General features: G+C 37.7%; 1 protein-coding gene across 1 annotated transcript; it reads right to left on the bottom strand.

Moving 5' to 3' along the window:
• Positions 1-11,485: 11,485 nt before the first annotated feature.
• LOC149838734 (VIN3-like protein 2) lies at positions 11,486-65,288 on the bottom strand. The gene is made up of 4 exons (XM_090006774.1): positions 64,763-65,288; positions 33,494-34,172; positions 12,769-13,088; positions 11,486-12,670 (listed from the first exon to the last, which is right to left on the bottom strand). Exons 1-4 carry the CDS (start codon positions 64,809-64,811, stop codon positions 11,742-11,744), a joined length of 1,977 nt encoding a protein of 658 aa, XP_089862900.1. The 5' UTR covers positions 64,812-65,288; the 3' UTR covers positions 11,486-11,741.
• Between the last annotated feature and the right edge of the window lie 6,529 nt (positions 65,289-71,817).

The raw sequence follows: 71,817 nt of genomic DNA, 5'->3' as shown, positions 1-71,817 counted from the left end.
TATTTGATTTTCATTCTTTAGGTTTTAATTTTTCATTTGTTAGGGCTTGAATTAGAGGTTTTTTGTTTAATTTTATGTTTTTTCTTATAGATTAGGGTTCTTCAGTTTATTTATTATATATTTTATTATATTTTAAGGTTTTATAATTTGATTAAGGATTTTTTTTCTTTGGTTAGGATTTGAAAGAAGAGTATTTTTATTTAATTTTATAGCTTTTTCTTATAGTTTAGGGTTTTTTGGTTTATTTATGATTTATTTTATAATATTTTAAGGTTTTAAAATTTGATTCAAGAATTTTTTTATTTGATTAGGGATTTTTAATAATTTATTTGGTTAGGATTTGAATTAGGGTTTTTTTAATTTAATTTTGTAGTTTTTCTTATAGTTTAGGGTTTTTTGGTTTATTTATGATTTATTTTATTATATTTAACTTGATTTGGGATTTTTTTATTTGATTAAGGATTTTTTAATTTTGTTTGGTTAGGGTTTGAATTAGGTTTTTTGTTTAATTTTATGGCTTTTTTTATAGTTTAGGATTTTTTGGTTTATTTATGAATTGTATTATTGTATTTTTAAGGTTTTATGATTTAATTTGATTTGATAATTTGATTTTTATAATTAATTTGCTTTTAGGGTTTCATATTTGTATAATAAACTTTCATAATTAGATGTGATATGACATTTATTAAATCATTTATATATAAAAAAAAATATCATTTTTTTTCTAATGATTCAAATTATAAACATGTTTTAATTTTTAGATCCAATCCGAAGTTAAAATCCATAATAAACATGTCAAAACACTCATATGGTTCGACATATCGAGTTGTACGATCCAAAATGAAATTATTCGACCAATTATGCATGTGTATTCATGTTGCATCCATACAACATAAAATAAACTTTAGACACAAATAATATAACTTCTTGTACAGTCCAAACAAATGTTGAACTTGGTACAATTGTTATAGAATGAGTTGTTCATCCTGTTATTTTGTTCATTTTGTCCAATCCTGAACAAGCCATCAAACAAGTCCTAAGGGGTTTGACATATCGAAAAGGCCTTGGACATTAGGCAGGTGGACATGGTTTAATTCTTATGAGCATCAACCCCTTGCATTAACAAGGGCAATGTTAAGCCTCGCTTAGTTGAAGCCGGGCGACTCCTTAGGTTAAAGGGTGCACCATGGGTTTGCACCTTTGGGACAGTGACCATAAGTGCGGCAGGCTTAGCGAGTGCAACTAGGCCTTTGATTTCGAGGGTGGTTTCTTGGTCTTTCATAGAAAATAAAACACATAATAGTTTAATTGGTTAGATCTATGTCACAGGGACATAGCCTTTTTTGTTGTCCCTAATGACATGAGTGGACTCGCTGACACGGACATGGCACACATGACATTATTTTAACATTTTTAAATAACATTTTATTATATGTTAATGTTATTTAAATAAAAATCAATTTTTAATATTACAATATTTAAAATTGAGTTTCTAATTGATTTAAAAAAATCCATGTCCCATTTTAAAAAAAATGGAACTTTTAAGTCTAACCCAAATCCTGCGTTCGAATCGTGGTTACATACTCAGATGGGTGTGTTAATAACCAAAAGGTTAGTGGTTTAATTTTTCAACATCGACCCTAACAAAAGAAAGAAAAAAACCCTTTTTTATTTAACAAGCCAGCTCATGGCTTTGATTGTTTGGCTCAGTCATGTGCGAGCTTGAGCTTGAGCTTGAGCTTGAGCTTGGCTTGGCTCGCACAACCCAGCCAAATGGCTTGATGTAAACCAGTCAATTTTGAGCAACCCATTCTTGGTCTATTTGGAGGCATTACCGAATCCGACTTAATCAGATTCATATTTGGATTTGATGTCGAATGGAAAAAGACGTACAGAATTGTATCCGGATCTGACTAGCCCGAATTCTGCTATTTACACTGAATAAGATTTGGACCTTAGTCAGATTCAGGTTTTAATCAGATTCAGATTTGGATTTCAATGAAAATTTAATACCTAATCTAAAACTGATTTTTAATCAGATCCGGATTTGGCTACTCTGATTCGGATTCAGGTCGATTACATCAGACCTGTTATCTCTATATATAGATATTCATAATTTCAATTCTGAAAACAAATGGAACAACTTGGTTTGATCACGAGATTCACTTCCTAATACACTTTAAAAAAGTAAATCTCATTTGAGCAGTGCCCCAAAAGCAATCGTACAAAAAACTTTTTTGACATAAAATCTCAAAAACAATCATCATTAAAAGTGAGATTTAGAAAGTTAATTTCATTTGTGTGAGATTCACTTTCTTGTAAGGTAATCTCATAAGATTTGAAAGTGAGTACTGCGATGAAGCAAAATGGCTAGATGGAATTCAGTCAAGACTAAAAGTTGTTCTAAGCTACCTTAATCATCCTAGGGCTTTTTGGTTATCTGGACTAGAGAGAGCCGTCAAAAGATGAAAATGGTTACATGGAATTGAAGCAAAAGTAAAAGTTGTCCTAAGCTACCTTAATCACTCTAGACCGTGTTGGTGTATTGGTTATGCACCTAACATCGCAAGGAATGGTTCGTGTGTCGCACCCTACTAGGCTTGTAAATATGATAGTGTACAGAGGAGAGGTAGTCCCTAACCTTAACCCTAGTTTTAATTTGAGAAGGAGAAGCAGATGAGGTAGTTTTGCTTTTAACCCTAATTTTTATTTGGGAAGAGTGAGATGGTTTCAGCACTAGCCATAATCCTAAATTTAATTCAGAGAGAGGTAGTATAAGAGATGGTTTTATCCTTCATCGCAATTCTAATTTTGATTTGGGAAGAGAGGGCAGGCAACACTTCAAAAGCCCTGGTTCGGGTTGGAGTTTTGCTTCGTCGCAAAAGTACTCAGAGAAGTTTTACCGTAGATCAATGGTGGAGGATCCATAGAAGGTTTTGGTGCCCGTTGCAGGAAGCTTGTTGATAGCTCGGTCATCAGATTTAGCAACTTCAGAATTGCAGAGGTTGTGGCTTCTAAAATCAATTGGTACAAAAAACACAAAAGTTGTAGAGGGCGTAGGCAGGCTGAATTCGCGATCTAGCATAGCTGGTTGCTTGGTTCAGTAGCTCGAGGATGTCATCCACGACCTTCTTGTTGTCTGAGAGTAGAACAATTTGATGAGACTAGCTGTTCAGGTGTTCGACAACATGAATTTTGCCATAGCTATGAATTTTTATCCATTGCAGAGGAAGATCATTCTATTTTTTTTTTTTATATCTTGGGTGATTGATGATTCTTTTGAGTTGCACTCATTCAATTGCAATGCCAACATGGTATATTGTGTAATATACTGTGGATTATGTGAGGCCAATGATATTGTGAATCATGGTGAGCATTTACCATGGTTATTTACACTGTAAATAACAGTTCATAAAACCACAAAATCATGTGTTTAAATCATTTTTTTTGTTAAAGACAGAATTGCAGAGGTTATCCGTTAGCAACTATAATTTGACACATAGTCTCTACAAGGTTTTCTTCATGAGTTTTCACCAAAAGGTTGTTTTAAATGGAGCTCTTACCTTAAAGGTAAACATCATTGTATCACATTAGCAACCATAATAGGTCGTGATAATGTTTAGGATAACCACACTTTTTGGAATCCATCACCATTTCCTCTTTGAGAGTTGCACCAATTCTAGTGTTGCCTCACCACTAGTCCTCTATTGTCCAGCTCACACGCCTTCCATCACCTGTTTGTTTTGTTTTGTTTTTTAAAGGCAAGCTGGGGTTAGGCAGACCCCTACCAGTTAACACATCTACAGGCTTCTCTTAAAAAAAAAGTATGTGTTCTCGAAGTGTTTATGATGTTTAGGAGATGAAACAGTTTATGAGTTGCTTCCCCCTTTCTTTTTCAGACAAACCTCTATCACAAGCCTTGCTTAGGATGCTCAAAGTCGTATGCATCTTTTCCCTCCCTTTTCACATAAATTTCCATAACAGTTCGATGCTGCAAACACTAGTTCGTACTTTATAATATTTTATTCTCTTTTCAGTTTTCACTTAGAGCCCGTTAGTTTCATTCCCATAAAAGGAAAAAGTCTTTCATGGGAGATGGCACAGATTTCTAAAACCTCCTGCTACCTCAGCTTTCCTATGAAAATCCTTTCACATGTGGGAATGTATGGAGGGATTTACACTTGCAAAGAGGAGTTGTGTGAGAAAAATGGGGGACCCATTTGTGCCAGCATGGTGCTTTTTCACCATGGTGATTGGATGTCTGTATCTTCAATGATAGTAAAGAGAAGGAAAGGGATGTCGGCTCAACAATTTTTGCATGAAAACTATAAACGAAACAAACGGGCCTTTAGGATGTTAAAGACATGTTTTTAGGAGGCAAGTGTTCCCAAAACAATCTTACTATATATTGTTTTAAACAATTCGTTTTAAATAATTTCCTTTTTTATATAACAAGGATCTAAGTGAGTCCATCAGCTTCCCAGCCTTATGAGGGCCCACCTCAAGAAAAGCAATGTGGCCCGCTCCTTACCCACGAGACTTGATCTTGACTCCCTTCTCCTTGAAAGACCTTCAACAGATATAGCTGGCCAGGTGTGAAAATAATTAAAATCTATTTAGCAATTTAATTTTATCAAAAAATAATTTTGTGTAGATGTCATCAAAACAAGGCATAGGTCCTTTTTTAAAGCATAGTCCATGATGCCAACATACAATGTCTCAGTTGTCTTTTTACATTGTAATCAGGTTTTATTTAAGGCCTTGAAAAGGGAGTTGGCACAGGTTTCTAAAAACTCTTTTTAGAGTATCCTTCACGTGAAATGCATTGTCCAATTGTGGGGTGATTATGAATGGGTTTACACAGGAAAGTGGGTGGGATGTGGGAAGGGAGTGGATGATCCATAAAAGTTGCTTGAAACAAACGGGCCCTTACAGTCTTCCTTGGGAATTCTTGTTACTTTTGTTGAACGATATCATCAACCGCCGTCGTGTGGGATTCCTCCTCCTTAGATTGCACCAAATTTCGTATGCACTTGATTAGCTATTCTTTTATTTCATTCTTCATTTTACCACACTTGCACTTTTTTGTTGAAGACTCGAGGTGGATGATCCAATGAAAGAAGAAAATCTCTGCAGCTGATGGAACTTCAGGCCCGACCAAACCAGTTGAACCGTATGGCCCCTCCATTGTTGTGGTTTACATGTGGGGATGGTTGAGGTCTAAAGATTTGGGTTTGGGTCCAACCCATAGTATAACCTGATTTGACACTAATGAGGTTTAGTGGAGTAGTTAGTGAGCATTAATGAGAGTTAGTAGAGTAGAGGTTATGTGAATTTGAAGGGTTCACATTATATGTAACCACCTCTTATCTTTCATTATAAATAGAAGGCCAGCTAGAAATCAGTAGCACGTAACCTATTGCATGTAATTGTCATTGGGTTTAAGGTCCTGCTCACTATCAACTTGAAGGCTTGAGCTCATCGTATAGACTGAGGAGAACACCAAGCACCCGCATGTCTCATCGACCATGGCGTGTATCAGTATTATGTACTTTTGCATTCCATCTTTAATTTTGCGAATACACCAACAATGGGTTATGGGCTCATTACCGTGCATTCCACTGCACATGTGGGTGCATCGGGAGCATTCATTTGACGCTCATTGATGTCGGCGTATTTGATTTATGTTGCTGACGCAGGCTTGGGCCTGCTGTCGCATTCCCAGTGTCGGAGTCAGCGGGTAGCAGAATCGGGGCCAACATGTGAGTATGCTTGTTCTGCTACTGGTGATCGGCAGCATTTTGGATGTGGATCGCCGACGGTAAGTGTACCGCTACACCCCTGCTACAATTCTAAAACAAAATAGAAGGTGATCCGGCCTACCCCTTCGCAAAAATGACTTTCGCCAGGCAGGAAGGGGGAGATGGTTGACGCTGTCGTCATCGAACTTCGCCGTATCCAAAGGCGTAGCTAGGGGGGCAGGAGTTCTGCCTCCCGAAACAGTTAAATTTTTTTTTTTTTTTAAAGCCCAGTCCTAGCCCAGCCCTGATTCCATATGAAATAGATTTTTATCCATTTTTTAACCCAGCCCAGTCCTACTGTCCTAGCCCAGCCCTGACTGCAGCAAATAGTTTGATTCGTCCATATGAAATAGATTTTTATTAATAATTATAGTCAATTTTTATTTTATCTCAAAAAAAAAAACCGGGGGCGCTGAGCCCGAACCCCCGACTATCACACAATTTTTTTTTTATCTCCATGGACTTTATTGTTAGTCTGCCGAAGGTAGATGGCCTCAGCTCTATTTTGGTTGTGGTGGATCGTTTCTCAAAGTATGTCACCTTTATCCCAGCTTCCAAGGAGTGCCCTGCAGAGAAGACTACAAAGTTGTTCGCAAAGCATGTGGTGAAGCATTGGGGCAAACCAAAGAGCATTGTGAGTGATCGCGATGCTCGCTTCACAGGCAAGTTCTGGCGTGAAGTATTTCGGCTACTTGGCTCTGAGTTGTTGTTTTCAACAAGCTTCCATCCGCAGACAGATGGACAGACAGAGCGCATCAACGGGATACTAGAGCAATACCTTAGGCACTTTGTTAGTGCCAATCAGAAAAATTGGGTAAAGCTCCTTGATGTGGCACAATTTTATTATAATATGAAGAAGAGTGAGTCTTCAAGCCACAGTCCATTTGAGATAGCCACGGGGCAGCAACCACTGACCCTGCACACTCTTGCCACACAAGAAAAGGAAAGGTCATCCTTCACCTATCAGTTTGTTCGCGACTGGCACGAGCAAAACGAGTTGGCGAAGGCATTCTTACACAAAGCGGCAAAGAGAATGAAGAAGTGGGCGGACAAACACCGTCGGCCCTTAGGGTTCCAAGTTGGGGACCAAGTATTGGTGAAGTCATATCCTGGTCGCACATGCATCTTCCACGGGCGGCACTGCAGACTACTCAGAAAATATGAGGGACCCTTCACCATCACATAGAAGGTGGGCAAGCTGGCATACAAGCTGGAGTTGCCCCCAGACTTCAAGGTGCACCTGGTGTTCCACGTGTGCAACCTCAAGCACTTCCATCCAGATGATGGAGACCCGGAACGCAGTGTGCCACAACGCGCTCCCATCATGCAGAGGGCCCCGGCAACATAACGGGCTGAGAAGCACCTCAGTTAGATCCTTCGCCACAAGGTCAACTACTTGGGACAAGCGAAGAAATACTTGGTGCAGTGGAAGAAAACAGTGAAACCAACATGGGAGCCTGCATTTCGAATGAACAGCTGCTACCCGACTGAAGTCAGGGCTTACCACGAAGCAGATGGCGCCGAGGACAGCACATGATTTGAAGGGGGGAGCATGTTCCCTTGCGACTTACAGTGTACAGTTATGCTTAGAGTCTGTTTTTGCTTTTGTTGAGTCTGATGTAAGCTGCCCGGTTCAGGTGAATCAATACCCCGAAGGGGCAGCCCGTATACTTGAACTGTAATAGCCTGCGGGAAAAATTGTGAATGAAATGCATTGAGCTTTCTTTTGTTCACCCTCGTTGTGATTGCTTCTTGTGATTGCAATTTCTCTCCCTCTATTCTCTCTTGCTCTCTTGCACTTTGATTACAAGCTTTCGCGATCGGCAAGCGAGCTGACGAGTAGGCTTGCGGCGGTGAGGAAGGACCGTCGCGTCGCGCTGGCCCATTGATGGAAATAAGTCCATGACAGTAATTGTTCTATTTATAACTTTCTATAGATATTCTGAAACTTTAAGGCAGCTTCAGACCTCTAAATTTGCAAAGAGAAGTCAGTTCTGGTCCCTTTTAATCAGATGATCGAAGGTCATTAACAATTCAGAGCTGGTGCGGGTGGAAAATAGCAAATCTCCCTCTTACCTACCTGGGCTTGCCACTTTTCAAAGAAAGACTTACATGTCCAATGTGTGAAAGTCTCATCGTCAATGCAAGGAAGAAGTTTGAGTCTTGGCAAGGGAATTCGTTGTCCATGGCTGCCCAGATTATCCTCATAAGGTCAGTCCTTTCCGCCCTCCCGGTTTACTTGATGTGCAATTTCAAGCTTCCCTCTTCGATGAACAAAGATTTAGAAGTCCTTGCGAGGAAGTTCTTGTGGTCAGATTCAACCCATCATCATCATCATTCTCACCTCCTCAATTGGGAATCTATATGCACCCTCAGGAGGATGGACTAGTTCTTAGGAAATTGGAGGAATCTAATTTAGCATTCCTTGCTAAGCTGGTTTGGAGGATAGTCAATAAGGAGCAGAACCCATGGGTGAGCCTAGTTACCCAAAAGTATATTTTAATTGAATCCCTATGGGTGCCCTATCAAGTCAGGCACTCCTTGTACGGTTGGAAAAGGAACAACGAGGGAGTAGCTAAAATAGCTGACTTTGTGAGGTGGGAGATTAGGGCTCTACAAAATTCTTGCTTGAACCCTAGAGCAAAAGGCCCCATCATTTACAAACAAACAATGAGATCCCAAGAGGTATTGTACCCTAGTCTAAGGAAAATCAGCTTTCAGGACATGATAGATAATTTAGTATAAGTGGAACCCAAACACGAGATGAGGTGTATGAGGTAGACACTCAAATTTTGACCGAGTCATTTCATATACCAAGATCTCATGCTTTTCGACTGATTCCAAAGTAATGCTAACTTCAATTTTATTTTTATCTTTCAAAATGACCTTAATATTTTTATCCAAAAGAGTTGACAGCTCCTAACGATACATGAGGTGTCATTGGCAAATACACGTGAATTGTCATCAGCAGTTGACTTGAATCACGATGTATCATTAGTACTTTACTAACGGCATATGAATTCTCGTTCGAACCCCCAATATATCGTCAACACTTTTTAATGACACATGGGTTGTCATTAAAAAAATTTGATTATCGTTAGCAACATATGTTAGGTTAAAAAATGTTTGCTATTTGGAGATAAGCCTTTGGAACCCTTATTTATATCTCACAAAGTCATAAGATAGGATTAACACACCTAGCCTATTCTTAAAATCCTAAAACATCCTCTAACCTATCTCTTTCCTAGATCCTAGGTTAGAAAACATTTGGCCAATAAAAAAGAGACCTTATAGGCCCCTCGATCTCGCCATCCTACCTTTGGATGAATTTGAATCTTTGGATTTCAGATATGTAGGAGCTCAGTTTTCTCATTTCAGCATTTGGGATTTGAGATCTAAAAGCGCCCATACTCTACCAAAATCCTTACTCATCTAGTATTATAGTTTAGCTAAGCCCACTTAACCTTTCCTATGGCCCATATCCCCTATCTCACCCACTTTTAGAGTTTTTGCCTAGCTAAAGTGTTGCTCGAGTTTCACTGTGCTCGTCATTATCGTAAGAAATGGTCGATGTGAGATTTGACTTTTCTTTTTGTTTATATTTCATCTATTTTATAAGTGTGATTTTTTCTAACCTTCATATATTATTCATGTTTCTTGTTTTTTCTAAGCCTTAGTGGCACCATCAAACTGGCTTTTCTTTTTAGGTCTTTCATGCGAGGTACAACTACTCGCAAGCTAAAAGCTTGGCGTTGAAGATTTCGAGTTCTTGGTAGAGCTGATCCCTGTTCGGCGAAAAAGGAATGACGCACAACTTGGAGAGCAGACTCCACAACTCTATCATCTTATATGGATCAAATTTTCGAATTCAAACTTTTTTTGAGATAAAACCCTCTTTTTTTGTTTTCAAAATGTAGGGATCCACAACTGAATAACTTTCTAGGAAATGTCTTCTAAATCAGTTTGGGAGGTTATCAGACATAATTGTCAGGTAGACCACAGGTACAAACAAGTATGGCACAAGAAATCCCTCCGCAAGGCAGCTATGACCCCACGATGGGCAACCGACGAAAAACTCACCCATGATAGGTTACAAAGTTTGGGGTCTCAATTCCCAAGCAGATGTATGTTATGTTAAACACAGAGGAAACAACCGAGCACATGTTCTTGAGTTGTCCTCCAGTTAAGAAAGTGTGACACCAAGTAGGAAATCTTTTTGGGGTGCATCAGTGCATGGGAAAGGTTGTATCCCTAGTGCTATAATTTGGTTCTCAAAAAGGTTCAAGGAAAAGAGTATTCAAGTGAACTGAGAAGTTTCTTCTTAAATGTTAATTTGGAAAATCTGGTCAATTAGGAACCGGATTACATTCGAAGGGGAGGAAACCAGTTGGGACCGTCTAGGCCATGAGGTCATCATGGCCATCTGGGAGAAGATATCCCAGATTCTGTTCAACCAAGAACACCTTGTCACTTAGAGATGGAGGAGACTTGATGAATGGGACCCTCCAAAGAAAGGTTCGGTTAAGGTGAACATCTAAGGCTTGTTTATCCATAGATGGTATTTTGGATTCTGAATTAGAGACTCCCGAGGGCATATCGAGGAGGCATGTTGTTTCTTGAAGGAAAAAAACTGCTGGAAAAAGAATGGTGTGGCTGGGCAGACATCCTGCAAAAAATCCCAACAGAATCAAAGGTGATTTTGGAATCCAACAGGTTCGATCTTGTGGGCAAAGTCTGGTTGTGGTTGGAAGGAAGGGGGAGGAGAGATGATCTCCCCAGGGATTTCTCCTTATTTTTGTTTAATTTTGATCGTTTTTTGTGTACAGACAGGGAGTTACAGTTCCATTTTTTTCCTGGCCAATCTTGCCACAGCGGGGATGATCAAAAGCTGGAAAGATCACCCCCCAAATTGGAACCCCAAACAGGGGAATACCCTCCTTGATTTGATTCTTAATAAACTGGTTGGGATCCGCCTAACCCTAGCTTGCCTATTGAAAAAAAAAACTGCACTGGAATTGGAGTTAGCAGCCCCAACACCAGCTCTTTTTTGATAAGCAAGCTGGGGTTAGGCTGACCGCTAACAGTCTTCATTTCAAAAAATAGTTGTACATGAAAAATAGAGATTTACAATCTCTTGAGAAGGATGCCAGTCTGGTGGGTGATCCTTCCAATTGCTATCTATGGACAAACAAAACACGTCGGCTGAAAATCTAAGAACTGAGTTGCCTGCTCTTGAGCCTAACACCACATTTTCTACACCAATCACACGAGGATGTTTTTAGCAACTCCATCCTCAACACCACATTTTGGCTAACACTACTGCGACTTGCTCACAAGGGCTCTGCTCATCTGGTAGTAGGTGGCATCCGTTGCTACAAGGTCGAAGCTGGGTATACCCCCCAGTGGGCAAGGGAGACCTCAAGGGTTTTACCAACTGGAGGCCAGTAAATGTGCAGTCAGTGATTGGGGAGGGGGGTCCCTTGGATTATCCCCCCAAAAAACACTGTTTCCACTTTCCACCTCAATGCAAGGCTCGCAAACAGAATATAAAGTGCAGAACCACCACTATGCAGGCAGCAGCCCGTTTTGTAACCCGTATTGTCTTCAAATCATCTACTACAACATACTGTGTACCTATTCAAAGGGGGTTACCCGCCATGGTACAAGAAAAGAGCTCAGAGACTAAATACAAATATCATGAATTAAACCACAATAAACAACAGATTCACTTCAAAATATAACATTCAATTACTGTTCATTTGCGTAATCTGCAAACCACAGATGAATCATTTCTGCTGATATGCCTTTTCCGCTAACATCAGCATCCTTAAGAATTGAACAATTACATTTGGATCAAAGAACAATCATCTGAGAGAGAGGGTGAGAATTTAGGCATGGCATCAATGTCTGGCATATGATCAAAGCAGTTAAACTCCATTGTCAATGCCAAGATCCAGTACAGAAACCATTTCGAGTGACTGGTGGGCTTTTGCTGCAAATCCTATCTAAGAATGCATCAATGAGTTGCCCAGCTAAGCTTGGTGGATCATCAATCAATGTATCTACAAACACGTTCACCACCCTCCTCTCCTGCATGCTAGCTTTCAAGCTGAACCACGTTAAGAACTTGACTCGGAACTCCTTATCGACATGCCCTTCACATTCTAACCACCTGATCACCTTGACACAATGCTCATACTGTCCCTCAGCGATTTGCTTGTCAGATTTTGGCAATTCTTTAGCAGTGTCGGGTTTGCATGGAGTGTCTGGGGGTGCGGCATTTGAGCACATGAGAGGTACAACCTCCATTGCCATGAGTGTATCACACCCATCATTGTCACTAATTTCATCCAATGAGCGAACCTTGGAGTCAGTTTCGTGGCCGGTTTTAGGAAGTTTTGAAGCTTGATTGTCATCGCTCGAGTTGGTGGAGTCCCTCTGTGATTCTGCCTGGATGATGGAAGCATGTTCACCAGTCACATTTTCCTCTTCCAGGGTGGAACCAGAGTCTACTTTATCAATCCTATCAGTGCTATGACTGGTTGCCATACCGTTACCGCCAACAGAAGTTTCTCTAGTTGTCCACCTAGCATCAGATTCCCCAAGCTCTCTAGAATTACTGAATGGAGCAACTTTAAAAACATATTCTGTTGAAGGATCCAGGTCTGAGACTGTGAATTTTGTTTCATTCTCCAGGAAAATACACAAGGGTGCTTCTGGATAGGCGGTAGCAGTGACACACCGGTACCATAATCTGCAGCCAGTGATTTCATCTGATGACTTCTTATCTTCAAGTTCTAACATCACCACGATTGTTGTTGGTGAGACATCTTCAAAATGGACAAGGAAAGGAGGAACTGTTGTTTTTGCTGGGACATAATAGAAGATTGATCTCACAATTGTGATCATTGAAGCACATAAAATGAAGTAATGAAAAGTTTTGAAGAAGATGCCAAATCCCACATACCTGGGAGGTTTGGATCACTCGATGGTTGCTCAAAACCTGCTTGCAGCATGGAATCAACAGCCTCTATGGCAAAAGAGCAGAGCTTCTGAACTTCAGCACCACAAGAGAGTCTATTGACTATCCCCCGGGCCATCTTCAAGGATACTTGGTGGAGAGGCCCGACCTCATCCTTCAGTTTCTTTGCAGCCACATTAACAATTTCATTAAGCTCCTTATATCTTTCAGTTCCTTTCAGAATCCTTTGGCATAGAGAAATTCGATAGCATAATACATCCACTCTTCTAGCATCCTTTGCAATTACTAGTTGTTTCCGCCAACATCTGTAGACAAAAAGGGCACTAAAGATCATAGTTGGCAAACTCGTGACTCGCATCTGGATCGCATGACCCTTGACTCGTGAGTCAACGGGTTGACTCAGTAACTCAGACGAGTTAGGACTATGCCTTTTTAGTGTTAAGATATGGAAAAAATCAAACTCCAAACTGTATAATTACTTAATTTAGCACATGACATCAATGACTAAGCTATATAAGTATTCAACTATATATAATTGTTGATAATTATGATTTAAAAATATATGTTTCTTTATAAAAATTACTTTTATGAGCATTATGCACTAAAATCATGAAATGCATGATAAAAGATACATAAGAGGTGTGTGGATCGCCAGGATCGGTGCTCCTGAATCGGTGACCTAGTTGGTGTCTGATCCGGGTCGACTCGGGCGATTCCCGAGTCAACTCGCCGGGTTTGCCAACTATGCTAAAGATTGAGATGCATTGTCTGAATATAGTCCACTATATGATCTAAAAGGAAACAGACATGTTTAACAACCTGATGTGCATTCACAGTTTTCACGCTTCCATTCATTTGGTTCTTTTGGAAAATCTGTTTCCAGTCTTTTGACAGTTTGTTTGTGCAGAAATTAGAAAGATCAGAAGGAAAAATGCTTCAATAAAAAATATGTTAATGGTGTAAGAAATCCCCCAAAAAATGTACACATTTCTTATTCTTTTCACACCCTTAGAAACATAAGAACAACACCTGGATCCCACCCTGGGCCCCTCCCCCTACCCTATATAGGCTAGCTTTATTAGATCTATTGATTTATTGTCAGATTCAAAAAAACATGAAACTACAGCCTCATGCATAGATCTCTCTCTCTCTCTCTCTCTATATATATATATATATATATATATATATATATATATTCCAAACATCTGAAACCTAACTTCGTGTAAAATTGAATCTTATAAAGGCAAATAGCTAACCAAACTAGGATTTGATCTAGTCTTCCCATTCATCTCCAAATCTGGGTCCAATATCAAATAAGAAAGGTTCCATTTCCTCTTTTTTTTCCTCTTAAGCTCAGAAATGAAGACAATAACAACTTGAATAAACAGAAATAAAACACTGTTACTGCCTTCTTTTTGGGTAGCTATACGGTAACATTTTCTGCATTCTATAAACTTTATCTAAAACAAGAATCATGCCCTTAGATTTGACCTCCAGAACCACATTTAACTTTTAATGGAAATTCTTTGGTTTGTGGAACTCCAGATGATATCCCTCTTTTATCAATGAAAAGGAATCCTTTAGCTTTTACAAGTTCCAGGAAGACCTAGCAATATTATTCTTTTGTTGTTACTGCTTGTTTTGCTCCCAGTGTAGTTACTTCACGGATCTTTGAACTCGTTCATATTTGTTTGACAAAAATCCATTATCATTTTTTAGATTACTTTTTCTAACATCAGGCTCTATGAATTGAAAAAAGGAAGCATAGTTTGCTGTTCATTTCAAGTGAAGAAACCTGGAGACATTGTAACTTCTTCAGTTGAATATGCAACCAATCACTAGATATTGGACTTGAAATCTCTAAATGAAAGGTTGAAAAAGGGGACACGTGAAATAATATGCTAGGCCTTATTGCCTTGTTTTACTTCCAAATGAAATTATGTTCAACAATCATTCAGTTAAATATCCATCATTAACACAAATTCCCATGTGATGGTGAATACCCCTCTAATTGCCTTAAATTCTCACTTCTATTTAAGTTGTGTTTTTGGACTATTTGGCGAATGTTGCCTCTCTTTTTTTTATCAACCATGCCCACAATCCATACGTTAAATTTAAGTATTACCCTTTACAAGATTTCCAAGACCAACTGACCTAATGCCTCACCTAATAGAGATAACAATATCATGTGGTAAGAAGCTTCTTCCGGTAGGGAACACATACCATTACCAATATATCTAAGTTATAATTACACTGCATCAAGACAAAAGAAATTGCCTTCTTATGTACTTGAGTTCAGACAATTTGAGCAGCTAAAAATTATGGAAGACAAGATTTTCAACGAGGACCAGTCAGCTTAGGTCATGTAACAGTCACAAACATCACCCACAGACCGTTTGGTTGTACACAATAAAAACAAATCTAAGGTAATAATATCTGTAGAGCAAAATCAGCTTGTGATTTGGTAAAATAAAAGTCAATCTAGTGAGTATCAATTTAGACAACACCGAGTGCAACCTTCCAAAGAGAAAGCTAAACAAATTCAGCAAAAACCAACCAACTCCTAATTTCTCCAAATTAGTTTTAAGCGCAGAGGTATGTCAACCTTTAAAACTGGCAATTTGCCAATCAAATAATGAAGCAAGTGTAATGAAGTATGCGGAATTACAACACAAAGTGCATAAGCACATACACAAGTCCAAGAATGGACAATACAAAGGCACGACCACACAATACAAGCACAAAAGTGCATACAATGACTTCAAAGAGTCTTGGAACAAAACACAAAAGTAACGAATGAAGTCCTTATTGAATGGAAATGCTTAAGAAAACATTAAGATACAAGGGAGGGGGTCAGCCCTGTTTATACAACTAAGAGAGGGCTTGGGCTCTATTGAGAAGTCCCCAATAGAGTCATTGGGAGCCCCCAACGGTCACAAATGTGACTGTTGGGTCCCCAACGACTCTATGGTCTTTTGACCATAGAGCCCATGCCCTATTTACATAATGACAAAAAAAACTGTTTATAGTTACATTATGAAAAAGACCAAAATTGTTGAGAATAGGTGGCTTTAAGTTTAAGCCTTATTAAATTAGAGGTTATTTGAAATTTTATTAAATAATGGACTTAGATGTAATTTCTTCTTTTTGGCTTATCTCTATTTAACATAGAGAGTAGCTGCCCTAATGGAATACGAAGTTTACTTTCTGTGCAGCCGTCTCTCTCTCTCTCTCTCTCTCTCTCTCTCTCTCTCTCTCTCTCTCTCTCTCTCTACCCAAGGTTCGGTACTTCTCATCCATCCTTCAACATGGTATCAGAGCAGTCGATCGTGGGAGCGTGATCGATCGTGAACAATCTACGGTTGATCTACACCTTCGGAAAAAAAAATTTATATATTCAAATCAGGTCTGTTTTCTTTTAAGATGTGTCATCAGATCTAAGGGAGCATCGTGGAAGTGTGGCTTCAGATCTGGCAGCCGTAACCCTTGAGCCATGCCGTGATTTTTGGGTTTGGCAGCTTATAACAGATTGTATATGCTGCTGTCGTGATTTTGTATCGTGTCCCTTGAAGAAATGATCTTCCTTCTTCATCTGTCATGATTTCAGCATCTACCGTGATTTCTGCTGGGTTGTGAATTTTTTTTTCTCATGCTGTCGTGAGTTACAACATCTATCTATATGATTTCAGCAGCAACTGCCATGACTTACAGATGTCGTAAGTTCAGCTTTTGTCGTGATTTCAGCACCTGTCGTGATTACCTGCTGGGTCGTGATTTTTTTTGTCGTGATTTTTTTTAAAGCTAAGTTAGGCAGACCCTCACCAGTTTTTATTCAACATACCACTGAGTTTTGAACCTGCTATGTATCACCACAAGGAGACTACATTGACAGCTCCTACCAACCATGCTGTAGTGATTTTTTTTTGAGAAAGAAACATGTTAGTTTCGGTTGTGCTCATGTCGTGGAAGCAGCAAGCGTGAGTCTCTGCTGTGTTGAAATCAGGTCTGATTGTAATTCCCTGTGTCGTTTGTGGGTGTCGAAAACAAAAAAGGGCAGTTGCTGATCTGTGTGTCGTGGTGAAGATCAAACTCAGTTGTTGATCTACATATTGGGTGCCGGAAAAAAAAAGGGGGAGAAAGAATCAGATCTGACTGATTTCAGATCCGATTATTTAGTGGATCGTGGGAGTAGTCTTGAACTATGCTATTGCTATTGTACATTCTTGGGAACGTGTGAAGGCAAAGATCGTGAAAGGTTGATTGCGTGAAGGTGATTTCGGGACTTCCTTTTGGACATATCGTCTCTAGAAGATCGGATCTACAAGTCGTGATGAATCCATGGGTTCCTGATCTGGTGAGTGGTATGGATGTTGCGCAGACATAGTGAAGCAGAGTAATAGTTTTTTTTTTGTGGACCTGCATAGTGTGGAGTTTTTTTTGTCGTGGTGGAGACAAATTAGTGTCATCAATTTGAGGACCTGTTCGTTTTTTAACTCATTCTTTTCTTTATGACTCAAGTGGTTAAATCTGATGCGGATTGCTCCAATGATTATATAACTCTTAGCCGGACTGAATATAACAAGCTTCTTGCTTTATGCTCATCCTCTTCGAAGTCTTATGTTGCTAAGGTTGCGTGCTTGGCAGGTGATGGCCTATCTGGCCAAGGTGGTAAGTGGATCATTGATTCTGGAGCATCCAAACACTTGTGCGGAAATTCGAGTAACTTTTTAAGTTTAAATCCTGTAACCGATCAAAAAGGGGTAGTCCTTGCTGATGGCAGTTCTTCTCCAATTGTAGGGCAGGGAAACATGTCTATTTCCCCTACCCTTCAACTGTCAAATGTTCTTCATGCTCCTTCTTTTCCATAGAATCTATTATCTGTCAGTAGAATGACAAAAGAGGTGAATTGTAGGGTAATTTTTGATCCTATGGGTTGCACTTTTCAGGACTTGCTTACAGGGAAGAGGATCGGTGGCGGCTATGAGGAAGGTGGTGTGTATTATCTACATCAACCAGTGGGTTCTGTCTATTCTGCTGTTACGTCTTCCTCGAGTCCTTTGTTATGGCATCATCGTCTGGGTCATCTTCAAGTGGCAAAACTTCATCGAGTCATTCCTCATATACCTCTCTCAGTTTCTTTTCAATGCGAAACATGTCAATTGGGAAAACATTGCCGAAGCTCTTTTCCCTCTAGTCAAAGTCCATCGAGTCAAAGATTGTTTGATCTTCTTCATGTCAATGTATGGGGTTCGAGTAGGATTCCTAGTAGGTCTCAGTGTCATTATTATTTGGTCATTGTTGATGACTTCTCAAGGTTATCATGGGTGTTCTTGTTGAAAGATCGGTCTCAAGGCCCTGTCATTCTTAAATCTTTGATTGTTGAAATAAAACCACCTATTTTCAACATCCCTTAAGGGCAATACAAAAAAACTAATTATATATATATATATATGATTATATATAATCATATATAACCTATTTTAACACCCCTCCTCAAACTTATGGTGTTCACCGAAAGTTTGTTGAGAAGAAACAAGAAGTCAGGAGTAGCCAGAGCCATGGTAAAAAATCTGCAAGCTGATATTCTAATGTGACATATAAAAACTCAATATAGTTCCTCTAAGAATTCATCATGAACATAGCAACAATTCATCTCAATATATTTAGTATATTCATGGAAGGTGTGGTTGCTGGCAATGTAAATTGTGCTTTTATTATCGTAACACATCTTCGAAGGTTTGGATATGCCAACTCTTATATTTTTGAGAAGATTACGTAACCATACGAGCTCCATTGTTGTTGTTGTTGTCATAGCTCTATATTCAACTTTTGTTGATGACAATGATACATTTTACTGCTTTTTGCATCTCCACGCAATTAATGAATCTCCTAAGAAAACGCATAAACCAGTAGCTGAGATTCTATCATTGGGATTTCCTCCCAAATTTGCATCAGTATAAGCAAGTAAATCAAAAGATGGGGATAAAAAAAGTCCTTTAATTAAGGTATTCTTTATATATTTAACAATTCTTAACGCAACACTCCTATGTCCTGTGGTAGGAGCATGCTGAAACTGACTGGCAGAATGAATAGCACGAGCTATGTCTGGCCTGATGATAGATAAATAGGTGAGCGACCCGATTAGTTGTTGAAAAAGTGTTGATCTTCAAGAAGAGTCTCATCTTCAAGCCTTAATTTTGTATTTATCACTTCAGGTGTCTCCATTTTTTTATCATCTGAAATACCTGACTTAACACAAATAGAAAGAATTGTAATGAAAGACGCGGAAGCACCAACATGCGAATAGAGGAGAAGCAAGGAAGCCAACAACACAAGCACACAATGTGCAAAAGAGAACACAAGCACAATACAAGTGCAAATAACCCACTAAGGGGTGAAAAGCCTTCAAAGGCAAAAATAACTTTATTGAAAGAGAGAAAAGGAGAGGCTAAAAGCCATACATGAATGAGGGAGGAGCCCTCAATTTATAGAGAAGGGAGGACCCAAGGGACCACATAGAGGGGCTCCCTTCTAGCCGTTGGGAGCCCCAAACGGTCATATTTATGACCGTTTAGGGCCCCAACGACTAGAAGGTGGGCCCCCTTTATGTGGTCCAAAACTAATAAATAAAAGGAAAAAATAAACAAGGAAAAAGGAAAAAAGAAGAAAAGAAAAAATATTTAAAAGTAAAATACATAGTGATATTACCAAAATACCCCTATCGGGTGTTTTGGTTATACAACAGAATTATATATTTAAATATATATATTTAAGTATATAATTTAACACCCCCCCCCTCAAACTTTACGGGGAGAAGACAGAAAGTTTGTCAAGAAGGAACATAAATCTTGGAGCTGGTAGAGCTTTGGTGAAGAAGTCTGCTAATTGAAACTCATAAGTAATATATGGCAATGAAATGTTCTCTTTGAGGTATTCGTCTCGAACATAGCGACAATCCATCTCAATATGCTTTGTATGCTCGTGAAAAGTGTGGTTGCTAGCAATATAAATGGCACTTTTGTTGTCACAACACATCTTGGTAGGAGTAGAAATGAAAATGTCCATGTCACGGAGGAGACTTCTAATCCATACTATTTTCATAGTAGTCATTGCGATCGCCCGATATTCGGCTTTAGTAGAAGAGAGAAAAACTTTTTGTTGCTTCTTACACCGCCAAGAGATAAGTGATTCCTCTAAGAAAACATAAAAACCAGTGACTGAGATTCGATCATTGGGATTTTCTCCCCAATCTACATCAGTATAAGCAATTAAGTCAAGAGATGAAGAAGAGGATAAGAAAAACCTTTTAGAGATGGTGTTCTTGATGTAGCGCACAATCCACATCACAACCACCATATGTACAGAAGTAGGTGTTAAAACATATGTAATAATACCATAATACCCGATAGGGGTATTATGGTCATTTCACAAAGTACCCCATAGGGGTACTTATTTTGTTTCTCTTATTTTACTGTTTTTTATTTTTCTTTTTATTTTTAAAAATGTATTTTTTGGATACCGAAAAGGGGCCCCACAATGGAGTCGTTGGGGCCCCCAACGGTCACATATGTGACCGTTGGGGCCCCCAACGGTCACATATGTGACCGTTGGGGGCTCCCAACGACTCTATTGGGAGCCCCTTTGGTCTCCTTTTCTTATAAATAGGGGGAACCCCCCATGTATGTGCTATTGCTCTTGAGAGCTCCTCTTCAATAATAGTGATATTATTTTTCATGTGTGTAGCCTTTTTATAAGGCCTTTCGTATATCCCTTAGTGGATTTCCTCTCTTATGCTTGTTGCATTTGTCCGTGTGAGACATAGTGAATGCTTTAGCATTCTTGGATTCTTCCGCATATTTCATTACATGGTATCAGAGCCATACGATCTTCTAAGGTAAAATCGTGTATCTCTCTACTTTTTTTTCTCTCTCACCTCCATTTTGTAGCAATGGAAGTCAAGATCGATCTATCATTCAAGCTCAATGGGAAAAATTATATGATGTGGGCATCCGCAATGGAGAATAATCTCAAAGGGAAGAAGCTTTGGGGTTATGTAATGGGGACCATTCCGGAACCCCAACTTAAGCTCACAAAGATGGAAGAAGATCAAGAGAAAGCACTTGAAGGCGATGCTCGTCTCAAGGCTATTGAAGACTATCATCATCAAATGGAAGATTGGGAGAGTAACCATGCAAAAATCCTAGCATGGTTTATGAATAATGTTGAACTTAAGGTATGTGCAAATATTGCAAAATTCTGCCGGGCAACTTGGTTTTTTATGAAGGGTATGTTTACCCAAAAGGATCTTGTAAGAGTTTATTTTTTGCAAGAAAAAGTGAGAACCACAAAACAAGGTGACATGAGCATACAAGACTATTATAGTGCTCTAAATCCTTTGTGGGATGAATTGGCTCTTTTAGAGCCTAAATGGGTATCTATGGAGGATGTGGTACTAAGACAAAAACAAATGGAACAAGATAGATTGTTTCAATTTTTATTTGGGCTTCGTCCCGAATTTGAACAAGTTAGATCCTCACTCCTCCATAGATCCACGTTTCCTCCCTTAGAAGAGGCTATTGCCGAGATTACTCAAGAAGAGACTAGGCATAATATGGGTAAAAGCATTGATGAAGTTCTTGCCGTATCTAAACCCGACAATCATGTCAAAACATACAAACCACCTCATTTTGGTAAGCAAGGGAGTGGTGGGAGAAAAATGATTATATGTCATCATTGTTATGAGCCGGGACATATTAAACCCGTTTGCCCAAAGCTAAATGGAGCATTCAAGCCAAAGGTGGCTTCCGTTGAAGAATCATCCACCAAAGAAGATGACGGCAAGAACGGGGATCTCAAAGATACTCTTGGACAAATTTCCTTGGCTCTCCAACAAATTCTAAAGGCTACTTCTTCTACCTCCGGTGCCGCAATTGCCTCATTATCACCTCCCGGTACGTACTCTTGGATTTTAGATTCCGGAGCTTCTTTTCACATGACCCCTCATGAAAATGCATTAACCAATGTGCACACCAATTCAAAAATGTCGTGTCTCTACGGCCGATGGAACTTTTCTCAAAATAAATGGTATTGGAACTCTTGATTCTAAAAATATTCAAAATTTCCTTGTTCCAAAAGTAAGAATAGTTCCTAAACTAAATCTTAACATTTTTTCCGTTTCCCAAATTGCCGACCATGGATGTGAAATATCTTTCTCATCTCAAGAGTGCTTTGTGCAGGATCTCCGGTCCGGGAAGCGGATTGGGCAAGGCCATAGGAAGGGAGACCTTTATTTTATGGATAATTTAATGCTTCCAAATACCTCATTTTGTACTTATGTCCAAGACAAAAATATTGAAACTTGGCATAAAAGGCTTGGACATCCAAGTTACTCTAAAATGTATATTTTTCCTTTTGGACACAAGTTTTGTAAAGAAAAAGATATCAATTGCAAAGATTGCATTTTTGGCAAAATGAAGTCTACTCCTTTTCCTATTAGATCCTTTGTAACAACAAGACCTTTTGAATTGGTGCATTCCGATGTTTGGGGGCCATCTCCGGTTCTATCTAAAGGTGGTTATTCATATTATGTTACTTTTATTGATGATTATACTAGATATGTATGGATTTATTTTCTTAACTTTAAATCGGAAGTTTTTAACTTCTTTAAAGAATTCCATGCAAAAATTCAAAATCAATTTCAAAGTCAAATATCCATTCTTAGATCCGATTCGGGTGGAGAGTACTTATCAAATGATTTTCAATCATATCTAAAACAACATGGCATTTGTCATCAAAAATCTTGCCCAAGAACTCCTCAACAAAACGGTCTAGCGGAAAGAAAACATAGGCATATTTTGGAAACCACTAGATCCTTACTCATTTCTAAAAATATTCCTAAAAATTTTTGGGCCGAAGCCGTGTTAACCTCCACCTATTTAATCAATAGGATGCCATCTTCAAAATTGAATAATATCTCTCCTTATGAAAAACTTTTTAATATGACACCCGACTACAATCGTCTTCGGATTTTTGGGTGTAAATGCTTTGTTATTATACATAAAAGAGATAAATTGTCACCTAAAGCAATAGAATGTGTATTTTTAGGATATGGTGAAAATCAAAAAGACTATAGATGCTTTGATCATAAAAACAATAAGTTATTTGTCTCCAAAGATGTAACCTTTGTAGAAGATGAAAATGGATTTGACATATTGGAAAAATCAAATGAAATTGATTATATGTTTATCAATGATCTTTTAGAAGATTCAAATGATGACTCTTTGAGTCATCCGGAAGTTTTAGAAAATACTCATGATTCTCATGATAATGATGTATCACCAACTAATGGTGACAATCTCCAAGTATACACTCGGCGTGAGGAAGCCCAACCTATTAGTGCTTTAGAAAAATTCTTGCGGCTTAATGAACCCCTAGAAGAAACCTCCCTTAGGCGTTCTTCTAGAGAATCAATTTCACCTAATAGGTTTGTCTCATATGAAACTCTTTCACCTAAATATAGAGCTTGTCTAATAGCCTTGCATTCTTACTATGAACCCTCCCATTATAATCAAGCAAAAAGTATACCTCATTGGGTTGAAGCAATGAAAGTTGAACTAGATGCTTTAAATAAAGCTAAAACTTGGGAAATAGTTCACCTTCCTCCAAATAAGAAAGCTATAGGATGTCGATGGGTCTACAAAGTCAAAACAAAAAGTGATGGTTCCCTAGAGCGTTATAAAGCTAGATTAGTTGCTAAGGGATACTCACAAGAATATGGCATCGATTATGAGGAGACTTTTGCTCCCGTGGCTCGCATGACAAGCGTTAGAACTTTAATTGCGGTAGCATCATCTAAGAAATGGCCTATATTCCAATTAGATGTTAAAAATGCCTTTCTTAATGGTCAGTTGAATGAAGAAGTATATATGGACCCTCCGCCGGGAATCAGTGTTAACCAAGGTCAAACCCTTCGGTTATTAAAAGCTTTATATGGTCTTAAACAAGCCCCTAAGGCTTGGTATGATAGATTTAGTGCTATCATGTTACAATTGGGATTTCGCTCATGTTATACTGACACTGCTCTTTTTGTTAAACATGCAGGTAATAGTATCATCATCCTTCTGCTTTATGTTGATGATATGATCATCACTGGCAATGATGAAAGTGGTATTCTTAAAGTTAAAAATATGTTAAAACATAATTTTGATATGTCTGATCTGGGTTTTCTCAGGTACTTTCTTGGTATAGAAGTTGCATACTCTCCTCGAGGGTATATATTGTCACAGATGAAGCTTGTTGCAGACATATGTTCCAAATCTGGGATTTCAGATGATAAAAAGGTGGAGACTCCCGAGGTTATCAATGTTAAACTACGACTGGAGGATGGAGTTCTGCTGGATGATCCTACGCCCTACAGGCAACTCATAGGCTCCCTCACCTATCTGACTATCACCAGGCTCGATATTGCTCATGCTGTGCACTCTGCAAGCCAATTTCAGCATGCTCCTACATCTGTGCATATGAGTGCTGTGCTCCGGATCATTCGATATATTAAAAATACTTTGACTAAAGGGCTATTCCTATCCTCAATCTCTTCCTTAGATTTACTAGCTTATATTGATGCTGACTGGGAAGGAAACCCAAATGATCGAATCTCAACTACTGGCTTTTGTGTGTTCCTAGGAGATTCGCTAATTGCTTGGAGGTGCAAGAAACAGCAGAAAGTCTCATTGTCTTCTACTGAAGCAGAATACAGGGCTATGACAACCACTACAATGGAGCTTGTGTGGCTTCGAAGTCTTCTTCAAGATATGGGAGTCGAAATTACTGGTGCTTCGAAGCTTTGTTGCGACAACAAAAGTGTCATCTATATTGCCAGCAACCACACCTTTCATGAAAGGACTAAACATATTGAGATGGACTGTCATTATGTACGTGATGAATATCTTCGTGGGACAGTTACACTGCCATATGTCACTTCAGAATATCAACTTGCAGATTTCTTTACCAAAGCCCTGCCTGCTCCTCGCTTCTTGTTCCTTCTTGGCAAACTTTCGGTCATTCCCCCGTAAAGTTTGAGGGGGGGTGTTAAAACATATGTAATAATACCATAATACCCGATAGGGGTATTATGGTCATTTCACAAAGTACCCCATAGGGGTACTTATTTTGTTTCTCTTATTTTACTGTTTTTTATTTTTCTTTTTATTTTTAAAAATGTATTTTTTGGATACCGAAAAGGGGCCCCACAATGGAGTCGTTGGGGCCCCCAACGGTCACATATGTGACTGTTGGGGGCTCCCAACGACTCTATTGGGAGCCCCTTTGGTCTCCTTTTCTTATAAATAGGGGGAACCCCCCATGTATGTGCTATTGCTCTTGAGAGCTCCTCTTCAATAATAGTGATATTATTTTTCATGTGTAGCCTTTTTATAAGGCCTTTCATATATCCCTTAGTGGATTTCCTCTCTTATGCTTGTTGCATTTGTCCGTGTGGGACATAGTGAATGCTTTAGCATTCTTGGATTCTTCCGCATATTTCATTACAGTAGGAGCATGCTGAAACTGGCTTGCAGCATGAACCGCATGAGCTATATCCGAACGGGTGATGGATAGGTAGGTGAGAGAGCCAATCAGTTGGCGATAAGGCATAGGATCTTCAAGGAGAACACCATCTTCAAGTCTGAGTTTTGCATTTATAACTTCTGGGGTCTCGACAGTTTTGGCATCTGAAATCCTTGACTTGGTGCAAATATCAACTGCCAATTTCATTTGCGACAAGATATATCCATGAGGAGAATACGTCACTTCAATACCTAAAAAATATCTCAGATAACCCAAGTCAGACATATCAAAAGTTTCCTTTAGAACGAATTTAACCTCATCTATTCTCTTTTTATCATTCCCTGTGATGATCATGTCATTAACATACAGAAGAAGAATGATTATAAGATCACATGTTTTCTTGACAAAGAGAGCAATGTCAGTATAACAAGATATAAAACCCAAATTAATCAAGACATTGCTAAATTTGTCATACCAAGCTTTAGGAGCTTGTTTTAGACCATATAATGCCTTTTTTAATTTTAAGACTTTTCCATTTATATTCATACCTAGAGGAGGTTCCATATAAATGTCTTCGTTAAGATCACCATTTAAGAATGCATTTTTCATATCAATTTGAAAAATGTTTCATTTCTTAATAGAAACAACAACAATAAGAGCTCGAACACTAGTCATTCTAGCAACAGAGGCAGATGTTTTATCATAATCTACCCCGTATTCTTGAGCAAATCTTTTTGCAACCAATCAGGCCTTATATATTTTCGAAGACCCATCACTTTTGGTTTTAACTTTAAAAACCCATCTACATCCGATGGGTTTCTTCCCGTTATGAAAATCAACAATTTCCCATGTTTGGCCCCTTTTAAGAGCATCTAGTTCAAGTTCCATAGCCTTAACCCAATGATCATATTGTTTAGCTTCATGATAATGAGTCAGTTCATTAAAGGAATGCAAAGCTAATAAGCATGCCCTAAAATTTGGTGAAAAAGATTCATAGGATACAAATCTATTTGGTGCTCTAATGACACGACTTGACCTTCTTTGAGATGATTCTTCCATTGTGTTATTTTGAGAGTATCTCTCAAGAGCACAAGGAGGATTTGCCCCTTCTCTTCTGGAATAAACTTGAATTTGCCTAGATATAGGTTCATTTACATTATCTTGTTGTTCAGAACCCAAATCATCTATATATATTTACTGTTGTTCATTAAAAATTTCTTCAGAACTATTATCACGCGGTAATAAATCAAACAGGAAAGAGTGATCAACCTTTTCATTTGATTTGTGTGAAAATCCATTTTCATCTTCTAAGAAGGTAACATCCTTTGAGATATACAATTTGTTATTTGTTACATCAAAGCACCTATAACTTTTTTGTTTTTCACCATACCCTAAAAATATACATTCAATCGCCCTTGGAGAAAGTTTATCATTTTTGCGAGTTAAGACAAAACATTTACACCAAAAAATCCTTAGCCTTTGGTAATCAGGAGTTATGTTGTAAATCTTTTCAAATGGAGAAAGATTCTTTAGAGAAGATGAGGGAGTTCGATTAATTAAATACACGGAAGTTAGAACCGCCTCAGCCCAAAAAGATTTTGGGATGTTTTTTGAAATCAACAAGGTTCTAGTCGTTTCAATTATGTGCCTATGTTTTCTTTCCGCAAGACCGTTTTGTTGCGGGGTGTTTGGACAAGAACGTTAATGACAAATCTCATTTTCTTTTAAGTAATTTTGAAATTCATTTGACATAAATTCGCCTCCTGAGTCGGATCTAAGGATGGACAAGTTACCTAAGAATTGATTTTTTATCATTGCATGAAATTCTCTAAAAAATGAGAAAACTTCAGATTTCTTACTTAAGAAATAGATCCATGTGAATCTAGAAAAATCATCAATAAACAGAACATAATATGAAAAAACTCCTTTGAATACAACCGGAGAAGGACCCCATACATTAGAATGAATTAATTCAAATGGCCTAGTGGAGACAAAATTTCTTTGAGGAAAGAGAATAGCTTTAGATTTTCCAAAGATACAATCCTTACAAGACATGTGATTGTTTTTACAAGAATTGCTTAAAAAAGGAAAGAGAGACATCTTTAGAAAATTAAGGTGGCCAAGTCTCTTATGTCAAATATCAATACTTTTAGCATTTACAAAATTACAAAATGACTTGGTTGGAAGAAACAAAAAATCCATGTAGTAAAGATCACCCCTTCTATGGCCGCGTCCAATCAACTTCTCTGACTGGAGATCCTGCACGATGCTACCTTTGGGTGAGAAAGAGACTTGGCAACCGTGATCGGCAATTTGAGAAACTGAGAGAAGATTTAGATTGATTTTTGGAACTCTTTTGAAATAAAATTTTGATTAAAATCAAGTGTCCCAATACAATCAATTTTTAAAGATGTCCCATCAGCCGTTGAAACATATGAAGGTATGGGGTCGGTAAACACATTTGATAAAGTATTTTTATGAGATGTCATATGAAAAGATGTGTCAGAGTCAAGAATCCACATACCTGGGGGTGATGAAGAGCAGGCAACTGCGGCACCCAAGGTAGAGGAAGATGAATTTTTTAGAAGGTGTTGGAGAACTTTGGAGATTTGATTGAGAGCTACTTTAATATCACCTCCATCTTCCTCTCTTTTTGAAGCATTTTCTTCAACGACGGCAACCTTAGCTTTAAGCTTGGGACAAACAGGCTTAATGTGCCCCGGTTCATTACAAAAGTGACATATGATACATCTTCTATTGTTCTTTCCAAAATGAGGAGGTCTATAGGTTTTAACATTATTTTCGGGCCTAGTAACGGCCAATACATCATCATTCTTTAGGGAAATGCCAAGACGAGTTTCGGCATGGCATATTTCCGCAAGAGCATCTTCAATAGGTAGAGCTTTGCTACAATGAAGAAGAAATGTCCGAACTTGCTCAAACTCCGGTCTAAGGCCATGGATGAATTGGAAAAAAATGCTCTTTTTCAACTTGTTCCCTTCTTAATTCAATATCTTTCGGAGCCACCCATTTAGGTTCAAGGAGGGCAAGCTCATCCCAAAGAGGAGTAAGAGCACTAAAATAATCCCGGACACTCATGTCCCCTTGTTTGGTAGATCTAATTTTTTCTTGACAAAAGAATTGCCTAACAAGGTCCTTTTGGGTATACATACCCTTAAGAAAGAACCATGCCTCATTGGCTCTTCTAAATTTTGCAATATTGGCACAATTCTTTAGATCAACATTGTTCATGAACCATGCCAAAATTTTGGCATGGTTACTTTCCCAATCCTCTAATTTGGATTGGTGATCATTGATTGGCTTGATGCGCTCATCACCATCCAAAGTTTTTTCAACATCCCCTTCCATTTCAGTGAGATTAAGAGAAGGTTCGGGAGAGGTTCCCATAACAAAACCCCAAAGTTTCTTACCTCTTAAGTGATTCTCCATAGCGGAAGCCCACATGAGATAATTGGATCCATTGAGCTTAAAAGAGAGCTCTACCTTTGATTCGGACTCCATAGATACCAAAGAGGATACCGTTCTTCAAATAAGTTAAGAGGCACGCTTCCCAAAGGCTTCAACAAGAATGCAAGATCACCAACCTTGCTCTAATACCATGCAATGAAAGATGCGGAAGCACCAACATGCGAATAGAGGAGAAGCAAGGAAGCCAACAACACAAGCACACAATGTGCAAAAGAGAACACAAGCACAATACAAGTGCAAATAACCCACTAAGGGGTGAAAAGCCTTCAAAGGAAAAAATAAATTTATTGAAAGAGAGAAAAGGAGAGGATAAAGGCCATACATGAATGAGGGAGGAGCCCTCAATTTATAGAGAAGGGAGGACCCAAGGGACCACATAGAGGGGCTCCCTTCTAGCCGTTGGGAGCCCCAAACGGTCATATTTATGATCGTTTGGGGCCCCAACGACTAGAAGGTGGGGCCCCTTTATGTGGTCCAAAACTAATAAATAAAAGGAAAAAATAAAAAAGGAAAAAGGAAAAAAAAAGAAAAGAAAAAATATTTAAAAGTAAAATACATAGTGATATTACCAAAATACCCCTATTGGGTATTTTGGTTATACAACAGAATTATATACTTAAATATATAAATTTAAGTATATAATTTAACAAGAATATACCCTCTAGGAAAGTAAACAACTTCAATACCTAAGAAATATCTTAGAAAACCCAAATCAGACATATCAAAATTTTCTTTTAAAACATTCTTAATATTAGTAACTCCTTGTTTGTCACTTCTAGTTATAATCATGTCATCTATGTACAGTAAAATAATAACAACCTTAGAACCTGTACTTTTGACAAAACGAGCAGTGTCAGTATAGCAAGAATAGAAGTTCAGATGAGTAATTACATTATTAAATCTATCATACTAGGCCTTAACAACCTATTTAAGATCATACAAGGCCTTTTTAAGTCTAAAAGGTTTACCTTTTTCAATACCAAATCCTAGCGGAGGATCCATATAAACCTCATCATTTAATTCACCATTGATAAATACATTTTTAACATCAAGTTTATATGGGTTATTTTTGAATTGATGAAATGAGTATGAGGGTCCTAGCAATAGTCATCCTAGCTAATGGAGTAAAGGTTTCTTCATAGTCAATTCCATATTCTTAGGAATATCCCTTGGCCACTAACCTAGCTTTATACCTTTCTAGGGACCCATCACTCTTGGTTTTAACCTTAAAAACTCATTTGCATCCTATAACTTTCTTTCCTAGTGGTAATGAAGCTACTTTCCAAGTCTTAGCATTTTTTAGGGCATCTAGTTCTATATTCATGGCTTCAACCCATTGTGGAGGATTTTTGGCTTCGTTATAGTGTGTGGGTTCATAGTAGGAGTGAAAAGCTATTAAGCATGCTCTATAGTTTGGTGATAAAATATCATAAGATACAAACCTACTTGGTAGGACAGAGGCACGATTGGATCTTATAAGTGGGATTTCTTCTATAGAAGAGTTACTGAATAATTTTCTAAAGCACTTGAAAGATTTTTTGTTCATGCCGGGTATAAACTTGTATGGGTCTATCAATGATATCATCATTTCTTAATGATGATTCATTTTCTTCATTATTATTTAAAGAAACATCACAAGAAGTAAGTTCTTCGTGTGGCAAGAGGACAAACAAGAAGGTGCAATCAATTTTCTCTTTCTCTTTAATTTTCTCAAGTCCACTTTCTTTCTCTAAGAAGGTCACATCCTTAGAGACATAAAGTTTGTTATTCTTAAAGTCAAAACATCTATAGCCTTTTTGGTTTTCTCCATAACCAAGGAAGGCACATTCAAAGGCTTTGGTAGATAATTTATCTTTTTTATGTAAGAGAACAAAACACTTACAACCAAACACACATAATCTCTTAAAATCGGATGTTCTTTCGGATAATTTTTCATATGGAGAAACATTTTGTAAAAATGAAGAGGGCATTCTATTTATCAAATAGGTTGATGTTAGAACGGCCTCGGCCTGAAAACTTTTTGAAATATCTTTAGAGATAGGTAGGGTCATAACGGTTTTCATAATATGCCTATATTTTCTTTTAGTTAGTCCATTTTGTTTCGAGGTTCTAGGACAAGAGTTTTTATGACAAATTTCATTTTGTTTTAAATAGTTTTGAAATTTATTGGATAAGTATTCACCACCCAAGTCGAATCTAAGAATGAAGATATCTTTTTTAAATTGTTTTTTGACAATCATATGAAATTCTTTAAAGAAAGAGAATACATCGGATTTGAAATTAAGGAAGTAGATCTACACATATCTAGTAAAGTCATCAATAAATGTAATATAATATGAATAACCTCCTTTTGATATGACCAGAGAAAGTCCCCACACATCTGAATATACTAATTCAAAAGGCCTTTTAGAGACATTCTATTAAGAAAATAGATATATTTCATTTTGCCAAAAATACAATATTTGCAAATTAAATCTTTTTCATTACAATTTTTTTTCTCAAAAGGAAAAAGATACATCTTTGAATAACTTGGATGTCTAAGTCTTATGCCAAGTTTCAATATCTTTATCTTGGGCATAGTTACAAAGGATTTCAAAGAAAGATTTAAAAAATACATAAAGTAGAGATCTCCCTCTCTTAAGGCCTTGCTCAATCTGCTTCCCAGATCAGAGATTTGAGAAACTCGAAAAAGATTTAAATTTAACTTTGGAACCACCCTAACTTTTGAAACACAATTTTTTTGAGAAGAGTTTAAGGTTGCAATATTTTAACTTGCAAAGATGTTCCATCGGCAGTACAAAAAATCAAATAAGATATTCTCATGCAATGTCATATAAAAGGAGGCTGACGAATCAAGAATCCAAGAACACATACTTAGAGGAGAGGATAAGGCTATAGCGGCAACCGAAGTTGATGAAGATTTGAGTAATTGTTAAAGTGTCTTCGATAGTTGAGAAAGAGAAAAAGTGTCTCCTCTTTTAATTGTTTCTTCTCTCTTCGGTGTGGATTCTTTAACGGAATCCACCTTGTTTTTGGAGGTGTCATTGAGCTTGGGACAATTAGGTCTTATGTGTCCCAGTTCATGACAATGATGACAAATAGTTTTCTTATAGCCATCATTATAGCTATTATTTCTATTATAGTTATTTTACCTCCCAAAGTGTAAAGGCTTATAAGTCTTCACATGATTGTCGAGTTTAGAAACCGCCAATACTTCATCTCCTCCTTTAATTATACCAAGATGAGTTTCTTCTTGGCATATTTTGGCAACCACATCTTCTAAAGGAAGTTTAGATCTATAGAGAAGAAAGATCTAACTTGTTCAAATTCGGGCCGAAACCCATGTAAAAATTAGAAAAAGTATTATTTTTCCATTTGTTTTCTTCATTAGCAACCCATTTGGGTTCAAGAAGTGCCAACTCATCCCATAGAGGTCCAAGTGCACTAAAATAATCGCAGACATTCATGTCCCCTTGTTTGATGGTTCATATTTTCTCTTGCAAGAAAAATTGTCTTGTAAGATATTTTTTGGTATACATACCCTTAATAAAGAACCATGTTTCATTGGCTTTACGAAATTTTGCAATGTTGGCACATATTTTAAGTTCAACATTATTCATAAACCATACAAGATTTTTTTCATGGTTACTTTCCTAATCTTCCACCTTAGATTGATGATCTTGAATAGCTTTCATTCAAGCATCTCCTTCTAAAGCCTTTTATTGATCTCCTTCAGTTTGGTGAGCTTGAGTTGAGGTTCTGGTATAGTGTCCATCACATATCCCCAAAGCTTTTTTTTTAGGTTAATTTCTATCGCAGATGCCCACACTATTTAGCTAAAAGATAGATCAATTTTTTGTTTATGCTCCATTTTGAGTGGTAGAAGAGAGAAAGAGAGAAAGAAAAGAATGTGAAAGAACACGTCCACTTTAGTCACCACAAGCACACGAACACTTGATGATGCTTTCCCACAATCACGAACACTTGATGGTCACTTTCCACAAGACCCAGAGCACCATGTAACGAAGCATGCAAAATTACAACAAAAAGTGCATAAGCACATACACAAGTCCAAGAATGGACAATACAAAGGCACAAATGCACAATACAAGCACAAAAATGCATACAATGACTTCAAAGAGTCTTATAACAAAACACAAAAGTAAAGAATAAAGTCTTTATTGAATGAAAACGCTTAAGAAAGCATTAAGATATAAGGGAGGGGATCAACCCCAATACAACTAAGAGATGGCTTGGGCTCTATTGGGAAGTCCCAAATAGATTGAGTCATTGGGAGTATGTGACCGTTGGGGAGTCCCAACGACTCTATGGCCTTTTGACCATAGAGCCCATGCCCCATTTACATAAAACTAAAAAAACTGTTCCTAGTGAACAGCACTATTACATTATAAAAAAGACCAAAATGCCCTTCAAGAGCAATACAAAAAACTAACTGTATATATATGATTATATATATAATCATATATAACCTATTTTAACAGCAAGAACATAGACACCTATCATGCCTAAGAACTAGATATAATACTAAGAATCAAGTAGTAAAACAACAGCTTTATGCAGAAAATTATTGTAGAACATTTTCCAACAGAACACGCCAATAGCCAAGGGATTATGAATAAAAGGATCAGCTCATTACCCGAGGAGACCATTCACTTTTCCACATGATACACAGTAGAAACTCCCATCCAATCTGGGATACCGCCCATTCTTAGAAATGCCTGCCTTGTCATGCTTAAAGGCACATTCAAGATGATAAGACACCCCACAAAAACCATCCTGAGTAGGGGTATCAGAACCGCAAACCAACCAAAGACTAGGGTCCTTGTTGTCATCGTAACGGTGACAAATACAACAAGAACACCTCTTACAAAAGGCATCATCTGGCTTCATATTAGCTCTGCATACTAAATTCTGACACAGAATGACATTGACATTTTCTGGCTTATCATTACTCATTGATGTGTTACTTGAATCAACAGGCGGTTGTAGTGGATGATCCTTTTTTTTTCGTCTTTTGGAGCTGCTTGGACTGCTATCTGGTGAGGGTGGGGATATGGAAAGTTTATCAGCAGTACATTTTCCTGCTTTCTTCTCAGAGACTAGTCTGAGAAGATGCTCAATCATTTTAGTCTTTGTTATGCCTGTGTATTTCCTCTCCTTGCCCATTTCTGCACAAATGAGTTGTAGGAGATCTCGACGTGTCCAGGATTGAAGAAGGTCAGGTGCACCTTCTGACCACTGTGAGATCTCATATACTAGTTGCCGCTTCTCCTCTAAGCTCATTTCAGTGCATTTTGCTGGATCAAGTACATTTCCTGGATAATACAAAATTTAAAGTCATATAGTCATATTAGCCAGAGGAATTGACAACAGCGTAGGAAACTTGAGACATTCATCAATATCCACATACTATTAACAAACAACACTATGCTTTCTGTTCATATTAGGAATTATCATGCTTGCACTTCATGATAGGGATGTATAAATCTTTTGAGAGCTGATGTTATACCAGGACATCGAGATTCCAAGTAATTGGAAAAGGCATATTTCATTTCTCATTCATAGTAGTGGGCATAGCATTAGAATGACAGAGACTTCACTTAATGCATTTAATGTCAATGGTGTTTTTAAAGGGAAAGCAAATACCTTGGAACCCATACCTAAGAAAGCAAAAATGAAAGCATTCGTAAAGTCAGACAGGAATTAAGTGCTGAAACATTTGTTTTTGTATTAAGGATGCCATCAGAGATGAATCCATCTTATGGATCAGTTTAGGAAAATGAGATGGACCATACAGAAAATCTGACAAAGGGAATCTACATGCGGGAGAGAGAGAAAAACAGTTTCTACTAATAACTATTAAATGTGGTATGAGAATTTTTTTTTTGTAACATGCAAGCAATCAAATAACAAATTGAAACAAACATACATGGTATCTGGTGTTAAAGTGTGTCCACACACACACACACACACACACACACACACACACACATATATATATATATATATATATATATATATATATATATATATATATATATTGTTAAAACATATGTAATAATACATATATATATATATATAAATATATATAGATGTATTCATCATAATACCCGATAGGGGTATTATGGTCTTTTCACATGTACCCGATAGGGGTACTTGTTTTGTTTCTTTTTATTTTTCTGTTTTTTATTTTTTAGAACTTTTATTTGGGATACTAAAGGGGCCCCACAATGGAGTCGTTGGGGGCTCCCAACGACTCTATTGGGAGCCCCCTTTAGTCTCCCTTGGCTTATAAATAGGAGGAACCCCCTTGTATCTTGTATTGCTTCTTAGAGAGCTCCTCTCCAATAAAAGGGGTATTTATTTTATGCGTGTAGCCTTGTTGTAAGGCCTTTCGTATATCCCTTAGTGGATTTCCTCTCTTATGCTTGTTTCTTTTGTCCGGTGTTGGACATAGTGAATGCATTGGTATTCTTGAATTTGTCCGCATACTTTATTACATGGTATCAGAGCTGTTGAGAATAGGTGGTTTTATGTTAAGTAATAGGTGGTTTTATGTTAAGTACTCTTATATTAGAGTCTTTTTTATTTTTACTCTTATAAGGATTTAGATGTAATTTCTCTTTTTTGCCTCTCTCTATTTAATATAGAGAGAAGCCCTAATCAAGTTTAAGTGATTGAGTTTTCTGTGCAGCCATCTCTCTCTCTCTCTCTCTCTCTCTCTCCAGGTGGCTGCCCCTGTCTACATGGTATCAAAGCTTGCGATCTCGGGAGCGTGATTTCGAAGAGGACTGATCGTCACCAACGAAAAAAAAAATTTCAGACTGCGAAAAAAATTATATCAGGTTTGATGTTGCACTAGTGGGAAGATCTGATAACAGATCTGGGATGTCACCCAGATCTGTCGTCAGATCTAAGGATGGATCTTACCCAGATCTGCCGTGATCTCCTGGAGCTGTAAACAGATTTTATCTGTTTTTTTTTTTTTTTATCGCCTGGCGTGATTTTCTGGAGCATGATGAGTTCCTGTTGATGCGTGCATGCTGTGATTGACGTGCTGCTATTTGGGTAACGCAGCAGGCTTCTGTGCTGCTGTATCGCAGCCGAGAGTTGTTGGCTGTTCCGGACTGTTCCTGCCACGCAGCAAGTGTTTGTGATATTGCGTGCCAGCCGAGAGTGTCATATTTTTCTGTGCTGATTGCGTGACTACCGTGATTCTGATTTTTTTTTGTTGTGTGCCATCGAGATATGATTGATCTATTTAATTGTTTGAAGACTGATTGTCAGTTATGCTCTATATGTTTTGGAAACAGCAGTTGTCGTATTCGTATGCTTTGCAACTGAATAGTATTGTTGGTCGTGGTGTGTTTGGGTGCAGCAATGGTCTTAACTCCCTGCTGGGGTGAGTTGTGTTTCGTGCTGTATTAGTTTCAGCTATACATTTGTCGTGGAAGCAACAGGAGTGATTACCTGCTGGTTGTGGACTGTTTTGTGGAAACAGCAGGGTTGCTTCCTTATAGTGGTGGAAAACTCTACTTAAATACTTGTTGTTCTAGAGAACAGTATGGCTGAAAGTTCGAAATATGATTCGAAAATGGAACAGATTGGGGAGTATAAGGCTTTTGCCAACCCCTTCTCATATGGCTCTTCCGTTAGGTTGAATGAAACCAACTATGCCCGATGGTCCAGAACTTTTATGATGTCGATATCTGGACATCGTCGAAAACACATTTTGTTGGAAGGCGAACCCACTGAAAAGTTGGGAAAATATGTTACTTGGGATGAAGATAATGACATAGTTATGTCATGGATCATGAATAGTGTTGAACCCCATATTGCAAATGGATTGATCTACTATAATTCAACAAAACTGATGTGGGACAATCTTCGTGATACATACTCACAAGAAACGAATGTGAGTCGTATCCTGCAAGTCGAACAAGAAATATATAATTTACAACAGGGAAATCAGACCTTAGCCCAGTATTATGCTTCTGTCAAAGCTGCGTTTGAAAGACTTAATGCTCACAGGCCTCTTTGTTGCTCGAAGCAAAAGGATCATCAAGAACAAACCATGGTTGCTCGTTTTCTTACAGGGCTTTCTTCAGATTTTTCTGTTGCAAAAGTTCAAATGTTGACTGGATCAGATGTTCCCACTCTTGCTGATGCTTATAATCGTCTGAGTAGACTTGCGATCTCTCTGCCACAGTCTCAGCCTATAACTCAGTCATCTGCTCTTGTTGTCCCATCTAGTTATGGGCGTGGAAATATTCAGAATATCAGAGGACGAGGACGTGGACGTGGTATGGGAGGCAGAGGAAAGCTTCAATGTACATTCTGTGGAAAATCTGGACATTTAGAAGATCGTTGCTGGGATAAGCATGGTCGGCCAACATCTTCTTCATCAAAGTCATATACTCCTAAAGCAAATGTGACTACTCTCGAGGCAACAAATGTACAAGAGAATATCGCTGAAAATGAAAGCAGTATCACCCTTAGTCTTGCAGAATATGATGAGCTGATAGCTCTTCGACCTCCTGTAGCTGGTGTTGCATATTCAACCGGAAATCATCTTCATCCGACTGATAGTAAGTGGGTTATTGACTCTGGTGCTTCCAGACATTTGTGTGGAAATTCACATGTTTTTTCAGATCTTAAGGATGTTAAGGCTCAGCTTGGAGTCTCCTTAGCCGATGGGAGCTCCTCCCCGGTTGCTGGTCAGGGAAATATTTTTATATCCTCCTCATTACAGTTGAATAATGTTCTTCATGCCCCAAACTTTCCTCAAAGTTTACTCTCTATTAGTTGCCTTATAAAAGAAAAAAAATGTAGAGTGATTTTTGATCAAATGGGTTGTCATTTTCAGGATTTGCTGACGGGGAAGAAGATTGGTGGAGGCTATGAAGAAAATGGAATTTACTACTTACATCATCCAATGGGTTATGTTAATGCTGCAGTGGAACATTCACTCAGTCCTGTTCAGTGGCATCGTCGTCTTGGTCATCCTTCATTGTCAAAACTTCGGTCGGTCTTTCCTCAGATTCCTTCCACCACATCATTTCAGTGTGAAGCATGTCAGTTGGGCAAGCATCATCGAAGTTCGTTCCCTTCTAGTCAGAGTCAGTCTAGTAATAAATTGTTTGAACTTCTTCATGCAGATGTATGGGGTCCTAGTAAGATTCCTACTAGGACTCAGTGTCGTTATTATCTTGTTATTGTTGATGATTTCTCTAAGTTATCATGGGTTTTTTTAATAAAAGAACGATCTGAAGTTCCAAGTCTTATCAAATCCCTAATTCTTGAAATAAAAACTCAGTTTGAATCTATTGTCAAGATTGTTCGCACTGATAATGCTCTCGAGTTTAAATCAAAAGGTCTGTTACAATTTTACCAAGATCATGGCATCCAACCACAAACTTTTTGTGCCTATTCATCTCAACAAAATGGGGTGGCTGAGCGAAAACATCGGCACCTCCTTGATGTTGCCAGGACCATTATGATTCAATCTAATGTTCCTGCGTTATACTGGGGTGATGCGATTACCACTGCTTGCTATCTGATCAACCGCATGCCTTCGTCTTCTGTGGGTGATCAAATTCCATTACATATCCTCAAACCTAATGCTCCACTTTTTCCTTTATCACCAAAAATATTTGGATGTGTTTGTTTTGTGCACAAACTTCGCCCTGACCGTGATAAATTAGCTGCTCAAGCTACAAAATGCATATTTATCGGTTATCCCAAAAATCAAAAGGGCTATCGATGTTATGATCCTACTTCTCGCCGAGAGTATGTCAGTGCGGATGTATCTTTCCTGGAATCCTCTCCATATTACTCCATTTCCGGTTCCCCGTTGCAGGTTGGTCCAACTGAGTCTTTTCCATTACCTATACCTCCTTTTCCTTTGGAATTTGTGCCCTCATTACCAAACCAAACTTCATCCTCTTCCAGATTTAATAATCCACCATTGGTATATGTGCGTAGAGCCCCACTTCCGCAAGAGCCTTCATCTTCTTCTTCTCCTAAGGTAAGTTCTACTGACAATTGTGATCTTCAGGATGATGATAACAGGCCTATTGCTCTACGAAAGGGGACAAGACAATGTACCTTATATCCCATATCTCACTTTGTCTCCCATGCCAGAATTGGACATCAGATGAAGTCGTTTATCTCAGCCTTATCTGCTGAAACTATTCCTCTGAACTATCAACAGGCAAAACTTGATACTCGTTGGAAGTTGGCTATGCAAGAAGAAATGACAGCTTTAGTATCTCAGCATACCTGGGATCTAGTTGATTCTTCAGCAGATGCTGACATTGTTGGATGTAAATGGGTATATACAATAAAGTACAAATCTGATGGTTCTATTGAAAGGTACAAGGCCAGATTAGTCGCGAAAGGGTATACTCAGACATATGGAATTGACTTCTTTGAAACTTTTTCTCCTGTTGCACGGATGGGTACCATCCGTCTTGTTCTCTCAGTAGCTGTTCAGCATGGTTGGAACTTGTGTCAATTAGATGTGAAAAATGCATTTCTATATGGGGATCTATCTGAGACCGTTTACATGCAACAACCTCCAGGTTTCGAGGTTGAGGGGGAGTGTCAGAAGGTGTGCAGATTGAGAAAGGCGATTTATGGCTTGAAACAAAGTCCTCGTGCATGGTTTCAAAAGTTGTTTGACGTGATGTCCAGATTTGGCTTTAATAGATCAGCAGCAGATCATACACTTTTTATAAAGAAAACTAGTTCTGGCATAGTTGTTATGGTGGTATATGTGGATGACATCATTCTTACAGGAGATGATGTGAAAGCTATTGAAGCCACAAAGGCTCATCTTTAAAAACACTTTGTTACAAAAGACCTTGGGTCACTCAGGTATTTTCTGGGTATAGAAGTCGCTAGAAGCCGTGAAGGGATGGTTTTGTCTCAACGGAAGTATGTTCTTGACTTATTAAATGAAACGGGCATGTTGGGAGCTAAACCAGCAAATATTCCCATGGACCATAAAGTTCAATTGTTTGAAGAAGGGTCAAAGCCAGTTGATAGCAAAAGCTATCGCTCCCTAGTAGGAAAGTTATTATATGTAACTGTTACCAGACCAGATATTGCTTTAGCAGTAAGCAAAGTTAGCCAGTTTATGGATAAACCAACTGAGGTACACTGGAATGCAGCCATAATGATTCTCAGATATCTAAAATCTTCTCCTGGAAAGGGGTTATTGTTCAGGAAAGGTGGAACTCTGGAGATAGTAGCCTATTCTGATGCTGACTATGCTGGATCTGTAGTAGATAGAAAGTCTACCACAGGATTCTGTGTGTTTTTGGGAGACAACTTGATTTCATGGAGAAGTAAGAAACAAAATGTGGTTTCCAGGTCAAGTGCAGAATCAGAATATCGGGCTATGGCCCAAACAGCTGCTGAATTGATATGGGTTCGCACTGTTCTTCATGATCTTCAGGTGAAGGTTTCCTCTCCAATGACCATGATGTGTGATAACAAAGCGGCAACATATATAGCAAACAATCCTGTCTTTCATGAGGGAACAAAGCACATTGAGGTTGATTGTCACTATGTAAGAGATATGATTCAAGCTGGGCATATCACTACAAAATACCTAAAGTCGGAAGACCAAGTTGCAGATATGTTTACAAAGCCTCTTGCTAGGCCAAATTTCTCCAAATGTTGTGACAAGCTGAGCATGATTGATATCTATGCTCCAGCTTGAGGGGGAGTGTTGAGAATAGGTGGTTTTATGTTAAGTAATAGGTGGTTTTATGTTAAGTACTCGTATATTAGAGTCTTTTTGATTTTTACTCTTATAAGGATTTAGATGTAATTTCTCTTTTTTGCCTCTCTCTATTTAATATAGAGAGAAGCCCTAATCAAGTTTAAGTGATTGAGTTTTCTGTGCAGCCGTCTCTCTCTCTCTCTCTCTCTCTCTCTCTCTCTCTCTCTCTCTCTCTCTCTCTCTCTCTCTCTCTCCACAGGTGGCTGCCCCTGTCTACAAGAGCCATACGATTCTCTAAGGTGAAATCTTGTCTCTCTCTACTTCCGTTCTATTTCACATCTTCATTTTGTAGCAATGGAAGTCAAGATCGACCTATCATTCAAGCTTAATGGGAAAAATTACATAATGTGGGCATCCGCAATAGAGAATAATCTCAAAGGCAAGAAGCTTTGGGGTTATGTAATGGGAACCATTCCGGAACCCCATGTAACAACCACAAATTTTACACTAAAACTTAAAGAATTATGTGGATTTGGGCCTGGGATCCGTTATTGGATCCAAAAGAAAAATGTGCATATTTGAGTATTTTAGTAATACTATATAAATAAATAAGTAATAATAATATTTTTTTTTAAAAACCATTGTTGGACTCAAGTGGATCCAACTCCTGGATCCACTGCTATTCACGCGACCCGGATCCAAACCGCAATCGGATCCGGCATCGCAGGTCGTGGGTCGGACCCAGATCCGACCCACACCCTGTTAAATTAAAAGAGGGGTTAATAAGGGGGCAACCCGATATGGGTTGCCCGATAAAAAAAATTTGAGAGGGGAAAACCCTCTCCCCTGAGATATCGGGTGTTAGGGTTCAGCCGAACCCTAACACATAAGGAGATGGGAGGTGGGGGAGCACACCGCAGCCGCCGGGAGGAGGAGGAGCTCCTTCCTTTTCGGGAGGCCACCCACCTACAAAGGAGGGACCCCGAACCCTCTTTCCTCTCTCTCTCGCCATCCCCTTTCTCTCTCTTCTCTCTCTAACCCTCGGATTCCCCTCCCCCGAGCTCGGGCCTGCTGTTTGAAGCCGTGTCAGGAGACGCAACCGACCTCTCCGGTGGCGGTGCTGTCCAGGCCAACCGACCCCTCTCGTAGCTGCCGCAACAACTTCACCGGAAAATGGTAGGGTTTCTCTAATTTTTCTTCAAGTCGATCATGGATTGGGTGGGGTGTGGGTTGTCAAAAACCTAAAACGACTGATTTAAGGGGGGTTTTGGTTGCCGGACAGTCAATAAGATCGGAGATTGGGGGAAACTGGGTTTTTCTTACCGATTGGGTGTTTTGCTTCATTCTCGGATTAGATACATTGACCGAAAGTTAGATGGAAAAATCTATCTCCTTTTTTATCAAAAAACCCTAGTTTGAACTAGGTTTTTCTTGACCTTGGTCTGTGGGTTTTTCTTCAATCCTTCCAAGTCTGAAAATGTGCATGACTGTGTCAAATTAGGATCTGATATTGCGTTGAATCATAGCTGCAATCATTTTGTATACTTGAATAATGAATACAACATGCCTTAAATTAATAGTTTCTGTACGGGTAGCATTAATGTCTTACTACTGTGTGTATGGATATGTGTAGGGTTATTGATTTTACTAATCTAACTTGTGGGAGAACCTAACAACTAGCTACTTTTGTTTTTGGGTCCAGCCGAGTTATCTTGATTCCCACCATGGAGGAATGTTTAGCTGTTAGTTGTTTTTTTGTTGTTTATGTTCAGCATAATACAACATACTGTAATTAATGAGTTGAAATGTTAAATGATACTTAATTTAATATGGCTGAACAGTGTCTAGATGGATTTATTGGTTTCTTGTGTAACTCAACATGTTGTGCTATACTTAGTACTGTAATTGGCTGAACCGATAGCTATTGTACATACTGTAATCTAGTGAACTGTAATGTTAAATGATACTCAAATTAATATGGCTGAACAGTGTCTAGTTGGATTTACTGGTCTATTGCGTAACCCAACATGCTATACTATACTTAATTATTCAAAAAAAATATATATATATACCTTGTAATGATTGGGTGATCTAGTACCTTGAATTTCCTGTGATGTATAATTGAGATAGGTGGAATGGGCTTACAGTTTTATTATTTTCGGCCTGTATTGTGATACACATAAAAAGGTTATGTTTTGGTATGTTGGATTTTAGTATTTCAGTATGCTAGCTGAAAAATACCTAGTTGTCACTTCTCTTGTGCACGAACTTTCTTGTGTTTGTATTACTGAAATAAGCTGAATGGGTCTTACAGTCCTTGTTATTAGATTCCACATAAAACTGCAAGTTCTCTTACATTCCAATTTCTACCTTAGAGTAGCAGTTGTACACCAATGATAGTTTGAATTCTTAAGATAATTCCTTGATCTCTTCACGTAGAAAATGAGTAAGACATACCAAATAAATGTTAGGTAGTGACATTGTATATTGCCCATACTCCGAGTAGGGGAATTTCTTTTCCTTGGAGCATTGTGAATAAAAAGGAAATAATCTAGTGGTAACCTAAATGGGTAAATGATTAAGTAAGTCGAGGTTATCCCTTTTTAGTAGTGGTGGGGTTGTTTGGGAGACCCTACTCAATGGGCGATACGGGTTAGGTACCTAATGTAGGTACGTGATTTGATTCAATTATATTGGTAAGAAAATTTAATATTAATTTTTGTGCTTGAACGGTTTAAAGGCATCGGAGCACTCTGAGTGAGTTTATGAAAATAATATGGAAAATGATGGGGTTGATTCATACACTTGAAAAAAAATGACTAAGGTTGGGAATCTACTACAGTAATAGTATCGGGGTTTGGGAAAATGCCCCTACACCCTGAAGGGTTAACTAAATGAAAAGATTTACTCACTCAGATTCAGGTTTACCTTGGAGAGGGTAAGTGGTACAAAACTCCGGGGACATAATTTTGGTTTCGAGCTAAAGTGACTCGTTGGTCCCCAGTCCTCGGAGTTGGGGGACCCAGACTACCAATTGGTCCTAGGTGGTAGTTCTATGTACTTCTGCAGAAGTTAGGGATGCATCCTGTTTTGGTTTTGGCCTTTGGGAGTTTCTCTCGGTCACTGGCCGCTCCCTTGGGATTTCAGTCACAGTTAGAATGTTCGGGTTAATAAAACAACCTTGAATAATATACCCCTGAACGTTCTCTTCTGTGATGGTTGCCTTGGCCCGTGTGTACCCGCGGGATAAGAAAAGATAAACATTAACTAGAACAGTTAGGTATCACTGTGTTGGAGTCATTAAAGAGACAACTGTTTACTTTTTCATCATGCTTTATATTCGGTGCTTATGATAAAACAACATCCTAAACTGTACATATATTAGTTAATTGAATTCATATTATGGTTGTTATATAGATGTTATTCATGTTAGTGTAAGTTCTGCTTTAATTGCTTAATACCTTGTTTAATTGTTGTAGTTGAATAAAATGCTTTTTGTGCTTAAGCATAACTGTTACATAATCTACCTTTTATTCAGATATATGTCTATTATTGCTATTGCATCGAATTCCCTATGTGTTTATGTTTAGACTGAAATTCCAACACAACACCCACATCACACCTGACACATGATCTACTTGCAAGAATAATTACAGTTTTCCTACTTAGACGTGGTAGTCTAATTCCTATAATTTTTATCATTTTCAGGCACAGAGTAGTCCATGGGCGAAGCAGGATGAGGCGCTGACCATGACTGGATTTATTTGTTCCCTGGCGGTCCTAATTGCTTTTTGATTGAAATTTTTGTTTTAAGACTGATGATGTGATAAACTCTATTTGAATTCTATTATTATTGAAATAAAAAAATAAATGGCGTGGTTTGCTTTTACCATCCTGTATCGTTCTGAAATGCTTAACCCTAGAATCATTTGTTGGTTTAAAAAGAAGAAAAAAAAATAATAATCCTGGAAAAATCTGGGTTAAAATTTTGGGGCGTTACACCCCAACTTAAGCTCACAAAGATGGAAGAAGATCAAGAGAAAGCGCTTGAAGGTGATGCTCGTCTCAAGGCCATTGAAGTTTATCATCACCAAATGGAAGATTGGGAGAGTAACCATGCAAAAATCCTAGCATGGTTTATGAATAACGTTGAACTTAAGGTATGTGCAAATATTGCAAAATTCCGTCGGGCAAATGAAGCTTGGTTTTTTATGAAGGGTATATATACCCGAAAGGATCTTGCAAGAGCTTACTTCTTGCAAAAAAAAGTGAGAACCACAAAACAGGGTGACATTAGTATACAAGACTACTATAGTGCTCTAAATCCTTTGTGGGATGAATTGCCTCTTTTAGAACCTAAATGGGTGGCTACGGAGGATGTGGAACTCAGACAAAAGCAAATGGAATAAGATAGATTGTTTCAATTTTTATTTGGGCTTCGTCCCGAATTTGAACAAGTTAGATCCTCACTCCTCCATAGATCTACGTTTCCTCATTTAGAGGAGGCTATTGCCGAAATCACTCAAGAAGAGACTAGGCATAGCATGAGTAAAAGCATAGATGAAGTTCTTGTCGTATCTAAACCCAGCAATCATGTTAAAACATACAAGCCACCTCATTTTGGTAAGCAAGAGAGTGGTGGAAGAAAAATGATTATATGTCTTCATTGTTATGAGCCGGGACATATTAAACCGATTTGCCCAAAGCTAAATGGGACATTCAAGCCAAAGGTGGCTTCCGTTGAGGAATCCTCCACCAAAGAAGATAAAGGCAAAAACGAAGATCTCAAGGATACTCTTGGTCAAATTTCCATGGCTCTCCAACAAATTCTAAAGGCCACTTCTTCCACCTCTGGTGCCGCCATTGCCTCATCATCACCTCCCGGTACGTACTCTTGGATCTTAGATTCAGGAGCCTCTTTTCATATGACTCCTCATGAAAATGCATTAACCAACGTGAGCACCAATTCAAAAATATCTTGTGTCTTTACGGCCGATGAAACTTTTCTCAAAATAAATGGTATTGGAACTCTTGATTCTAAAAATATTCAAAATTTCCTTGTTCCAAAAGTAAGAATAGTTCCTAAACTAAATCTTAACATTTTTTCCGTTTCCCAAATTGCCGACCATGGATGTGAAATATATTTCTCATCTCAAGAGTGCTTTGTGCAGAATCTCCGGTCTGGGAAGCGGATTGGGCAAGGCCATAGGAAGGGAGATCTTTATTTTATGGATTACTTAACGCTTCCTAATACCTCTTTTTGTACTTATGTCTAAGATAAAAATATTGAAACTTGGCATAAAAGGCTTGGACATCCAAGTTACTCTAAAATGTATCTTTTTCCTTTTGGAAACAAGTTTTGTAAAGAAAAAGATATCAATTGCAAAGATTGCATTTTTGGAAAAATGAAGATTATTCCTTTTCCTATAAGAACCTTTGTGTCAATAAGACCTTTTGAATTGATGTATTCGGATGTATGGGGACCATCTCCGGTTCTATCTAAAGGTGGTTATTCATATTATGTTACCTTTATTGATGATTATACTAGGTATGTATGGATCTATTTTCTTAAACTTAAATCAAAAGTTTTTAACTTTTTCAAAGAATTTCATGCAAAAGTTCAAAATCAATTTCAAAGCCACATATCCACTCTTAGATCCGATTCAGGTGGAGAATACTTATCAAATGAGTTTCAATCATATTTAAGCAACATGACATTTGTCATCAAAAATCATGCCCAAGAACTCCTCAACAAAACGGTCTAGCGGAAAGAAAACATAGACATATTTTAGAAACCACTAGATCATTACTCATTTCTAAAAATGTTCCTAAAAATTTTTGGGCCAAAGCCGTGTTAACCTCTACCTATTTAATCAATAGAATGTCATCTTCAAAATTGAACAATATCTCTCTTTATGAAAAGCTTTTCAATATAACACCCGATTACAATCGTCTTCGTATTTTTGGGTGTAAATGCTTTGTTCGTTTACATAAAATAGATAAATTGTCACCAAAAGCAATTGAATGTGTATTTTTAGGATATGGTGAAAATCAAAAGGGTTATACATGTTTTGACTATAAAAACAATAAGTTATTTGTTTCCAAAGATGTGACTTTTCTAGAAGATGAAAATGGTTTTGAAATATTGGAAAAAACAAATGAAATTGATTATATGTTTATCAATGATCTTTTAGAAGATTCAAATGATGACTCTTTAAGTCATCCAGAATGTTTAGAAAATACTCATAATAATGATTCTCATGATATTGAGGTATCACCAACTAATGGTGACAATCTCTAAGTATACACTCGGGCATGAGCAAGCACAACCTATTAGTGCTTTAGAAAAATTCTTGCGGCTTAATGAACCCCTAGAAGAAACCTCCCTTAGGCGATCTTCTAGAGAATCAATTCCACCTAATAGGTTTGTCTCTTATGAAACTCTCTCACCTAACTATAGAGCTTGTCTAATAGCCTTGCATTCTTACTATGAACCTTCCCATTATAATCAAGCAAAAAATATTCCTCATTGGGTTGAAACAATGAAAGTTGAACTAGATACTTTAAATAAGGCTAAAACTTGGAAAATAATTCAACTTCCTCCAAATAAAAAAGCTATAGGATGTCGGTGGGTTTACAAAGTCAAAACAAAAAGTGATGGCTCCCTAGAACATTATAAAGCTAGATTAGTTGCTAAGGGATACTCACAAGAATATGACATTGATTATGAGGAGACTTTTGCCCCCGTGGCTCGCATGACAAATTGTTGTAGCATCATCTAAGGAATGGCTTATATTTCAATTAGATGTTAAAAATGTCTTTCTTAATGGTCAATTGAATGAAGAAGTATATATAGACCCTCCGCCGAGAATTAGTGTTAACCAAGGTCAAACTCTTCGATTATTAAAAGCTTTATATGGCCTTAAACAAGCTTATTAGGCTTGGTATGATAGATTTAATGCTATCATGTTACAATTGGGATTTCATTCATGTTATACTGACACTGCTCTTTTTGTTAAACGTGCAGGTAGTAGTATCATCATCCTTCTGCTTTATGTTAATGATATGATATCACTGGCAATGATGAAAGTGGTATTCTTAATGTTAAAAATATGTTAAAACATAATTTTGATATGTCTGATTTGGGTTTTCTTAGGTACTTTCTTGGTATAGAAGTAGCATACTCTCCTCGAGGGTATATTTTGTCTCAAATGAAGCTTGCTGCAGACATATGTTCCAAATTTGGGATTTCAGATGACAAAAAAGTGGAGACTCCTGAGGTTATCAATGCTAAACTACGACTGGAGGATGGAGTTCTGCTGGATGATCCTATGCCTTACAGGCAACTCATTGGCTCCCTCACCTATTTGACTATCACCAGGCCTGATATTGCTCATGTTGTGCACTCTGCAAGCCAATTTCAGCACGCCCCTACAACTGTGCATATGAGTGTTGTGCTTCGGATCATTCGCTACATAAAAAATACTTTAACTAAAAGGTTATTCCTATCCTCACTCTCTTCCTTAAATTTACTTGCTTATACTGATGCTGACTGGGGAGGAAACCCAAATGATCGAGTCTCAACTACTGGCTTTTGTGTTTTTTTAGGAGACTCGTTAATTGCTTGGAGATGCAAGAAACAACAGAAAGTCTCGTTGTCTTCCACTAAAACAGAGTACAGGGCCATGACAACTACTACAATGGAACTTGTGTGGCTTCGAAGTCTTCTTCAATATATGGGAGTCGAAATTTCCGGTGCTTTGAAGCTTTGTTGCGACAACAAAAGTGCGATCTATATTGCCAGCAACCACACCCTTCATGAAAGGACTAAACATATTGAAATGGACTATCACTATATTCGTGATGAATATCTTCATGGGACAGTTACACTGTCATACGTCACTTCGGAATATCAGCTTGCATATTTCTTTACCAAAGCACTTCCTGCTCCTCGCTTCTTGGCAAACTTTCGGTCATCTCCCTGTAAAGCTTGAGGGGTGTTAAAACATATGTAATAATACATCTATATATATATTCACCATAATACTCGATAGGGGTATTATGGTCTTTTCACAAGTACCCGATAGGGGTACTTGTTTTGTTTCTTTTTTTATTTTTCTGTTTTTTATTTTTTAGAACTTTTATTTGGGATATTAAAGGGGCCCCACAATGGACTCGTTGGGTCCCCCAACGGTCACAATTGTGACCGTTGGGTGTGACCGTTGGGGGCTCCCAACGACTCTATTGGGAGCCCCCTTTAGTCTCCCTTGGCTTATAAATAGGGGGAACTCCCTTGTATCTTGTATTGCTTCTTAGAGAGCTCCTCTCCAATAAAAGGGGTATTTATTTTATGTGTGTAGCCTTGTTGTAAGGCCTTTCGTATATCCCTTAGTGGATTTCCTCTCTTATGCTTGTTTCTTTTGTCTGGTGTTGGACATAGTGAATGCATTGGTATTCTTGAATTCTTCCACATACTTTATTACATTATATATATATATATATATATATATATATATATACGGGAATGAAAACCTCCCCAATGAAAATAGTCCCAAACCTACGAAATGGAATTTTTTTTGTGTTTTTTTTCAAAATTCTGACCATACAGATGTGTTCAGCATGATTGATTTACTAGGAATCGACATTTGGATCATGAATTTTGGATAGAAAAAATGGTATTTGGAGCATTGAAAATTTATGAAGATTGTACACCGTTGATTTTTGAAACTTATAAAAACCTATCCATGCATCTGAATCAAATGCTCCAATAACTGATTCCTATAAAAACAAGCATATAGATCACATCTGTACGGTCTGAATTTTGAAAAAAATGCCAAAAATCCAATTTAACGACCATTTGGGAGGTTTGGGAGGGTTATCCATTGGAGAGGCTTTCAAAATCCTATATATATATTTTGTTGTATGTAAAGTGAAATACTTGTCAGGGATATTTCAGTCATTTTCCATTTGTAATAGGTACCAGTCTTTTTACTTTTCTTTTTGTATTTTTATTTTTTGAATATAGTTGTCGGGATGGTCCAACCAGTCCCAACGGCTATAAATATAGTCGTTGGGGCTGGTCCAACAACTAGTTGGATCAGCTCCTTTGAGTCAAGCGCCTATTTAAAGGAACTTATCCCTTGCATATTTGCAATGCTTTCTTAAGCATTTTCTAAGTGAAGACTATATTTTTTTTATGTTTTGTGATTGCCCATAGAGGCTATTGTTGTGTTCTTTTGATTGTGTTTCACCTATTGTATTGTCCTTTAGTGGACTAAGTGCCTTGTGCACTCTTTTGTTTGTTGTTTATCCTTAATAGATTGTCCATTATACTTCCGCTCTTTTGATTACATGGTATCATAGCCTAAGATTGTGTAAAGTTTCTCCAAAGATCATGGCTGCAATAAAAACAATTCCTCACAAGCTTTGTTTCTCTCAATCAAGATGGGCAAAGAAGAATCTATGACGATGATTGCGTTCAAGCTAAACGACTCCAACTACTTAATGTGGGCAGCCATCATGGAGCATCATACTAGGTAGAAAATTGGAAAGCCGAAAATGCCCAAATTCTCTCTTGGTTCCTAAATAGCATGGAACTCAAGATTGCTGCAAGTAGAGTTAAATTCAAAAAAGCATGAGAGGCTTGGATCTTTCTTCTAAATATGTTCATGCAAAAAGATTGAGCACGACAATATTTTCTTCAAGAGAACATTCGCACCACTAAGAAAGGAGATAAGAGGGTGAAAGATTATTATGGCACTCTCTTACCTCTTTAGGATGAGTTGTCATTGCTTGAGCCTAAGTGGGAAGGACCGTCTATTGAAATGAGGCAAAAACAACTTGATAAAAAATATTTATTTACCTTTCTTTCTGGGTTAAGACTCGAGTTTTAACAAGTTAGGTCCAATATTTTATATAGGACCAATGCCACCTCTCTTGATGATGCTTTTGGAGAGGTATATCAAGCCAAGACTCCACTTGGCATGTCTAAAGGAATCGAGGAGGTTCTCACCCTGTCAAGACCCAACAACAATACTAGAACATATAAACCACCTAAATTTTGGAAAAATAACAATGAAGGAGGAGGAAGAATGATCATTTACCACTTTTGCCAAGAGTCGAGACCAGTGTTATCAAAAACGCACCTTGAGGCGCAGCCCTCTGTGCCTCAAGGCGCAAACAATTTTTTTTTTTTACAACAAGATTTCTGAGACATGATCAAAAAAATTTTTGTAGGTTAATCTCATATATTTTTCAGTTATTTCAGTTATGTAATCAGTTTCTTAGTATATTACTATATTTTAACTTTTGTTGATTAATCTCATATATTTTTCAGTTATTTAAGTTATGTAATTAGTTTCTTAATATATTTTAACTTTTGTTGGTTAATCTCATATATTTTCCAGTTATGTAATCAGTTTTTTAGTTACTTTTGTATGTTAATCTCATATTTTTTAGAATAATCTCATATATTTTAACTTTTTTTGGTTAATCTCATATATTTTCCAGTTATGTAATCGGTTTCTTAGTATATTTTATATTTTTGTTGGTTAATCTCATATATTTTTCAGTTATGTAATAAGTTTTTAGTTACTTTTATATGTTAATCTCATGTTTTTTAGAATAATCTCATATATTTTTCAGTTATTTCAGTTATGTAATCAGTTTCTTAGTATATTTTAACTTTTTTTTGTTAATCTCCTATATTTTTCGGTTATGTAATCAGTTTTTAGTTACTTTTACATGTTAATCTCATATTTTTTAGTACTTATTTGAGATTTTCTATTTCTTATTGGTTGTTATTTCATCAATAAAGCATTTCTTTATGTATTTGTATATATATATATATATATTTTTTTTTTTAAGTTTTCAAAAAAAAATATCTGAGGCTTAAGCTTTACGCCTCGCCTCGGTTTTTGGTGGAGCGCCTCGCTACGCCTCAACACTTTTCACAACACTGACCGAGACACATCAAACCGGATTGTCCTAAGCTCAAGAAAAAGGTGGTCACTGTTGAAGAGACTTCTAAAAAGAGTAAAGATGCAAGCATAAAAGAAGATCTTAAGGATTCTATTCAGCATCTAACATAAGCATTACAACTATTCCTTAAGACATCTTCCATCACTGCTTCTACTTTCGGTGCCGCCGTATCTACCCCTTCCCCTCCAAGTATGCTCTCGTGGATTCTTGACTCTGATGCCTCCTTTTGCATGTCTCCTTTAGAATCTCTTATATCTTAATGCACAAAATCCTTTTATAATTTTTATGTTTCTACTGCTGATGGAACCAATTTGGAAATAAAAAGTATTGGAACATTCACCAACATTTCAAAAGATTTTTCAGTTCCTAAAGTTAGAGTTGTTCCAAAACTCTATCTAAATTTATTTTCTTTTTCGCAAATCTCTGATTATGAGTAGGAGGTTTCCTTCTAATCAAAAAAATGTTTGGTGCAGGATCGTCAGTCAAGGAAGCTGATTGGGGAAAGCCATAAGAGGGAGAATCTCTACTATATGGATTTTCTTCATTTACCTAAAGATTCTTTTTGTAATTTTGTTAAAGAAAAATATATTACTTTATGGCATCAAAGATTAAGCCATCTAAATGTATCTAAATTGACCTTTTTTCCTTTTTTGAAAGACTTTTGCATGAAAGAGTTTATATGTAATGCCTGTATTCTTGGAAAAATGAAGAAAACCATTTTGGCTCTAAAACTTTTGTCTCTACCAAACTATTTGAACTTGTGTATTTGGATGTATGGGGACTCGCTCCGGTCATGTCAAAAGGGGGGCTCTCTTATTATGTTATATTCATTGATGAATATACTACTGTAATAGGTATACTTGGATCTATTTCATTAAGCAAAAATTTGATGTTTTTTCATGTTTCAAAGACTTTCACAAGATTGTACAAAACCAAATTCAAACTAATATTGTCATTTTCGATCGAATTCTGAGGGTGAATATTCGCCTAATGATTTCAAAAATTACTTAAAACAAAATAAAATTTCACATCAAAGATCATGTCCAGATACTCCTCAACAAAATGGGTTAGCTGAGAGAAACCATCATCATATCATTGAAACTACGAGAACTTATTGCGAAAAAATGTTTCAAAAGGATTTTGGGCTGAAGGAGCATTAACTGCGGTATATCTTATAAACTGGATGCCTTCATCCTCTCTTCAAAACATGTCTCCAATAGAAAAAATTTATCAAACCTCTCCTGATTTGAGTAGATTAAGAGTTTTTGAATGTAAATGCTTTGTACTTATTGAAAAAGGAGATAAATTATCCCCTAACGCCCTTGAATGTGTGTTTTTTGGCTATGCCAATAACCAAAAAGGTTTTTGATGCTATGATATAAAAATGACAAACTATATATTTCAATAAATATAAATTTTCTCTAGAATGAAAATGGTTTTGATTTTGATAAGCCTAAGGATGATCTTAAGTACTCCTTTTTATTTGACTTGTTGCCTAAAAAGGCTTCCAATGAAATTATATATGTTGATGATAATCTTGATGATACGTACTTTGATGATTCTGATGTTCCCATGGAGAACACAGAATCGTGATATTCAAATATATTCGAGAAGAACTGGTGAAAACCTTCCATGTGCACTTGATAGATATACACAAAGTCAAAATCTAGGTGAAACTAGTGTTAGGAAATCTAATAAAATATCTAGACTTCCTTAAAGGTTTGTATCCTATGAAACCTTTTCTCCTAGATGTAGAGTTTGTCTTATGTCTATTCATTCTTTTCATGAACCTTCAACCTATAATGAAGCTAAAAAAAATTTGATTGGATCGATACCATGAATCTTGAATTAGGACAACTTGATAAAGCCAAGACTTGGGAAATTCAACCATTATCCTTAGAAAGAAAAACTATAGGTTGTAAGTGGGTTTATAAAGTCAAAAGAAATGGGGATGGATCTTTAAAAAGCTATAAAGCAAGACTAGTAGCTAAAAGATATCATCATGAGTATGGGATAGATTTGTTAAATTATGTACATTAATCATATAATGTAATATATATATATTTTATATATATATGGTAATACATATACATATATTAATATATATGTATATGTATCTACTCAAATATATATATAAAATATATATTTCTATTTATTTTGTCATAAGGGTAGTTTAGTCTTTTCCCTATTTTTGCGCACATTCACTTTTCGGATGTGACTGTAATTATCTTTCTTTTATTTTTTATTTTTCTTTTTGTTCTTCTTATTTTCTTTTTGGATGTGTACCTAAAAGGTACCTTGGGGGGCCCACCAACATAGTCGTTGGGCCCTCTCCAACGGTCACATTTGTGACCGTTGGAGGGGCTCCAACGACTATGGGTGGAGCCCCTCCAAGGCCCCCTTTAGTGATGTTATAAATAGGGGTTCTCCCCTTTGTATTCCTTTATGGCTTTGAGTCAAAGCCCATGTTCTCAATAAATTGATTCCATTATTTTATGCCTTTGTGCATTTGTGAGTTATTTGTGGGTTGTGTTTTTTGTGCACAAGTGTTCTAAAGTGTTCTTATTGTGCTTTCGTGGTGGGTTCAATATCAAGAATATTAAGGTCTTGATACTAGTATCTTGTTGAAGATACTTTTACATGGTATCAAAGCCTCGTTGGAAGAAAGAAGATCGTGTATCTCGCCTCTTGTGAAGCACCTCGAAAATCGTGCCCTCAAGCTAGTGAAGTTTTTGAGTAAAGCACTTGCTCCGGGCAATATTTTAGAAGCAACTTTTGTCAAGAAAAGGTTGAAAATCCGTTAAGGTACGCTTTATTTTTCATCTTCTCTTCTCCATAATGGGTGAAAAAGACTCACACTTCTCCCTTGGTTTTAAACTTAGTGGTTCAAACTACCATGTTTGGGCCGGCAACATGGAAGCCCACATCAAAGGGAAAGGTCTTTGGGGTTATGTTCAAGGATCCATATCGGAACCCGAACCCAAGCTTTCTATTATAGAGAAAGGGGAAATCAAAATTCTTGAAGGAGAAGATAGACAAAAGGCCTTAGAAGAATATTCCAAAAGGCATGATGAGTGGGAAATGAAGAACTTCAAAATATTGTCTTGGATTTTTTCGTCCGTTGAAACCAAGATCAATGCCAACATCATCAAATTTAAAAGGGCCTCCGAAGCTTGGTTATACCTTGAAAAAATGTATACGTCAAGAGACTTGTCTCACAAATACTACCTCCAAAAGAAAGCCTTGACTCTTCAACAAAATGATTTATCTATTCGGGAATATTTTGCCGAATTATCATCTATTTGGGACGAGCTTGCCATGCTCGAACCAAAATGGAGTGGAGAAGCTATTGAGTTAAGGCACAAACAACTTGAGGAAGATCGTTTCTTCAACTTCTTAAATGGTCTTAGACCCGAATTTGAGCAAATTCGGTCCTCCCTTCTATCGGCTTTTACCTCCCCATCTATTGAAGATGTCATCACCAAGCTAAGTGGTGAGGAAACACGTATGGGGATTAGTAAAAATAACCCAAGCATTCTTGCTACACCTTCTCAAAATGACTATGAAGTAGTCAATGCCGTGTCAAGACCCGGTAATAATTTGAAGACCTACAAACCGCCCCATTTCAAAAATCAAAGGCAAAATGATCGATATGGCAAGAGAGATTATAGCAAATTAACTTGCCATTTTTGTAAAGAACCGGGACATATCAAACCCAATTGTCCTAAATGGAAGAAATTCCTCGCCGCGGCTTTAGCATCCCAATCGGAGGAACGGCCTTCAACATCGAATGAACCTCTTTCGCTTCATCAAATTATGGATGCTCTTCAACCTCTTCTCAAAGGAGGCACTTCTGGAGCCGCCATGTCATCTTCTTCCTCTCTTGGTAAGACATCTTGGCTACTTGATTCTGGTGCTTCGTTTCATATGACTCCAAGTCATTGTTTTCTCTCTAATTATTCTGAAAATCGCCTTCCATCTTTTGTCTCAACCGCGGATGAAACCCCTCTTGAAATTAAAGGAATGGGTAATTTTGAAAAACAAGATTTTTTTATCCCAAAAATTCGTCTTATTCCAAAACTAAACTTAAATTTACTTTCCGTTTCTCAACTCTCGGACTATGGTTGCGATATAAAGTTCTCTTCTAATAAATGTTGGATACAGGATCGCTAGTCCGGGAAATTGATTGGGGAAGGCTCTAGGAGAGGAGACCTCTACTATGTTGATTTTCTTAAAATTCCCAAGAATCAATTTTGTAATGTTGCTCAAAACAAAGATATTCATGTATGACATAAGAGATTGGTTCATCCCAACATTGTTAAAATCTCTTATTTGCTTTTTGTTAAGCATCTTTGTAATGAAAATTTTGTTTGTAATGAATGTATTCTTGGAAAAATGAAAAGTCTTCCTTTTCCTCAAAGATCCATGTTTACAACAAAACCTTTTGAAATCGTTCACTTCGATGTATGGGGTTCAGCTCCGGTGATATCCAAGGGAGGTTTTTCGTACTATGTTATCTTCGTGGATGATTTCACTAGGTTTAGTTGGATATATTTTCTTAAACATAAATATGAAGTTTTTTCAACTTTCAAAACATTTCATATGATGATTTTAAATCAATTCAATGAAAATTTGAAAATTTTTAGAACCGATTCGGGTGGCGAATACCTTTCCAATGAATTTAAAAGCTATCTTGAAAACTATGGAATTCTTCATCAAAAATCTTGTCCCAAAACCCCCCAACAAAATGAGTTGGCTGAACGAAAACATAGGCATATTATTGAAACCACAAGAACTTTGCTCATTTCTCAAAATATACCGAAAAAACTCTGGGCGGAGGCCGCTCTTACCTCTGTCTATCTCATTAATAGACTTCAATCTAAAAACTTGAATAAGATTTCCCCGTTTGAAAAATTATACGAAAAAGAACCTGATTATAGCAGGTTAAGGGTTTTTGGATGTAAATGTTTTGTCCTTACTGATAAAAATGACAAACTCTCCCCTAAGGCCATTCCTTGTGCCTTTCTTGGTTACTCTGAAACTCATAAAGGTTTTCGCTGTTATGATGTTAAGAGTGATAAACTTTATGTTTCCAGAAATGTAAGCTTCTTGGAAAATGTTAGTGGTTTCGAAAAACTTGAAACTAATGATGAGAATATAGATTATTCTTTTCTGTTTGATTTATTAACTGAAGATGATGATACTAGCGATGATGAAACAAATCTAAATGTTGAAACTCATACTGATCAACCCATTAATGAAGAACCACATAGAGATCCTATAACCTACTCTCATAGAGATAGGAGTACTTTTAGAAGTGCCCTCGAAAGATATGATAGTGGGTCTACCCCTTCAAGTGAAGGAAATCTTCGTAGGACCGAAAGATCAAGAAAACCCCCTTCTAGGTTCATCTCATATGAGTCTTTTTCACCAAAATATAGAGCATGTCTAAGCGCCATTCACTCGTACATAGAACCTAGGGATTTTGAGGAAGCACGTAAATACCCAGAATGGATAGTTGCTATGAACAATGAACTTGAAGCCCTAAAGAAAGCAAAACCCGGGGAGTTTCAAGACCTTTCTAAAGATAAGAAAGCAATAGGGTGTAGATGGGTGTTTAAAGTCAAAACTAAGTGTGATGGGTCTCTTGAGAGATATAAGGCCCGCTTAGTTGCAAAAGGGTATGGTCAAAAATATGGGATTGATTATGAGGAGACTTTTGCCCCCGTTGCTCGGATGGTCACCGTCCGATGTCTTATAACTGTTGCTTCAATAAACAAATGGAACATCTATCAGATGGATGTTAAGAATGCGTTTTTAAACGGAGATCTAAACGAAGAAGTATATATGGATGCTCCTCCTGGGATGGAGTATCCTAAAGGGAAAGTGCTTCGTCTTCGGAAAGCACTGTATGGTTTAAAACAAGCTCCCAAAGCTTGGTATGATAGGTTTAACTCTGTGATGTTAGATAATGGTTTTTCATCATGCTTTACTGATACTGCTTTGTTTGTTAGAATACTGGGAGTGATTCTAAAGGGATTAAAAGCATAAAGTCCATATTAAAGGATAAGTTTGAAATGTCTGATTTGGGTTTCTTAACTTATTTTCTGGGTATTGAGGTTGCATACTCTCATAGAGGGTATTTTTTGTCTCAAACTAAGCTTGCATCTGAGATTATTGACAGGTCAGGTATTACAGATGATAAAGTTTGTGAAACTCCTGCTATAGTAGGAGCAAAAATGAAGATTGATGATGGTGTTCCTCTCTCCGATCCTACTCCCTACAGGCAACTAGTAGGCTCGTTGATGTATCTAAGTATCACCAGACCAGATATCTCACATGCGGTGCATACGGCAAGTCAATTTCAGCATGCACCAACTTCTGTTCACATGGGTGCTATCTTGCGTGTCGTGAGATACCTAAAGCACACTATTAATAAGGGAGTTTTTTTGTCTTCCTGTTCTGAGTTAAAATTAATTGCTTATACTGACTCTGATTGGGGAGGTGACCCAAATAACCGTCACTCCACCACTGGTTTTTGTGTTTTCTTAGGAGACTCATTGATCTCATGGAGATGCAAGAAGCAGCAAAAGGTATCTCTATCATCAACTGAAGCTGAATATCGTGCCATGACAACTACTACCATGGAAATTGTTTGGATTCATCAGTTGTTGGAAGATATGGGAATCAAAATTGAAGGGCTTACCAAGCTTTGCTGTGACAACAAAAGTGCGATTTATATTGCTAAAAATCACACTTTTCATGAGCGGACTAAACATATCGAGATGGACTGTCACTATGTTCGGGAGGCGTATCTTCAAGGAATCATTGACCTTCCATATGTCACGTCCGAGTATCAGTTGGCAGACTTCTTCACTAAAGCCTTGTGTGCTCCGCGCTTCAACTTCCTTCTTAGCAAACTCTCGGTCATCCTGCCCTAAGTTTGAGGGGGGGTGTTAAATTATGTACATTAATCATATAATGTAATATATATATATTTTATATATATATGGTAATACATATACATATATTAATATATATGTATATGTATCTACTCAAATATATATATAAAATATATATTTCTATTTATTTTGTCATAAGGGTAGTTTAGTCTTTTCCCTATTTTTGCGCACATTCACTTTTCGGATGTGACTGTAATTATCTTTCTTTTATTTTTTATTTTTCTTTTTGTTCTTCTTATTTTCTTTTTGGATGTGTACCTAAAAGGTACCTTGGGGGGCCCACCAACATAGTCGTTGGGCCCTCTCCAACGGTCACATTTGTGACCGTTGGAGGGGCTCCAACGACTATGGGTGGAGCCCCTCCAAGGCCCCCTTTAGTGATGTTATAAATAGGGGTTCTCCCCTTTGTATTCCTTTATGGCTTTGAGTCAAAGCCCATGTTCTCAATAAATTGATTCCATTATTTTATGCCTTTGTGCATTTGTGAGTTATTTGTGGGTTGTGCTTTTTGTGCACAAGTGTTCTAAAGTGTTCTTATTGTGCTTTCGTGGTGGGTTCAATATCAAGAATATTAAGGTCTTGATACTAGTATCTTGTTGAAGATACTTTTACAAGATTATGAGGGGACCTTTGCTCTAGTAGCTCGTATGACTAGTGTTAAAACCCTCATTGCCTTAACATCCATTAAAATGTGGCATATCTATCAACTTGATGTCAAAAATGCATTTGTGAATGGGGACCTAAATGAGCAAGTGTGCATGGATCCTCCTCTGCAAGCCCCCAAAGCTTGGTATGATAGGTTTAACAAAGTTAAACTTGGGTTACAAATCTTGTTATACTGACAGTGCTCTTTTTTTCAAAGATACATGTACTAATATTATTGTTCTTCTATTATATGTTGATAATATGATCATTACAAGGAGTGACAAAAAGGGAGTTGGTGAAATTAAAAATGTTCTTAAAAATCATTTTGATATGTCGGACCTTAGTTTTCTAAGATATTTGTTAGGTATTGAAGCGACTTATTCACCTAGAGGATATATTCTATCTCAAATGAAGCTGGTTGTAGATATTGTTGCTAAATCTGAAATTTTTTATGATAAGAAGATTGATACACCGAAAGTTGTAAATGCAAAACTAAAATTGGAAGATGAAACTCCTCTTGAAAATCCAACTTCATACTGGCAACTGATTGGATTCTTGACCTACTTACCTATCACAAGACCAGACATTGCTCATGCAGTTTACTCAGCTAGTCAATTTCAATATGCACCATCTATATTTGTTAGGTATTAAAGCGACTTATTCACCTAGAGGATATATTCTATCTCAAATGAAGCTGGTTGTAGATATTGTTGCTAAATCTGAAATTTTTTATGATAAGAAGATTGATACACCGAAAGTTGTAAATGCAAAACTAAAATTGGAAGATGAAACTCTTCTTGAAAATCCAACTTCATACTGGCAACTGATTGGATTCTTGACCTACTTACCTATCACAAGACGAGACATTGCTCATGCAGTTCACTCAGCTAGTCAATTTCAATATGCACCATCTACAATGCAGATGAGTGTTGTTTTGTGAATTGTTATATATATCAAGAATTCTATAACCAAAGAGTTATTTCTATCATCCTCTTCTTTAAATTTAATTGCTTATACTGATGCAGATTGGGAGGTAACCCTAATGATAGAGTCTCAACTACTGGTTTATGTGTGTTTCTAGGAGATTTTCTTATATATTGATGATGCAAGAAGTAGCAAAAAGTCTTTTTGCCATCTATCGAATCCGAATATCGAGTCATGGCAACAACAATGATAGAGATTTTCTGGTTAAGGAGACTTTTCAAATATATGGTCTTAGTCATCTCTGGTCCAACGAATATGTGTTGTGATAACAAGTGTTGTCTATATTGCAAGTAACTACACTTTCCACGAGCGAACCAAACATAAAGAAATGGACGGTCACTACGTTCAAGAGGATTTTTTGCAAGGAACTATTGAATTGCCTCATGTGACTTTAGAATATCAGTTGGTAGATTTCATCACTAAGGCTTTGCCTTCACCTCATCTTTTGTCTCTTCTTGGCAAACTTTCGGTGATCACACCGTAAGTTTGAGGAGTGTTAAAGTGTGTTAAATGTTGTATGTATCATTACTATTTAGAATATGGATACGATACACTTGTATCGCGATACGAGTGCATATCGTAACTGTATCATACGATACATGTTTGTATCGTACCATATCGTACGATACAAGGACAACACTCTTAAAAAATGACCAAATCATAAATATTCAATTTTGGGCTTTAAAGACCTTTTAAGGGTCGACTCCTTCATTTATGTAAAAGTCATTAGACAGGTATTCACACACCCTAGGACCAGTGGCGGAGCCAGAAGAGTTTTGTTGGGTGGGCAGACTTCGGGTCTCGGGGACAATGCTATGGTTTTGAAGGGCGATCCATTTATTTGGACCAGTGGCTGAAATCACATTCTTTCTTGATGATTAAACCAGTCTCTTCAGAAATCAACCAATGGGACCAAAAATATTCATAAGTAGCAGCAGTGTCTACAGCCAGATTGAGAAGAGGATTGCCAATCTACATAATCAGAAAGAAACCAAAATTTAAAATAGTGAACTTAAATTCAGAAGACCAACCTTTATATACAAAAATTGGCATTGCCAACTTGAATGAAAATACAAGCTCATGCCAGGTCAAACCAAATGCCAACTACTTATTGGCTCAGGGCTTCAGTATATTTGGCAATTCTGTTATGGCTTGCAAGGTCTTCATTGATTGGTAATTTATCATGTGCCATGTCAATGAGACTGGTTAACTTACAGCTAAACCCTTGAGGTTGAACTTGAACCCAGATGAATGTCTATTGTGGTGTAGCAGAACACTTGCCAACCGAGGTATGCAGTGCCCTATTAGTAGTCATAAGTGAGGAACTGATCAAGAAACACGATTACATCACATAGACTATAATTTTATAGTTTTTAAGACCTGCATAGCTTTCTCATGTTAGAAACAAAGCTCTTGATTTGTACTCTGGAAATTTCTCATACCATCCCACAAAAACCGAGAATACAAGCAGAAACACAGACACCCACAATGCAAAATCCATGTTTGGAGCAGAATGAAGAGGATCCATCACGTCAGAGGCCCATAATCAAAGGAAAAAGAGTGGTAGTTTTCAGAGGCATGAGTGATGCTAATATTGAAAGCGGGATGGAATAGGGAGATTGGGGTTTCAATCTCAAAATTTAGAAGAATATAAACAAGAAATACACAAACACCATCCGGCCCGGATGGTGTTTGTGTATTTCTTGTTTAGCTATTTACGTATAACAAATTCAAAAACGCCCAAAAAAGGGACCGTTCAGAAAACATGAAAGAGAATGGAAGAAAGAAAAAGAAGAAGAAGGGGAAGAGAGAGAGAGAGACACCGACCTGCTTCAAGCCTTCAACCGGTGGTCCGGCGTTCCGGCAGACGACGGTGATGCTTGGGGTGGGCATGGGTGAAGCAGCAACCCAAATGAAACGGTGAAAATGAAATGGAAAACCTCAATCCCTATTTTTTTTGAAATGTCCCGACTCCTGACTCGACCAAGTCGCAGTAGACTCGGGGTTGGAAACCAAGTCAAGTTGAGTCGGCTGAGTCTCGAATCGACTCGGTTTCTAATTATAGGGTGGGCGACCGCCCACCCATGCCCACCCCTGGCTCCGCCACTGCCTAGGACTCACGAGAGCGGTTTGAGGGCCGATCCATGCACAAGAGAGGGATTTTGCGGTTTTCTAAAGTAAAAGTGCATTTTCACCATTTTTTCACTCAAGAAAGTGGGTTAAGGTAAAAAAATCTTTATTATGAGTAAAGTTATAAAGCTACCCTCCAAAAAAATTTGCTTCGAGGGGCGCTGCCCCCATACAACCCCCAACCAACTTACCGTAAAGTTGGATTCATGAAAATTAGATATTTATATTAAGGTAGAAATCAGGCTCCACACTCCAACAAAGATGGCCTCAGATGATCCGGCTTGGCAATGAGGCACTCAAGTAATGAGTGAAAACCGATTGAAAATCGAGTGCAACTATGGCCATAATATTTTTGATTATGTAATATGAAAGTATGAGTCTTGTGGCATATTCTTAATTGCAAGATATTTAATATCTTGCATTGTTCTTGTGAGATATGCATGCAATATTATCTATGATTCTATATTAGTTGGTGTTTGATGATGTCTTATGCAGCTTATAGAGACATAAATGATTCACATGTGATTTTATGGTTGTATTTTGTGCAATTTATCATTGTTTCATGTGATATGTTTTTTTTAGAATTTTTGCTAATTTTTCTGATTTTTTTTTTGAAAATTTTTATTAAAAATTTATGATATTTTACGATTCAATACTGTCTTAATTTGGGCTCGACCAATACAAGTAACGATACGATACTTGCAACCTTGTACAAGATGAATACATCACATCAGCACAACAAATTTATCAAAAGTAGCAAATAAATGAATATGTTCAAATCAAGCTTTAAATACAATTAATGCATATATAATTTACAGCATATGCATTATATACAAAACAAGAAGATTGACATTGAGACATTGACATAAATGAACTAGACATAAGTGACATGTTGAATCTAATGGTTGAAGCACAAGGGCAAAAAAAAATCGACATTTACCATATAAGGCGTATTACAAAGTTCCATAAAGGAAAAATATGAGCAAAAAGAGAAGATAGAAGATATATTAAAGTCAGATAGTAAATAGACTGAGTCCATACGCTACAAGTATAGTCTAGGTGGATTCAATGAGGTTGTGTGGTTGGGTGCAATACGACCAAGTGCATGGTCTACCATCTATAGTCTTCTAGCCACTACATTATGCTATATATGACACATACAAATACAAGTTATCACACATACCAAGTACATATAATATGATATATATCGGCATTTGTGGATACGACATGTAAACTAGAACTCATGTAAGTTATTCACATTTTTATGGTAATATGACAAAAATAAATTTGTGAATACTTTCATTTTACATCTGTCACATGGATAATCCATTTCTACTCCTGTTCCATATCCTCTTATGCACTGCTCATATTGGAAACTTCATAAAAATTGTCAGCAGCCATATCCATGTGACATAGTATTACGTTCATAATTCTCATGCTTTGCTTAGAGTAAAGCATCTAAACTACAGAAGCAACTATTATGTAAATAATACCTGGGAGCATTATCTCTAGGTCAGCTAAAAAGGTCTTGAAATGCATGAATATAGGAGCATCATTCGCAATGGTAAGAAGATCACGCTCCTTTACCTAACCTGTTTGCTTTGGGCAGGTTCGGTGAACACCATGTGCAACTTGAGGTGAAACCATCACTCACAACCAGCTGATGCATGAATGTGAGGGATGATTGAAACCTCAAGGTAGTGGCAAACCAACCAACATCACCTTCCGAAACCAAGCAATGGAAAGGAAGGTCCATAAAGTTCTAAACAATGTCAAAATTCTCGTTCTATGGAAAACCTTGAGAATATAAATCTCTTGATATTTTGAATTTTTTTGGTTTTCTTGAGAAAATCTCGGCATACATAAAGATACATAATTGGCATTTAAAAGCATAAATACAAATACGAAAATAGTACAAAAGTTGTTTTATCACACTAATATCACGATAAAATGTGATATTTTCAGACTGGGTATCGTGTATCCTTTGATATTATATCAGCCAACATTTTCAAAATATCGATGATACCCATGACTAAAGGCATAAAAAGTTCAAAACACCCCTTTTGCACAACAAAACACTGACTAGCATAGGCACTAAAGCAAGCGCAGATCCCATCCACAGATAATCATGCTGAACCTCATGAACGTTCCAAGCATTACAATGTCCGACACCCAAACCTCCTAACATCTACAGGCATGAAAACCAAGGCGTTTCCAAGTCAATGAAATATAAGAAATACTCCAACTTCTGCCCCCACAGTGCTCACAACCACAACCACCATTCCAATAATTTCAATAGAAAAGAAATGATACCACCAAACCAGAACATCAAAAGGAAGCAGTCCAACATTTTCCAGCAACACCCACATCTCAAATCAACATAAACACAAAGATCCACAACACACTCAACAGAAAAAAGAAAGAACAACCCATAAAAGTTCTTATCTACCATGAAACTACGAACAAATCTAACCTGTAACGTTATGTTCCATGTCTTCAAATGTCAATCCCTTCTTCCCCATCAACCAAACACCACAACTACAAGAGAAAAGAAGAATAAACTTTTCTGGGTACTTCAAATTTCCCTGAAACAACACTTATCACAGAGGTTCCTGCATAGATGGTGAAAATTCTCCTCCCACAATAGGCCCAGGGTGACCAAGAACGCAATTTAAGAATGTGGTCGACCTAGATACATAGAGAGAGGGGGTTTCGAGGATCTCGGCGATAATGGGTGAGGTCGCCGGAGAACCTCCCGGATCTGCAGCCGTGGCTTCGCCGATGTTGAGGGTGGCGGCGCTACCGGGCTCGGCCGGCCACCACCACCCATGGGTGTCGGTCACCTATGGACGACCCTCCAGCCGGTCGGACGTCTGTGAACCCGCCGGACGACGTTGGCCGGTGAACCATCAGACTCAGACCGGCGGTGACTGTATGCTGTCCAGAGGAGGAAACAGAAAGATAAAAAGGGGGTTTTATAAAAAAAAACTTTGCAGTTTGCAGACATGAGGCTTATGATTGATATATGTATATATATATATTCGAGGTTTGTTTTGAGTTTTCTTGATATTTAGAATTCACTAATTCTTTGACATTCAGATCATTGTAAAAGTTTTTTAGTTGAAGGTCATCATAAAAGCTTGCAGCACAGATGACGGGCAAATTGTTTTCAGCTGCTCTCACCCTGACTATTTTTACATCAGGGGCTCTGATCAGTGATAATAGAAAAATCAAAACATTTACACTTCAGTTGTCCTACGAAATTTTACTTTATTGCCCCCAAAAGTTTTGGTGCCGTGAAATGAGCTTTGGTGGTCAGGTTCCATTTTTGATAGGTGCACTTGCATTAATGAGAGCAAGAGATAAAAGTCATGGCTTATTTCATGCGCAGGTCAAGCTGTACAGGCTTAGCTAGCACAATTAGGTCTCTGATTCCAAGAGTGGTTTTTCTATCCTTCATAACAAAAAAAAATTTACTTTACTTTTTCATCAAAACAAAACAAAAATCAATTGAAGAAATAAAAACCTTGAATGAAGTCAAAGTAAAAAAGTAATTTCAATTCAATGTTGTCAGTATCGTTTTGGGGCTCAAAATTGATTTCCTAAACGATTCAGGTGAATCAGGCTATAGCCTATACACAAGTTTGACTTAGTCGTTATCTTGAGTATTTTTTTTTCTTTTTTCCTTATTTCAATTTTTTTCGTATTTTCATTTTTTTTTCTTTTTAACACTCAGCCTATCTAGAAGGGCCTAGATGGGATGCCCCCCCACCCCTTGTGAAGTCTTGCCTTTGATATATAATATATATAGCAAGTTTTATTTTGCTCTTAAAATGTGTTGTTTAGCAATTTTTAAAAGCTTTCAATTTAAAGCTTTAAATTGTGTTTTTTTTTTCTTAAGTAAGCTAAGAAGTGCCACGTATCATGCCCCCTATGAACCTTTACCATTTTATGGGTTGCAATCAAATCTAATTTTTTATTTCACTTTTTTTAATTTTATAAATTAGTTTTATTTTAGATTTTAGATTTCAATTTTTTCAAAACTATATTTTAATTGTAAATGAAATGACTTTACATGTAAACTAAATTATTTTCATGCATATAAAATTCTTTTAAACACCAATTTATTTAGATTATTTAATTTTTTTTAATCCAATTTATATCGCCTATCTTTTAACATGATAATGACGTGTTAAAAATATAGTAAAATGATACTAAAAAATATTTTAGATTGTTTTTTTTTTATTTATTTGAAAATTAGCCCATTCAAGCTTGCTCTATATCAATTTTTTGCTGCAATTCATCCCGATTCAAGCCAATACTCACAACATTGTTTCAATTAGCTCACAAGGGCTTTCCTTACCTGGTAGGGGAAACTTGTGAATGTCACCAAGATGACAGGGCATTACAAATTGAAAATCGCTGATTTGCATTCCTTGCAACAAGATGGAAGTTGGGTGTACTCCTAGTTGTGCGGGGGGGAGATTTTACCAACTGAAGGTCAGTTAATGTGACATCGATGATAGAAAGGTTTTATTTTGGACTATCCAAAAAATTATTAATTAATTAAAAACTACCTTTTACCTATAACTTAAAAAAAGAGGTTAATCTAAACCTAAGTTTATCACCAATACCCTCAACCATTTAACTTGAGTTAAAATGTTAGAACAATCAAACTTTGGGAAATATGATGGTATATATGTTATTTCTTTATTTAAAAAGATAGTCATGTATTTTTAGTAAATATGGATAATGCAAAACTTTTATAAAACAGGCAGTTGTTTAAATCCTAAATTGATGAAAATAGGCCTCTGCAAAGAATTTTAGCATAGCCCATAAGAAATCCACTCATATAGGGATGGCAGTGGGGGGGGGGGGGGGGGTGGACAAGGTCTCCACCCCCGCCCCGCCTCAAGATTAGAACCCCCATCCCCGGCGGGGATGGATTTTAACCTCCACCCACCCCTTCATCCCCTTTTCATGTCCTCCATCCCCAGTAAACGGGGATGAGGTGGGGCTGGGCGGGGATGAGTGGCAGGGACGGGGTGGGGCTGGGCGGGGATGAGTGGCAGGGACGGGGTGGGGCGGGAATGAAGCAGGGATCATGGCGGGGACGGGATGGGGCGGGGATGAGGGTACGTCCATCCCCGAACGGGGATGGATTTTAACCTTCGTCCCCACCTCCATCCCTGTTTCATACCCTTCATCCCCGGTCCAAACGGGGCGAGGCGGGGCCCCACTTTCCCCCGGTCCACTGCCATCCCTACACTCATATGCTAGGGGCTACTTGTGAATGTCACCAAGTTTACAAGATGTCACAAGCTTGAAACCCACAAGTGGTATCCCTTGGTGCAAGGTCGAAGTTAGGTGTACTTTTAGATGGGCTGGGAGGGACCTCCAACTAGACGCCAGCCAACATGCGGTTGGAGCTAGTGTGGCTAGGTCTTTGTGCGGCGGGATGCAGTTTTTTCGGGGTATAAATTCAAAAAAAAAAAAGGAAAAAGTTATGGCAGGTTTGCCTTTTTTTTAATGATCAGAAATCGTCGCCAAAGCTATAAAAAAAAACTTGAATGCGCCACATGACCACCCTGCTTTACGTGGCCCACCTCTAAAAGATGGATAGGTTTGTCAATGCGTTAGATATTGGTTGCATCATGTTGTAACCAAACCTGCCAAAATTTTAGTAGGGTCCATAAATAAAAACCCATTTGGATTCATATAAATTAAGGATTTTATTTTCACTAAAAATACATATAAAATACTTAAGTCAATCAAAGTTCAGTAAACTATCCGACAAAAATTATAACCCAGATCTGACCTACGTAATTACTCAAGTCAAATTATAGCGGATACGAATAATTCTTGTGTGCATTTTTTATTCACATGCCCGAGTATTTGGGTTTGAATTGGGTACCTGGTACATGCTTGACTAGGGATGGCAGTGGAGGGAAACGGTGCTCCGCCCTGCTTCGTCCCATTGAACCGATGATGGGAGGACATTAAACGGAGATGGAGGCGGGATGAAAGTTAAAATCAAAACCAGAGTGGGGATGAATGTAGGGATGGACTTAGGCTTTCCTCCACCCCGCCTCATCTCCAATCTTTCTTTAGGGATGGCAATGGGACCGAGGGGAAATGGAGCCCGGCCCTGGCTCGCCTCGTTTGGTCCAGGGATGGAGGACATGAAACTAGGATGGTGGCAGAGATGGAGGTTAAAATCAAAACCCGTGCAAGGATGAAGGTGGAGATAGAAGGCAGGATTTTGAGAGTGAGTGGGAGTGAAGACCTTGTCCCTCGCCCCCGCCCCGGTCAACTGCCATCTCTACTTGTAGCAAGACTCGAGGGTAAATATTGTATCGAGGTTAAGGAAAAAATCACCTAGCTCACTTAGTTTATTGGCATAAAAGCTAAAATCTCCTTGCCTATCCAAGACTATACCCAACTTTCATAAATTGTAACGTCCTGCCAACTTGGTGATGTTCACAAGCTACTTGGGGCTTTAATTGCATCAAGAAAATGACAAAAAGTAGATGTAAGCAGCAATTTTCTTGGAAAAAAACATATTTTTATATTTTTGTTTTTGTGAGAAAGGTGGAAAAGTAAGAGTGCATCTACGAGGATCTGTCAAAGCACTCTAAGAAAGTGATTTGACATCCTGACCGTCCATGACTTCAATCTCATGATCCTTGTGCAAGTTGTGAGGTCCAACAAAAAGGTTGAGAGGATCATCCATCACTTCAATGGATGATCGGGATGTCAAAATCACTTTTTCAAGAAAATCATTAAAAATATCAGAACTATGTGTGTGCCCGATCAGTTTATGATCAGGCGGTCCATAATGAACGTTGAAAAAGAGGCTCCCCCTAACCCTATCCCCTTTCACGCACTACTACAGCTCTCTCACCTCCGGCGACTGCATCCCTCACCAGCGACGGAGATCCAGTTTTATTAAAAAGGTTTGAAAGGGTTTTCATTGGCATGTTTTCATATATATATATATATATATATATATATATATATATATATATATATATATATATATATATATATATATATATATATACGTGCATGATCTCTTTTGAACGCAACCTTGCATCAAATAATACCTTTAGTGGCGACTGCTAAAGGTCTAGGTTTCGATGAGCGTCCATCATGCACCGAAAGTTAGTTTTGGTCATATTCTAAAGTGCTCATGCCTAGGGGTAGCAATCGGGTCAGGTTGGCGGGTCGTGTTAGTGGGTTAGCATACCTCAACACGAACCCGACCCGTTTATTAAACGAGTCGGCTGTGGCAAACACTAACCCGACCCATTTATTAAACGGGTAACCCAACACGACACGGTTAACCCGTTTAATAAACGGGTTGGTGGGTTGGTGGATCAGGTTTGTGTTAACGAGCGGGTCGGGGTCTGGTAAACGGGTTGGCAGGCGGGTTGGTGGGTCAGGTTCGGGTAAACGGGTTGACCCACCTGCCTAACCCGTTTATTAAACGGGTCAGCCGGGTTGGCATACCCCTAACACGAACCCAACCCGTTTAATAAACGGGTTAGGCGGGTCGACCTGTTTAAGCTAAACCTGAACCAGCCTAAGAAGCAGGTTGGAGGGTCATGTCAGAAATTGCCACCCCTGATCATGCCTAGACCAATCAAGTGAAATGCAAATTGCTTTCGTGGCAGTCGTCTTATCTCTCCATCGTCGACCGTCTAACCTTAGTCAGACATGTTTTTTCAACTATTTCAGAATTTTTCATGTTTATATTTGTGATGCTTGTGGGAGTAGAGAAGCAGTTGACGCGCTTGCTGGTAGGTTTTCTATGGTTTGGGTGTCAACTCAAAGGTAAGTATCACTTGATTGGTTGGTGTTCAGTGGTCTTACCTCGGCGTATGACTGGTTTAGGCATTTCTGCGCCCAGACTACAGAGCATTGTTCTTGTCACCAAGCATTGTTGGTTGACCTACAAACCAGATAACCCTTGTGCTCGTTTGCTTCTTGCTAAATATGAGGCTCCTGTTCTTATTCCGGTTCGTCTGAGGACCCAGGGTTTGGCGCTCTCGCACTTGCGTAAATCGTGGTTGAGGGATTTAGCCTGCTTTAGAGACCATTTTGAGGACTCAAAAAATTTTGATCAGTGGTTGCAGTGGGCGCTAGCACCAAGCAGAGAGTTCCTCACCAAAAAAGTCTATAGATCGATGCTCCCCCCAGGGGTTGATTGGTTGCCCGAGGATGTGCTTTGGGTGAAGGGTCCTTCTCCCCGTTCTCGAGTCCTGGCATGGTTAATTTTGCACGATAGAATCCAGACTCACAATAATTTAAAGAAGTGGGGCATTCAACTCCCGAGTTGGTGTGTGCTTTGTCAAGCTGCAGAAGAATCTACATTTCACTTGTTCTGGTCTTGCCCAATATTTGTGAAACTCTTTAGCAGGACCTAGAGGCATCCAAAAGTGTTTGTTAAGGAGGAGTCTTTTGCGCTATATCTGATCTTGGACCCGGTTTGTATTAGGCGCAACACGAGGTGGAGGTTTATCTGGCGAATGTGGTTGCTTACTTCTTGGTGGTTTGTTTGGATGCCACGAAACGATGCTCATTTTCGTCAAATTTCGGTTAACATTCAAAACCTGGTGCATAAAATCTTGGTAGATATTTATGCGATCTTGCGCATGCATCTTAGTGATCTTTCGCTCTATCCTGTTGACGTTACCTCTCTTCTGCCGCAATCTGGGCAAGCAGCTTCGGCGTGAGCCTATTTTATCTCTCTGATATTCTTTTTTTCTTTTGCTTTCTTTATTTGTTTTGACTTTGATGTTCGCGAGTGTTAATGTTGAATTTCTTTAGTCTATATATATATATATATATATATATATATATATATATATATATATATACCAGTTTCTAATATACGTTGATAGGTTTTTTTAAAAGAATTTGTACGAGTTTCTCAAAAGTTGTTACTAAGTATATAAATTTTATAGTGATACCTGTACATTAAAATGGTTAAACCTGATATGCATTAAAATGGTTAAACCTGATATGCAAATCAATGATTACTATATAATATATTTTTTACATTATAATATTTATTACTCTCAATAAAAAGTGTATAAAATGAAATTGTTGTTTACAGGAAAAATGATAATGAAACGAACTTGATAAGCATTTATAATGTAATAAAAAAATGTGTTTCTACGTAAGATGGCGAGTTTCTTAAATATTTGATATACCTGTATCTGGGATCTGCCATATCTTATGGTGCATTGAGTACCAATGCAACTATCTCAATCAACCAATTCCAATTTTGAATAGAATCAACCAATGCCAAATTTTGACCGGAAGATGACACGTTATGAAAATATTAAAAATAAAAATTATTTAGAAATATTTTTTAAAAATATAAAAAGATAAGCAGGTGCAGTTCGTTGTGTATCGAATTCTTACTAATACAATACTTCTATTAGCCCCAATACCTACTGCTCTGGAAAAATAATGTGGGACCCATTCATGTACATTTTTTTTTAAAGGCAAGCTGACTTC

The sequence above is a fragment of the Nuphar pumila genome, chromosome 5 (genome assembly GCF_984573655.1).
Source record: "Nuphar pumila chromosome 5, dmNupPumi1.hap1.1, whole genome shotgun sequence".
Taxonomy (NCBI): domain Eukaryota; kingdom Viridiplantae; phylum Streptophyta; class Magnoliopsida; order Nymphaeales; family Nymphaeaceae; genus Nuphar; species Nuphar pumila.
The sequence above is the reverse complement of the archived record's forward strand: the minus strand, read 5'-3'. Positions and strand labels throughout refer to the sequence as shown.

Bases quoted from the DNA above. Each gene is read 5' to 3' on its own strand.
- LOC149838734 (XM_090006774.1), bottom strand. From the start codon at position 64,811: ATGGGGAAGAAGGGATTGACATTTGAAGACATGGAACATAACGTTACA. The intron at 34,173-64,762 runs GTTAGATTTGTT...TGTATTATCCAG, and splicing joins CATGGAACATAACGTTACAG to GAAATGTACTTGATCCAGCA. The intron at 13,089-33,493 runs GTAATGAGCTGA...TTTTGTCTACAG, and splicing joins AAAGTGAATGGTCTCCTCGG to ATGTTGGCGGAAACAACTAG.